Source organism: Eptatretus burgeri, chromosome 16 (assembly GCF_056783735.1).
Source record: "Eptatretus burgeri isolate ZD-2024b chromosome 16, Ebu_testis_v1, whole genome shotgun sequence".
In the NCBI taxonomy this organism is placed as follows: Eukaryota; Metazoa; Chordata; class Myxini; order Myxiniformes; family Myxinidae; genus Eptatretus; species Eptatretus burgeri.
The window spans coordinates 27907246-27978120 of NC_140976.1; the positions used below are offsets into that span (position 1 = coordinate 27907246).

The following is a 70875-nucleotide window of genomic DNA, read 5'->3' on the forward strand; positions in this document are numbered from 1 at the left end:
TGAGAATTTATTACTCCTTGGGTGTCATTTCCTTGATCTCTGTTTATGCTCTGAATGGGGCGAGTGATCTCACTGTGAAGGAGGCATTCTGTGTGAGTCGATGCGTCCTTGGTGGTTGTTGATACAAACCGAGATGGTTTCATGCTACACCAATGGCCAAAAGACCCGAAGTTAGCCAGAAATTGGACGAGGTTTGTCCGACATATCTGAGTGTGGATTGTTCATACAAAATGTTCGCTTTTGTGCTCAGAACATTTTACAGAGCTTTAAAAAAATATATCTATACAACCATCTACCATCTGTTTACGTTGAAGAGAATGTATCATCTACTCCTCCGAGAGGATTTGACCGAGAAAGCTAACACTTTCAGGGTCCCCCACCCTCAGCACTACTCCCCCCTTCACAATCCACCATCACCCCAGAATACCGACCACCATCCCCCCTCCACCATCCCCTCACAATACCCCCACAACCCCCCTCACAATACCACAACAATCCTCCATGAACCATCACCCTCACAATATCCAACACCACCACCATACCCCCGCTCTCCCCCAGCATCACTTCCCCCTCCACTAGGGCAGGACATGGACACGGCATTGACACATGGCATCCGAGGAAAGTATGAAACAGGACAATCCTGTAACATACAAGACACCTTGGTCAGCCTGCGATGGTGAGACAAAGAATTCGTCATCCATTTTGTCTGCGGTTTCCAAACGTGCCTGGGCGGTGTTGGCTGTCGGGCGATGACGGGTATTTCTGCTCAAGTCATTCAACTGATTTATCAATTGACACAAAATCCTTTCCTTGTGAACCATCATATGAACAGAAAAACAAAACCTACCAATCTGTAGTGAACATGCTACCAGGGTTTTCATCTTCACTAACACTTCTGCCATCTTCCTCTGAATCAGTCGCACAAGACTCGATGATACAGCTCCATAATTCACCCGAAAGCGTTTTCGTCACTAATTACCCGACGTTTGACTCTGTCAATAGGAGGGGTTTTCAAATTGTTTTCTCCTCCTCATCCTCCTCACATTTACGTCATTGCTATGATTGGTCGTCAGACCCTCCACGAGATCAATAACCAATCACAGCTCGAGCGCTTCAGCGCTCCTGTCAATCATAGTGTTAGGCCACGCCCAGGCCACTGGTCAGTCCGTCTTCACCGTTTAAACAGTCACGCACAAAGGACATGTCTTCGTTAAGATATTTGTGTTTCTGTCATCTTTAACTGCAACGTCACCTTACATTGTGTGGTCAAGCTGACAGGAATTTGTAGCTACATTTATTTTATCGAAAAAATTGACGTCATGACACACAAGGGGTGGGGGTCGTGCATAGTTGCCATCTTGTTGTGTTTGGTAATCGGCTATGTAAGTATTATCAACATCATATAGTAATCGACTTTTATTTGACACCCGATCATTCGTGGTATTCATTTTTCTTATTTTTTTAAATATTGTCTGGTAATCGGCTGCCTAAGGATCAGCATCATTTGGTAATCAGCTTTCATTCAACGTTGGGGTCATTCATGGTCTTCAGCTTGTTTTTGTCTCCAACTGTTTCTTCAAAATCCCATTAATCTGTTTCAACATACAGTACTGAGAACATCCAGTTTCGAATGATGGTGGAATCAGTGTCAGAATCTGAACTCAAAATATACTGTTCTCTTTGAAAAGCCACTATTTGGATCAAGGTGAGTTCACAGTGTGACATCACTGGCGAAATCGAAAATCGACTCTCAGGCTTTTTTTCGACACTTTGCGATTGGCAAAAAAATTCAATTTTTCCCCTTCAAATTGGACTGCGATTAATGATTTTAAATGGTTTTCAGAAAGAAAAAAATTGCGTTTGGGTTCCTCTTTGAAAGTAAATAATGATGGATGTTTTCTTTCTCAATGCCATGAGATTCCTGCAAGTCCTCGAACAAAGACCTTTATAATGACGTGTTTTATGATCCTTGTTTGAGCCGTTTAAGAGAAAATAGTCGGAAATATAGCAAGGACCCACGTAACCTTTGCTGTAAAAGCCTTGCGAGAGAGAATGTCAAAGTTATTTGGGTGATGTGCAGACAACAGACCGCTGCCTTGATCGCTGAGGTCTATCTTCACAGGTTCCGTTATGCCGGTTGACTCCCAAATTGTTTCAACTGTCACTTTGGTCATTTTATATTGAAGGGAAAACTTATCGGGAGGGCATGGCAATTGTGAATATAACCACTCCAAAGATGTATTTGGCTTTGCATCGCGCTAAGCACCAACATTGTGGCCGTATGATATTTCAGGTTGAAATTGTGAGTGGAGTCAGACGGACTGTCCAACCGATGGGTGGAGTCATGCGAACACATCCAATGGGTGGAACGGAATGTTACACAAGTCAGACTAGTGGGGCAACTTAGCTAAATATAGCATAACAATTGTGCATTTTGTGAGGAAAGCACCAAATTTGGCACACTCGTAGCCTAACATATTATGAACAGATTTGGATATTGGGCCATCTCAAATTCAGCCACTGATGGCGGTGGCAGCCATTTTCCACTGCCATCAAAAATTTTGAGATGGCCCAATATCCAAATCTGTTCATAATATGTTAGGCTACTAGTGTACCAAATTTGGTGCTTTCCTCATAAAATGCACAATTGTTATGCTAAGTTGCCCCACTAGACGGATGGATGGACGGACGGACAGACAAATAAACCAAAGTCACCCGCAGGGTGACCCGTATCTTGCCAAAAGGTGACCACGTGTGACTTCTTTAAGGTCACACTGAGGTGAACAGAGCTGCTATCCACCAGGAGCGACTCCTTGAGGAATATCTGCCTACGAGAGATTCCGATGAGAATCGTTCTACAGAGGAAACATGAAAAATATGCGTTTGCCTCATAACGTCACCAAATGATGTCATAATTTCTCAAGCTTGACATATCTAGAAAGCACTCATCGAGGTGTTCAATTTGAGGTACTACACGATATGGTTCCTAAAACTTGAAAATTTGACCTTGGGGTCAAATATGTTTGACCTTAGGCATTAACCATGCAGGTCAAGGCCAATCGCCACCAAAATTAATCAGCTGAGCGCCAGACCATGACCTATATTCCCATGAAGTTTGAAGACGATCCGATCAAAATTACTCAAAAAATAAGGGTTTCGTCGACTCCCCTGATTTGCGACAAAGTGACCTTGACCTTTGACCTTGACCTTCAAAATTTTATGCGCTGAAAGGGACCTCTATAGGCCTCTGATATGCGAAGTTACAAAAATTTCCAATGATAACTGTGCTCTGCAGAATTTTTTATACGTGATTACAGACAAACAAACAAACTAGCCAGAATTTTGTTCATAGAACGAAAAATCTTGCCGAACCGAAGCACGTGAAGCGCAAACTGAAACAAATAATTGTGACACATTGATCAGAGTATCGCTCGGCCTATAGAGACTTGTGGAAAGAGTCTTTTGATAATGATCTAAAGATTAATCTTAACATTGAAAACTACCAATAATATATGGATGCTAGAGAACGTTCTGTTATCGCAGGAAGCATTTTTGGTTCCTTGACAAACTACAGATCTGGAAAGCGCTCATCAAGGGCTTTCATATGAGGTATTACTCGATATCGTACCTCAGATTTGAAAAATTGACCTTGGGGTCAAAACATTTCGACCTCAGGCGCTAACCATGAAGGTCAAGGCCAATCTCCACCAAAAACTTATGAGCTGAGCGCTAAACCATATGCTACATTCCTACAATGTTTTGAGAAGATTCGATCAAAATTAGGGTTTCGTTGAACTCCATGATTTACCACAAAGTGACCTTGACCTTTGACCTTGACCTTGACCATTATGTGTGCTGAAGGGTATTCTAATAATACTATGATATGTGTAACCACAAGAGATTTCAATGAGAATTGCGCTCTACAGAGTGATTTAAAGGCGAAAAATAGGCGACGACAAACACTTTTATGAAACAAAGCGACAAACAAATAAATAAATAAACAAACAAACTAACTTACCGACCGATACAATCTTTCCGAAAATTTCGGCAAGATTAACAAACAAACAAACAAAAAAAAACATACAAGCTGACTAACATATCTTGCAAAAACTTTGTTTTGGCAAGATAACAAACAAGCGTATTATTATTATTATTATTATTATTATTATTATAGAAATTAACTTGCAATCTCAGGAATAAATAATGAGTTCCCTTGTAAGGAACCTCAATGCAGGAGGGGGCCGTTAGGCCCAACAAGCCTGCACAATGGTTGTTTGTCCTTGCTCTATGTTTTATAAATGCTGAGCATCCAAGAAAGGAAGCAACACTTACCATATTTCGTGTTTGTTCTCACTTGACTGTGGTCGGGTTTCAACCGCCGACCAACCAGACTCAAAGCAGGTGCTCTAACCATTATGCCACTAAGGCTGGTGAATTAATTTCATCATTCCTCTTTCCAGGTTTTACAGCTCGTACAGATGCTCCAGCAGGCACAGAGCTCTATATCTCCAGACTGGAAGGCAAACAGAAATTCTGAGCGGTCCAACAACTCCTTCTTGTCTCTGTTGTCCTGGGGCTGGGTGGGCCCGAATGGATATGCTTCTGATGGGGATGACTTTGAAGCAAAGGATTCCAGGAAACTGGGTGAACACTTGCAAAAGTCGATAAACTACTTTTCTCAAATGTATAAGGTAAGAAAATGCTGTTTATTTCCCCATCTGTTTAAACTTTAAACGATACACACAGTGAAGTTCCTTTTTGCCAAAAATTCCAATTCGGTAAAATAGAAAAAAAAATTGTTACTTTTTAAAAATCATGTACTTTTTATTCACTTGTACTTGGTGGAAGGAGGGTTTTTAAAAATTATCCATTGAAATAATTTGGCCTCCGAGAAACACTTGCTCCCGCCGAGAGTAATAAATACCCGCTTCTTCTGGCAGGTGTGAGCGAAGCACTTGCACTATGCCGTGTACGGAGTGCAAAATTGCAAGTAATTTCCACAACAGACTTGTAAGACACTCCCATCACCACCGGGTGATGCTGTATGGTACACATTTACTGAGAGAGTTTATGTCATCCCCCTCTCCCGAACACCTGTGACGACACACTTTTTTAATGCCTGAAACCTTCCCTGGCACACTCCAAGGTCAACCACCAAAATTCACAACTAATTCCATCCAGTGGTTTCAGAGTGCAGACAGACACACACACACCTTGGACATGGGGGATGAGAGCTTGGAGAGCGAGGAAGATGTCGTGACTGGGCTGGAGAGACTCTATCAGACGTGGAAAAGTGGATTTCCGAGAGATGCAGGCTTTGCGGGACGAAGCCCTGTGAATGGTCACGTCTCAAACGGACTGCCTCGAGACCCAGATGATTTTCATGCCGCGATGATCATTGCATCCCGAGAATGTATCTGCTGAGACGAGAAGGAGGTAGCGGCCTGATGGAGCTCAACTGAGTGCACAGTGTCAACTGTAGGATAGGCTGAGTATGCGAAGAGTTCAACAGACTACCGGACCAAATTTGTACACAAACGCGATGAAGGGACATTCTTTACTGATTGACTTGCAAAGATATGGGCTAAGTGGGAGACCCACTCATTGGTTCGAAGTTATGAGAGTCTGAGGGTGGAGTTGGTTGTTGTCTGTCAGTGAGGAGCAAATATAAACTGATATATCACAACTTCCGCCATTTGTTAAGCGTGAGTCAGCTGGTGAATTTAATATGAAGCCGTGCGTCAGTTGGATTCCGACTGAAGTTGCCAGCAGAGAGAGGTGTGAGCTGAGCGATAATTGGTCACATTTGCAGATGATTATGCTGCAGCATTTGTGACTGCATGAGTGTGATAAACCATCGCAAGTTCAAGCGGGGCCATATCCGGAGTCAACACCGTGAGCAGTGCCTGTGTGATCTTCATTTGTCCACATTACAGCACTGTGCATTCTTCAATTCAAGAGCAGGCATTGACAGCACGTTGAGCCCACTCTTCCATCTCATTACTGATCCACACCCTTTGATGGGTGATGGGATGTTGTCTTGTTCTCACAAGTGACTGATAAACTGCCATAATTGCTGTGCCAGACATTTGCCGAATGAATAGACGTTTCGCATTTTCCAGTCTTCATCGAGTCTCAATTGTTGTCCCATTGGCATCGGCCCAGTGTCATTACAGCTCGTGACACCACCTTCGTTTCAAGCCACAGTTTCATTCTTATCTTCCCATTCTGTGCCTTTCTATAGAATGTGTAATTGCAAACCGAGAGCACATGTGTTCCCAGGAAGGACCCTTGTGAGCCTACCTCCGCACACTAAGTATTGTACATGGGTAAAGACAATTAGGCCTTGGTTTGCATCGTGTCATCGCTGCCAAATTATGTTTTTGATCTGGGATTTTAATTGGAAGACATTGTGGTTAATCACTCGTTGTGTGGCAATCTAATATCCATGATTCCGTTTGTCCTCCTACTTAGCTTTATTCATGAGCCATTTGATTGACCATGTCATCGCAGGCAGCCCCACATTGCGACTTCTGTTACCACAGGTGAAAATGGTGTTGGTCATCTGTTTGGATTTCCTTCTGCTTGTCTGGCTGATTATACATCAGAGTTTGACCATTATATGAATCCTGTCATTTTGTACTCGAGGCATCCGTGTGAGATGCGAAGTGAAGAAAACGCAATGCAGCAAAGAAAATAAATTGCAGGAGGGAAGGTGAAATGTGGACGAATGTTGCCACAGTAATTTTGTGGAATGGTATGAGCAGATTCAATGGGTCAGGGTGGAACCAAGGTCCATATCAAGTGGAAATCTACAGCTGCAAAAGGTCAACTTGCATTAAATAACTTTGAAATGCAACTTTGCTCTCCAGGGTTAAATTTACTTTTGAGTTGCCACATTACAGCACTGTTCAATGGTGGTGCCAGATTTATTTTCCTAACAAGCAACCACAGATTCCAATATTTATCCTCTTGACATCCTTCTGGGAATTTTATTTAGATTTGCACTTTGAACTACAGTATATGATGCCTTGCTCATGCAAAAGCAATTTAACTTTTTTTTCAGATCAACGCGGCTCTGGTGGTTCCACGTGTGGTGAATTTTGGTTCTGGCTCGACAAACAACGAACCGGACTGCTTTCCCAGTGAACATGGGGCAATGCTCACACCCCTCGGCCGATACCAAGTAAGAGATTAGGTTATGTGGGTGAAAATTGTTAAACTCGGTCAGTATGATGATGCTACTGCAGTTTCTTTCTGATGCTCCTACAGACAGTTTTGCATCACTGTACCTCTGAAGGTAGAGTTCAGACAGTTGTCCCATTTGTTTGCATCTGCTTAGGGACATAAAAGCTCTCATTATGCCTTTTGAGAAGAGCCAGACATTGGGTTTTGGTATCTTGCTCAACTTGCCATTCCTGTCTTGCACCAGGATGACAATGGCAAACCACCCAGAATATTGCTTTCACAGTATCTACCTTCCTATCATAGATCAGATTAGATCGGAATGATTTCAATAAAAAAAATGTTATCATGAAAATCATGCAAGTTCTGTATTTGCAACTGCAGTTGATGAATGGCTTGCGGCGTTTCAACATCAAATATAAGGGAGATCTCGACCTCCAGCCCATCAGGAGTTTTGAAAATGCAACGCTGGTACGGGCTCTCCATCGCTTCTCTTCCACCATCAACTCCAGGGTGAGTGCAACCTGTCTTTGAGCACCCAACCATGGTATTCATTCAACCAATCTGATGCAGGAAGCATTTGTGAAACTCAGAAGGGTGTCAAGACTCAAAAACAGCTTGGTAGTCCGATCGACCGAAATATGCTTGGTTCATCTCCACTCGAGGAATGATTCGATTATTTATTGTTAAACAAATTGCTTCCTTTTTTACCGTTGAGTTTTAATACATTAGTTGATGTGGATTTTGATAGTTTGAGTTCCAAGTTTTGTTAATGGAACGAACCCCATCAGGTGTTGATCAATTTTTCTGATGTGCCCATGAGCCTCCCTTATCATTATTATTATTATGAGAAGACTAGCTCCCTATAGGAGCAGATAGGGGAAAGGTGGTGAAGGGTTATGTTATCTTTGATTAATAACAGCGGAGTACCCGTCCAATGGGCAATCTTGTTCCAAGCACACATTTTCTTCTGACACATCCCTTTATTTCGGCAGTGTATAGGCAACATACCGCTGTCCTGACTGCTCACAAAATATAAAATAACCTGGGTTCTGTACATGAAGCAGACGCATGTGGACTGCTTTTGTGCAGATATAATAGTGTTTATTATATAGCTCGGAGAATTCCAACTGTGCCCCCCCTCACCCCCAACACCCCAATGACAAGGTGGGCGAAAATATTTTTCCAATGAAACTTCAGGAAAAACACCTTCAGGGTGTCCTGAGTAATCCCTGAAAGTTTCAGCTTCTTTGGTCAAATCCTCTTGAAGTAGTAGATGAAAAATTGGGGCAATAACCCTGGGCACTCACCTGGTAGCGGCTGCATAAGATAACCAGGGAACCACTGCGAGGTGTGGATAACCCACAAAATATGTAATGGAGAAGAAAGTAAATCCCTTTTTTTGTGGGGGGGGGGGGATGCCTGATTAAAAAAATATACATTTAAACTTGGTGAACAAACTTTGGTACATCACAGGTGATGAAGGTTGTGGTCAAGTTTCATCGAAATTGTGTGTGGCGTGTCCGAGGAGAGAGCAAACACCTATTTTGGGAGATCAAAACCCTCCCGCAGACCCCTTCAATGAGTGCAGATTTTGATGGTCGATAAACTTTAGTATATCACGAGTGATGAAGGTTGTGGTCAAGTTTCATCAAAATCATGTTTGTAGTTTCAGAGAAGAGCAAATGCCCATTTTAGGTGAGTCAAATCCTTGATTATTTGTGTCCAACGAGCGGTTGCTGAGAGAGACTCAAATGAGATTTGTGATCTGCATCGTCCATGTGTATCAGCTGCGGCTGTATGGACATGTGGCTCGTTTTCCTGACTCTGATCCAGCTCACTGGATTCTCTCAGCGAGGGAGCCTCGTGAGTGGAGGAGGTCAAGGGGCTGACCACGTGCCTCATGGTTGCAGCAGGTTGATCATCTCAAGGAGATTGGGATGGATGTGTGTGTGTGTGTGTGTGTGTGTGTGTGTGTGTGTGTGTGTGTGTGTGTGTGTGTGTGTGTGTGTGTGTGTGTGTGTGTGTGTGTGTGTGTGTGTGTGTGTGTGTGTGTGTGTGTGTGTGAATCCTTTTTGATTTCTCAGCAATTCCACACCCCCTTGACCAATGTCCCAAATTCTGCATACGTGTCAGGGGTACTCAGCATCAGGTCATGGCCAGAAAAAGCCCCCTCACCCCACAAGGAAATACTCCATGTATGAGTGCTGAAAATAATAGAAAAACAAGAATGACCGCACTGTGGTCACAACCTGAGACCGAATCCGGAAATGGGCCGATTGGGAAACTCACATTCAAAGCACTCAAGGATGAACAGCGTGATTTGGGAACACATTTTAATATTAAAATATTAACTCGACACCTCTCATCTATGCCGGCTTCTGCCACGGTTATATTCCAACGAGCTGAGTTATCACACGTTCACAGATTGTTTAAACCGCAACATGTGGCCATTCAAAAATTATGTAGCGCTTTATTTTTATTTTTAGGGAGGCGTGTTCCGTGCGTGCTGACGGGCTTAATTAAACCTTTAATAATTTTTATTTGACCATGATTACATTTTTTGGGGTCCCTTATCATGAGTTACACTTCAACCAAACAAAGCCAATATAAATAAATATGATGCAACAAACCCAGGCAGTGTATAATCAGCAGAGGCTGACATGACTGATGCTCACCAGAAACCAACAGTGTGGCCATATTATTTTGTCTGGGTATCGTGGTGGGTGGAGCTCTTATCGACCAATGTGGGTGGGGTCCAGCAGCTGTCCGACCAATTTGTGCACATTTTAAAAATCGACCCCCAACAACAACCACCACAACAGCAACAACCATGTGGAGCTCTTATCGACCTGTGACACAATGCAGATAAAAACGATAACATGAGACTGAGAAACTGTCCTCAAACAAGGAAATGAGGCCACTTGGCCCAACATTCACATGGTGCACTCCCGGGTTAATTTCCGCAGCGCCTTTAAACAAGATCTGTGATGGTTTACTGAAGTCTAAATAACCCGATGTTGATTGGGTGATCCAGTTTGGGGTTTTTTTTCCCCTACTTGTATTATATAATTCAGGGCTTGCAGGATGGCCTCGAGGTACGCACACACCCTTCTAAACTGTCCAGCCTGGGTTGGAATCCCACCCAAGCTATAAACTGTCATCAGGGCGATTCATCAAGGTGTCTGCCTTCCATTGGCTGGACGTTAAACCAAGCATCCCGACTGTCGACATTAGTTTGTGGACGTTAAAGATCTCACGAGGGTGTCCTTCACGAAGAGTCGGCGAGCTATCTCCGGCACCATGAACAAACGAAATTTCTGCCCTGACGTGTTGGAGTGGCAACGTATCCAGGATTGTAACCTGAGTTATAGAAACATGATCAGATCTGAATAACTGGATGGTTGTATTTTGATTTGATGATGTGTTTTAACCTCTAATGTGGACAGTCCTCATTATCTTTACTTGCATCACACTTATCCATATTCGGTATTTGAAGGTGTATTTGCCTCCGTCTTGTCTTTCAGTGCGGTGATATGATGCGCACATTATGCACGCAACCAGGTACCTTGGGTAACCTGTCACGCTTCTACTTGTGCCGCACTCCACCAGCGACCGGGGTCTCGACGCATTCTGACAGCACGCAACTTGGCCTCCAACCAGACCTCCCACATCCACGACTCTGCCTGCGTTTCCTGGCCAACTATCGCAACATTCTGCTGCTCTTACTTCTCTACCTGTTGCTTTACTTCATGTTCTCCTTTGGGCCCATCAGCTTTATGCTGCTCGTGATGGCAATGACGTTGCTGTACGGTGTGGTACAGAGCACTCTCGGGGACTCAGACCATCTGCATCAGCATTAAAATGGAAATGAACTTCTGGAGTCACATTTGTGAAGAGACCTCCTAATTGAAATTCCATTACACAAAGCAACGAGTGCATCCGGCTGTTATCACTGTTTTATAGCAAGTTTTTTTGAATAAAGTTGAACTTGGAACCAGTAATTCTTGATTATATTTGGGTGTATTTCGATCCTCATGGAGGATCTCTAAGTCTGACATTGTTCTTCATCTTCTTCTTGTGGACTTTTTTGTTTCACAGCCTACAGTTTTCATCAAAACTTCCTGAAACTTGGCATATATATATGTAAAAATACCCTGCGCAGACAGTAACCATCTCCGATTTTGAAAATTCCTCCGAGAAAAAAGTTATGACGTCAAAATATCTCCGCTAATGGAAATCACCTAAAAATTATCGCAAACAAGGCAAGCTTTTTGAATTCTGTTTGCAGGAATCAAACGGCATTGGCAGAGATGACTTACCGCACATATGATACATCACTATGACGTCATATCAATTTTTATGAAGTCATTCCTATTTTTTGACTTTTTGTTTCACAACCCAGAGTTTTCATCGGATCTTCGTGAAACTTGCCATGTACAGTGGGGAGAACAAGTATTTGATACACTGCCGATTTTGCAGGTTTTCCCACTTACAAAGCACGTAGAGGTCTGTAATTTTTATCAGAGGTACACTTCAACTGTGAAAGACGGAATCTAAAACAAAAATCCTGAAAATCACATTGTATGATTTAAAAATAATTCATTTGTATTTTATTGCATGAAATAAGTATTTGATACATCAGAAAAACAGAACTTAATATTTGGTACAGAAACCTTTGTTTGCAATTACAGAGATCAGACGTTTCCTGTAGTTCTTAACCAGGTTTGCACAGACTGCAGCAGGGATTTTGGCCCACTCCTCCATACAGATCTTCTCCAGATCCTTCAGGTTTCGGGGCTGTCGCTGGGCAACACAGACTTTCAGCTCCCTCCAAAGATTTTCTATTGGGTTCAGGTCTGGAGACTGGTGAGGCCACTCCAGGACCTTGAGATGCTTCTTACGGAGCCACTCCTTAGTTGCCCTGGCTGTGTGTTCCGGGTCGTTGTCATGCTGGAAGACCCAGCCACGCCCCATCTTCAATGCTCTTGTTGAGGGAAGGAGGTTGTTGGCCAACATCTCGTGATACATGGCCCCATCCATCCTCCCCTCAATACTGTGCAGTCGTCCTGTCCCCTTTGCAGAAAATCATCCCCAAAGAATGATGTTACCACCTCCATGCTTCACGGTTGGGATGGTGTTCTTGGGGTTGTACTCATCCTTCTTCTTCCTCCAAACACGGCGAGTGGAGTTTAAACCAAAAAGCTCTATTTTGGTCTCATCAGACCACATGACCTCCCATTCCTCCTCTGGATCATCCAGATGGTCATTGGCAAACTTGAGACGGGCCTGGACATGCGCTGGCTTGAGCAGAGGGACCTTGCGTGCGCTGCAGGATTTTAATCCATGACGGCGTAGTGTGGTACTTATGGTTTTCTTCGATACTGTGGTCCCAGCTCTCTTCAGGTCATTGACCAAGTCCTGCCGTGTAGTTCTGGGCTGATCCCTCACCTTTCTCATGATCATTGAGACTCCACGAGGTGAGATCTTGCATGGAGCCCCAGACCGAGGGAGATTGACTGTTATCTTGAACTTCTTCCATTTTCTAATAATTGTGCCAACAGTTGTTGCCTTCTCACCGAGCTGCTTGCCTATTGTCCTGTAGCCCATCCCAGCCTTGTGCAAGTCTACAATTTTGTCCCTAATGTCCTTAGACAGCTCTCTGGTCTTGCCCATTGTGGAGAGGTTGGAGTCTGATTGATTGAGTGTGGACATCTGTCTTTTATGCAGATAACAAGTTCAAACAGGTGCAGTTAATACAGGTAATGAGTGGAGAATGGGAGGGCTTCTTAAAGACAAAACTAACAGGTCTGTGAGAGCCAGAATTCTTACTGGTTGGTAGGTGATCAAATACTTATTTCATGCAATAAAATGCAAATTAATTAAATAAAAATCATACAATGTGATTTTCAGGATTTTTGTTTTAGATTCCGTCTTTCACAGTTGAAGTGTACCTATGATAAAAATTACAGACCTCTACGTGCTTTGTAAGTGGGAAAACCTGCAAAATCGGCAGTGTATCAAATACTTGTTCTCCCCACTGTACATGCAGAAAGCCCACGCGCAGGCAGTAACCATCTCCGATTTTGGAAATTCTTCCGAGAAAAAAAACTTAACGTCATAATATCGCCGCTAATGGAAATCCCCAACACCATTATCTCCGACACGAGGCAAGCTGTTTGAATTTTGTTTGCGGGAATCAAGCCGGGCATTGGCACAGATAATTTATCACAAACCTGATACATCACAATGACGTCATATTCGTTTTTTATGACGTCATCATTAAGAGGACGAGGATCTTAGCTCATTTGAGCTTGTTTTTATTTGTTTTTACAATGTCATTTCATGATGGCTTTGCTTATTTATGGTGACAATGAGAACAAAGAGCATTGTGAGTCAATTGATAGGAGAGAACAGAAGCTCCATGGCAACCGATCCACATCAGCCGATCAACTTCCCAGCCCTTCTCTCAATCAATCAATCGATGGAATGTCAAACTCGCATTCCAACGAACCCCATATCCAGTGGCATCACTCGCACGGTTGGGAATAAATCCAATAACAATCAAATATCCCTACTCGTAATCCCAGTTGATCTTAATGTTCGCTGGAAGCTCTTTGACGGCCATTTCCTCCAAACGGTTCTTGTCGCGGACGGGGATGCTGTAGAAACGTTCCACGTCCTCTCCGCGGCGCATCTCATGGAGCTGTGAGCCAGGTACGGTTCGGCCTAAATCCCTTGCGAGTCGAGTCAACACTTGGGTCCGACCAGGTTCGGACGTAATGTCCTGACACCTCCAATCCGCAGGACCCGTCTGCGTTCTGTAGGCGTCCCGCAGCACGGAGCTCAGGAGCGCCTCAAGATCGGAGGATTCTGGAGGGTTGTACGAGAGGCTGGGCGGTGAAGTCGGCGCCGGCACAACCGGAGGTCCAGGTTCAGGGAGCTGCATCGCCACCGGCTCCTTCGAAGTCTTCCCGAACGAGAACGTTTTCCAGAAACCACCAGCGCCGCTGTACGTTCGATACACGGCAAACGGCACGGCTCTGAGGAAGCCCGTACAAGGAAGCAAGCCGAATGTGAGGCCAGAGAAAGTCCGGCACATGGACGCCGCCATGTTTTTTATCGGGTCCAGGTTCTTCCTCTTCTTTTAAATATCTCAATTTAACTCCTCTTCTTCTTCTTCTTCTTCTTCTTCTTATTCTTATTCTTATTCTTATTCTTATTCTTATTCTTCTTCTTCTTCTTCTTCTTCTTCTTCTTCTTCTTCTTCTTCTTCTTCTTCTTCTTCTTCTTCTTCTTCTTCTTCTTCTTCTTCTTCTTCTTCTTCTTCTTCTTCTTCTTCTTCTTCTTCTTCTTCTTCTTCTTCTTCTTCTTCTTCTTCTTCTTCTTCTTCTTCTTCTTCTTCTTCTTCTTCTTCTTCTTCTTCTTCTTCTTCTTCTTCTTCTTCTTCTTCTTCTTCTTCTTCTTCTTCTTCTTATTCTTATTCTTATTCTTATTCTTATTCTTATTCTTCTTCTTCCTCCTCTATCGGCTTGCTCCCTTTAGGGGTCGCCACAGCGGATCAACCGTCTCCATTTCGCTCTATATCTCAATTTATCTGCAAAAAAAAATTTTTTTTCATTCTTGCTCCTCTATTTACAGCCGTGAATAATGATTCTTTACCTCAGGAATCTTCACCTTTAAACATTATTTCCAAAGCCAAACGGATATCCCCTGTCAGAGGCAGACCGTCCATCGGGTGTCCTCCACCTTCTTCACGTGAACATTTCCATGTATCGCTTACCTTTTCGTTTTGCAATGTTTCACAGTTTGTTTTCGCCACAGATCGATCATGAAATTATTTTTTCTCCTTTTGTTAATATATCGATAATATAAACCCGCCATTGAATCGGGCTCGTTTGCCGCCTTTTACACCGCCTGAAGATTCTTCAGCCTGCAATGCAATTCATGCATTTACAGTCCCCCCCCCCCCCTAAAATAAAAATTACATTAACTGTGGGTCTCTGCACATTTATTCATCCGTACGCACTCCGGCGCTGTTTGGCTGCATCATTTCTGAGAGCGCAGCTGTGCCGCTGATGCATTGCCCCTGTTACCAGCGCACTGGTCCTCATTTTGCCAACTTCAGAAATTTAACAGGCTGAGTCAATCCGTGTGGTGTTAATTTAACGCCAAGACAGGGGCTTGAACTCAAGACCTGAAGATCTATAAGTGAACCACCCAACCGTCAAACCAACACCAGGCTGTCTTGCTTGCACATGATGCTGTACGTCACATCACGTGCCATCGTGTCACCACAACACGTCACGTCTTACGTCATGTCGGGCGAATCATCAGCGCCTGACAACACGTCACATCACGTGACATCGCGTCACCACAACACGTCACATCTTACGTCATGTCGGGCAAATCGTCAGCGCCTCACATCACGTCACATCACGTGACATCACGTCACCACAACACGTCACGTCTTACGTCATGTCGGGCGAATCGTCAGCGCCTCACATCACGTCACATCACGTGACATCGCGTCACCACAACACGTCACGTCTTACGTCATGTCGGGCGAATCGTCAGCGCCTCACATCACGTCACATCACGTGACATCGCGTCACCACAACACGTCACGTCTTACGTCATGTCGGGCGAATCGTCAGCGCCTGACAACACGTCACATCACGTGACATCGCGTCACCACAACACGTCACGTATTACGTCATGTCGGGCGAATCGTCAGCGCCTGACAACACGTCACATCACGTGACATCGCGTCACCACAACACGTCACGTATTACGTCATGTCGGGTGAATCGTCAGCCCCTCACATCACGTCACATCACGTGACATCGCGTCACCACAACACGTCACGTCTTACGTCATGTCGGGCGAATCGTCAACGCCTGACAACACGTCACATCACGTGACATCGCGTCACCACAACACGTCACGTCTTACGTCATGTCGGGCGAATCGCCCTTTTCTTGCTGGTTTCGCTCTTTCTCCTTTCCCGAGCTACAAAAAGCGTTCATCATGTCCATCATTTTGATCATTTGTCAGACTCGCTCCTGTTCTTCCCCTCTATAGTAGGATCAAAATATTGTTACAGCTGTGGAAATTCGCAGAACTCCATAAAGGTTCCTTAGATCAGTTAGATCGATAAGTCTGTGTTCAGTTAGATTTCCCCACCGTTGTTTGATGGAAATTATTCGTGTTCACCGGGCTGTGACCCTTTGAGATAGTGTTTTTCTTTTTCTATCGTTATTTTGAACCAACATATCTCGCCCACCATTACAACAAACCACAACGCCAACAACACAACCACCACCAACTACGCCACAACACCAACCATGCTATGATCACCTCAACAAAACCACCACCATTTAACCAGCTTTGCCAATACGCCAGCTTGCAAACGCCAGCCTCCACAGACCACGCTACGACCCTTTCCGCGTTCAAAAGGGGTCCAAGAACGTGGGCATAAAAGAACGAGGAAAAGAAACCTCCAATGGTGCGTGTGGGTTTCTCCCGCCTTTTTTTTTTTAATCCGAGGCTGGTGTGACGAGAAGGGCAAGGCGGATCGCTCGCGATTGGTGGATGCAAGGAGTGAGGCGGTCGGAGTTGAGAAACGCCCCTTTCGAGAAACTTCTCGAAAAGACCAGAAGGAGGGTGGAGCCAAAAACAGGGAGGGGCGAATAGCGGAGCCCCGAGTTATATAAGGCCGCACGAGACGCGAGGCCTTGTCTTTCGTTTGGTGGTCGTCAAGTCTTTGGTGGTCTTTGGTGGTTTCACCGTCAGGTGGTTCATCGCTCTCCTGGCTCTTGGTCCTGTGGTTCATGCGCTCTTGGTCCTGTGGAGCGACCTGTTCGTTGGAGGCGTGGGACGGTAGAAAGTCCGGGCGACGCACTGGAGACGTGGACTGGAGGCGCAGCTCTGCCGGCTGGGTGGCACGAACCTGCGCGTCCATGCCAGGAGCGCCAGAGGGAGCTCGCCGGCCACGCGAGAGGCCCGGGATCAGGCACGGCCACGCTAGCTGCCGTGGGGACGGGGCGACGTGACTCGCCGACTACCGAGGGAGGCAGGTAACCTGCCACGGTCTCGCGGGACCCGTTCGGTCCTCCAGGTCCCGCGTTATAAAGGTCCACGAACCCTGTCTGCCACTCCCGTCTTTGGGGGTGGCCATTCCTTTGGTTTTGAGTGAATGTTGGTGGCGCCGTGTCCGACAAGTTAGAACTGAGTAAGTGACTAAGTAATAATCATATTCGGTTGTATTGCTTTTGCTTCTCGCCTGAATATTGCATAACTGCCTTGGCTGTATATATGTGTGCTTGTAATAAATGTGCTTTGTTTGAATGTATCCCGTTCGTAGCCTCCTCTTTCCCCTATTGAAAATGCCATCTTGCCTCGTGGAATAATTAGTTGGGTTTTGAAATACCCGTTAAATAGAATCGGATCTGGCGAGGTCGGCGATAATACCCGCTCGGTTATCACTGCGGAACGGAACGGACCGCTTAAGCGGTTCGTGTCCCAAGTCGACCTGCGTCGAGGTACGGTCGTCCGGTCGACTCCCCGCGCAGGTACTTAGGTATATCGAGTTCGGCGAGTGACCCTATCTTGCGCGGGTAGACAATTGGCACAGCCGTGGTGAGGTTGAAGACCCACCCATGACAGGGTTCCGGCGTTAGCTCCGGAAAGTCACGACTGAATTGTCCGTCCGGTGGGCGACGCGGTTGCTATTAGTGGAAAGCGGCCGATCGCACGCCGGCGGGCGCGAATTCGTAACAATATAAAATAAACAGCCTAATCTCAAAAAAAATGCAAGAAAACGTTTTATCATGTTTTTCTGTAGTACTTGGTCCAGAGAACAACATATCAAAAGTTGGCCGAAATCGGACCATCAGAAAGGGTCAAACTTTGACGTTAAAAAAAGATGGGTGCCACTATTAAAAAGTGCCTCATTTCTTCTCATATCCCATCATAGCTGTTTTTACACATATAAGTGTAAAAATAAATAGTTTAAAACTGTTCAAACCAGTATCTCAGTGAATTCGCCATTCTATATTGGACATTGCATACCCATGTTGACGTCATGACGTGACTTTTTATTATTTCACAATTATGTGGCAAATTGATGATGATGAAGATTTTAGATGGTATTACTGAAGGCATGTAAGTTCATTACTTCTTCCTGATCAAGCACCTATAGTTACAGTGCTGCCATCTACAAACATCTTCAGAATATTAAGACAAAGGATTCCAATCAGCTTCAGATTTTTCCAAATTTCACTTCCATCAAAATGTTGAATTATGATATAGAAAATAACAATATGTTTCGAAACTAAAGAAGATCACACAGGTAAGATTTTAAAAACTTTCAATGGCCATTTTTCCCATTAGACAGTCATTCAGTTTGACTTCAATTAACACTGGTGAGGCCATGTGCATTTCTTGTGTAGGCGTACATGGTGTAAACTATATGTAGGGCAGAGACCATTAATGAAGTACGAACTTTCGCCATATCCACCCTCCTTGTTCGAAGCGAAACATCAACTACGGAAACCAGACAAACCTGCGCTTCTCGAGGCTATACGGAAACATGCTGCGTCCATGGATGATGCTGTCCTTCAGTCTATTCCCAAGACAGATCACTACGTCTTAGATGGAGGTTCCCTTCTACATCGCTTGAAATGGACAGAAGGAAGTACCTACAGTTCAATTGCCGATGATTATGCATCTTTTACAGTGGAACTGTATGGAAAAGCCACTGTAGTATTCGATGGATATGAGGGACCAAGCACAAAGGACAACACCCACCAGCGACGGAAGACAACAACTGTGAGAAATGCTGTCAACATTACAGAGACAACTAAATTTGTGGGGAAGAAGGATGATTTCCTTTCCAATGAAAATAACAAAAAGTCACTTATTGATATGATATCAGCATGCCTGAAGCAAAAAGGCTGCCATGTTGTCCAGGCAGAGGGGGATGCAGATGTGGATCTAGTGAAAGCAGCTGTCACAATGTCCACTTTCAAATCAACTACGCTTATCGGAGAAGATACAGATCTTCAAATATTGCTTCTCTATCATGGGAAAATGGATAGTAAAGAACTTTACTTTCGGTCAGACAAAGGGAAACCGAATGTCTACAATAGAAAGGTTTTGAAGCAGTTACTCGGAGATGATGTTTGTACTGATTTGTTGTTTGCCCATGCCTTTACTGGATGTGATACTACTTCTAGAATCTTTGGGGTTGGGAAAAAAATCAGTGTTCCAAAAACTCATCAAAGGTGATTCTGTCTTGCATTCCTGTTCAAAGATTTTCTGTGCTCCAAATACGGATCAAGATGCTGTAGAAAGTGCTGACTGCAAGGTAATGGTGTCATTGTTTAATGGGAAAAGTCTTGACTTCCTTGGCTTCCTTGGTAGAAAAATGACTTCCTTGGTACCAACTACCCGGGTATTATTTCAAAGAAATCGAACACATGGTCTCCATGGCTGTTGTTTTTGTGTGTATAAGACTGCGCCTTAGTAGCCTGGTGTTGGCGCAGTGGTTAGGGCAGCGGCTTGGGATCCAAAAGGTCCTGAGTTCAAGCCCCGTTGGGCCACTGAATTAATACACCAGGGGGTTGACTCAGCCTGTCATCCTTCCGAGGTCGGCGAAGTGAGTTACAGTGTACTGGGCCGGTGTATACCCCGGGTAAAATAGGTGTACCATATCCCTGTGTTGTAAGAGGCGACCAGGGTTGCGTCAGGAAGGGCATCCGGCATAAAACATGTGCCAAATCACTATGCGGATCATACGGATGATCCGCTGTGGCGACCCCTAATGGGAGCAGCCGAAAGAAGAAGAAGAAGAAGATTGCGCCTTAGTAAAAGGTAAGGTTGTGGCATCACGATCTTGGCATCATCATTGAATTTATGATGGCATCTGGTCATCAAACAGGATGAAAACTATTTTTGTGAACATGTTTTCATAAATTTGGAAGTTACCATGAAATCACATAAAATTACATCATGACGTCATTCATGACGTCATGACACAATGAATGACGTCATGATGCGACTTTGGGACACTCCCAGCAACCTCACATGTTTTGGTACTTATAAGGTAATAAGTTTTATCGTTAATTGTCACTGTTAAAGTGGTTGAGAACTGTTTGTTTCAAAGGTATGTATAGATATTAGGTATTTTTGCTCTAATGGCGGCCATCTTTTTTGACGTCATATTTACACCCTTTCTGATGGTCCAATTTTGGCCAACTTTTGATATGTTGTTCTCTGGGCCAAACACTACTGAAAAACACCATAAAACGTTTTCTTGTAATTTTTTTTAGAGTTAGTCAGCGTATTGACCCCACTACTATTATCGGCCTACTGTGTCTGTCTCAAGCGACTGCTCGAGACGATCACCCATTTAAATGCTTTGTTTCGTGCACTCAGACGCCCGAAAGCCCCTGTCATCCAATCATCGTGCTTAGCTGTTTATAAGATAAGCTCCGGTTCAGCGGTTCTTTTCACCAAGTGTAACGTGAGTGCACTGCAATGCACCATGTTAATTGAAAACGAGAACAATTTACCGAGTTATCGCGAGATCGCAAACCTCGCGGTTTTTCCACGATTCCCAGGATGCAATGCGCTCTTTCTTTTTTTCCTGGTCGGGACGCCATCATGGGTGAGTGCTCGCTGCACGGAACGTGTTTGTTACAATCGGATTCCATCCGCCGCTATTTAGTTCGTCAGTACCTCGGCGGGAATGATGAAGGAATAGAGGTTTATCGGCTTTGTTTCAGGTTCTGTTTGGATTGTTTTTATATTTTTGATGCTTGTGTTGGATGATACGTTCTTATCCAACATGGCTGGCGGGGCCTTTCATCCTTTCCTTGTATTTCCTTCGGATGTTTTAAATGGTGTTTTCTCGTTCATGTGTCACGAAACATACAAGTTAAATAAATAAATACTGGAGTTATCGTCGAGCGTTTGGGAGGATTCGTTGGCCTCTCCCGTTGCCGGTCACGTATCCGGTCGGCCTGGCTCGCACTATGAATGATGTTAGGCCATGATGGCCGAGTCCCGGCGTAATGATGATTCTTCATACCTTTCCGACTCACCGTGTGGATTATCGTTCACCTTGGAGAACTGAACGCCGCTGAGCCGTATCATTATCCATCCACCCGAAACTATCTTATTTTTGGTGGTTGAGGGTTGTGGAAAAGATCGTACATGAACCGCATTCGGTCAAAGATCGTTTACTTGGGATTCCAAGAACATCGGTGATTGGAGACCGAACACGTGGGGCGTGCAGTTAGCTCACCCGTTGAATGGCGGACCAATCGAACTTTTCTTGCTGCCGATTAAATCTCAGCAGGCCGAGGCTGGTATATAGTACAGCAGTTATGTGAACTATTTGGTGGAATTGTGCTTTTGAGGATAGAAGCATGAAATTTGGTACACAGTTAGTAGTCGGCAGTCCAAGCCCAGGAAATGTGCCGAAAAAAAACTTTTGATCGCATTTTTTGTTCAAAGCTGGCAACCTTGCTGGAAAGTATCACTATGGTCCAGGCATTCAGAATCACCCGGTTGCCAAAATGGCATTTGACCTTGGAGGTCAAAAGTGAAAAGGTCATATATGGTCAAAAATTGTGTTTTCCCTCTTTTATGTTGTACTTTCAAATAATGTTAGGTCTGGCATGAAATATTGAGGCATTTATGAAATACAAGGGTTTTAAAATTCCATATTAATAGGTAAATGTGAAGAAATCTTTGAATAATATGGAATAGGCAAAGCCTTGTATTTCCCAGTAGAACGCCTTGGATGAACGAAGAATTCTTCTTGCATTCGCTTCTGACTTTACATGAAACTTGTTCACAACTGTATGTATACTTGCCAACTATACTGTGGTACATGTAAGCACCTCACAGCTGATGATTTTGACGCAATTTCCGGTTACTTCGGCCTGGATTCGGGATCAGCGATCAAATAATGTAAATCACGATTAAAAAATATTTTTTGATGATGCGGGAGAAATCTTTATTAAAATTAACTTTTGGAAAAAAAATAATTGAATAAATAAATAAACGATCACTTCTGGTCAAGAATAAAAGGAATTAAAAGTTCCAGAAAGAGTTTCAAAATCACTCCCGGTAATGTAAAAAACAAAATAAACACTTCCTGTCATGAAAAAAATCACTTTCGGAAGTATAAAATTAACTTTGGGAAAAAAATAATTGAATAAATAAATAAACACTTCTGGTCATGATCTCCCGGCATGCATCATTCCCCATGAAAAAAACCTGAAACCAAAAAAAATAAAAACAATGTCACCCGCAGGGTGACCCGTATCTTGCCAAAAGGTGACCACGTGTGACTTTTTAAGGTCACGCTGAGGTGAACAGAGCTGCTATCCACCAGGAGCGACTCCTTGAGGAATATCTGCCTACGAGAGATTCCGATGAGAATCGTTCTACAGAGTAACCATGAAAAATATGCGTTTGCCTCATAACGTCACCAAATGACGTCATAATGTCTCAAGCTTGACATATCTAGAAAACACTCATCGAGGTGTTCAATTTGAGGTACTACACGATATGGTTCCTAAAACTTGAAAATTTGACCTTGGGGTCAAATATGTTTGACCTCAGGCGTTAACCATGAAGGTCAAGGCCAATCGCCACCAAAAATTAATCAGCTGAGCACCAGACCATGAACTATATTCCCATGAAGTTTGAAGACTATCCAATCAAAATTACTCAAAAAATAAGGGTTTCTTCGACTCCCCTGATTTGCGACAAAGTGACCTTGACCTTTGACCTTGACCTTCAAAATTTTGTGCACTGAAAGGGACCTCTATAGGCCTCTGATATGCGAAGTTACAAAAATTTCCAATGATAACTGTGCTCTGCAGAATTTTTTATACGTGATTACAGACAAACAAACAAACAAAACAACAACAAAAAAAAAACATACAAGCTGACTAACATATCTTGCAAAAACTTCGTTTTGGCAAGATAAAAACGGAAGCAAAATGGTCATAGCCAATGACACGGATTCACAATTGCCATGGTATTGTGTTGTTTTTGTTGTTTCCTATTCTCTCATGTGCACGCGTTAAGTAATATTCACAAGATAGAAATAAAACCCAATCGTGTTTTCCAACTCACATACACAAACCATCTATCACTTCCTCCGACCTTCTCAATTACGAATCCATTTTCTTTTATCAAAACAAATAAATCATTTTAAACAGTTGTACAAAAATTGTCAAATCACTTGTCAAATCTGTCATCAGGCGAATATCATTTAAATTGCAGCTCAAACACTCTGTCTACACATGCAGCTTCACCCTCCACAATCTTTATCCCAGTCTTGGAAAAGCATCTTAAACTTCAGACTAATAAACATCCACTCTCTTAAACAACTTTTTGGTCAAAACAATAAAATATTTCCTTTTAAAATCCATAAATGAAAAATTAAATCATGAATTTACCTTGACTGAATCGATCAAAGTGTTATACTGGGTTGTTTGCCATTGCCTTCCCAGCACAAGATCAGGTAACCTCAACATTCGCAGACGAATAAAACAATATTTCAACGTCCATCCGAGGGAATCATCTATTATCTGTGAATTGCCCCACGTGCTAAACATCAAATCATTAAAATCATTCCAAATCACATTTCTACATTTAAATCACATACAGTATATCCACATTCACAATTGTTATTTCACAATTTATTCAAAATCCCGATGGTTGTAAAATAAAACTTCAACACTTTTTCCTTAAATGGACCTCACTTTAAACAGATTCAGTCGAGAGGGTGCGCCACAAACACCAAGGAACAAGGAACAGGAAGTTCTCTCCACATCCGGTGGGAAGAAAAAGGAAAAAACTCTGACAGGCAAAACCCACAGTTTGCATTACTCTGTCATGGCTTCAACACATACACTAAACAGCATTGCATCTCATAGACTCGCGTGTGATCACGTGACAAATACCAATCACATTTCTATCTCATCCTCTTGAATCTGCATATGAATCGAATTTCACAACTAAAGCAAAGGCTCGAACAAAGACTCAGTGTAACGATATGCCACCCCCCCACAGATCGAGTGGGGGGGGGGGGGTCTCACACAGTGGAGTTTGCGACCTTCGCGTGGAAATACAACGCCAAGAAAGTATAACATGCCATTTCAAACAGACCCACAGCTCAACTCAGCACGAGTTAAAATATCGTCAAAAGCCTAACAGGACACCTTTCATTGCAGTGAATATTGGACTCGCACAAGTTTCATTTTTTACTCTCAGTAACACATGCATCTCAATGCAAATCACCAACCATGCTCCCAGCTGGTTAATCGTCTCCTGCACTCAACAAAACGTTTCGTGCAAATCATTGCATTTACAAAACGGTAAAACCTCCACACAATTTAATATAACAACCTCACTGCCAACAAACTTCCAGTGAGTTCAATGAATAAAAAGTAACTCATAACTCTTACAAACAGGTAACTTATAATATTTATCTACTTTAACCCTATCTCGGCATCTCAGCAGTGTCCTCGGCCATCTCTCTCATAGCCGGTCCGTATCAATGCAAACATGTGGCATGTCGCTTCATCATCCCCATTTAATTATGCATCTGGCTCCTTAACGAGCCTCTTCTTGTCACTGACTCCTCTTCTTCTCCAGCACTTTTCTAAAACAACTACAGTACTTATCGTTTACTTTAAAATGGACTCCCTCCGCCGGATCCTCTTCTTTCTCTCAATAAAATTATCTGACAATGAACTTTTCTTTGTTCGAAATGCGTTACCTGCTGAGAGCGCTCTCCCTTACCTTCGCTCAAGCACTTGTCGTTCCTCCAGGCACTGCCTCCGGCAGATTAAGCACCTCCGGTCACGAGCACCGCACCAATGTCGGTTCGAATCCGAGTCACGGCACCAACTGACGTGAATTTTTTAAACCCACCTTATTGTGATCGTTGTCCTCCTGAAGGATTCTAACTGGCCGATTGTGGAATCCTATTTGACTTCAGACAGAGTTTAACGTTTGTCCGATTTGATTATAAAATCCTACAAAAACCCTATCGACACTGATAAAACTGATGTCCACACAAGTCCTTCCTTGTGAAACAATTTATTTTCTAATTATACACCAGACACTTCTCACCCTTGTACAATGAACTTAAGAATCCCCATTTGTTGCAATATTATTTGGTTCTATTTCATTTATTCTTACTTTAGTTAACAGTTAGACCAACCCGATTCAATTCACTTCGACATTCCATCAGAGTTTTATTCTAACTTGGTACTTGGTCAGTTCCAAGGAGTACAAGCCACTGAGAAACTATACTTCCTCACGTGCTTGCACTGAGAACAATGTGCCTTTCAAAACATTTTATACTTCCATGAGAGAGAGGAAAACAGACTGCTGTCTGTTTTTGTGCAAATGGCTGCCAGATTCGTAACAGTATAAGTCACCAACTTTAATTTCTTTGCAGGTAAGTGATGGCTGAGTGTCAATCTCCAAGACAAGATCAACTGTGTGTGTTATGCACCAAGGATATCACATATGATGCTGAATGTAATATTGTTACCCTTGGCAAGAAAGGGAGCGATGGCATCAACCGTGCAAGTGAGGAACGGGGAAGCAGTCTGCAGACCCAAGAAGGACAACGTGTACATAAGGCATGCAGAAAAAATTGGTGTAATCCACATTACATCAAAACTCACAGGCATGTAGGACAAGCTGATGCTTCTGTACCAGAATTCAAGCGACGATCACAATCAAAACCATTTGACTTCACAAAAGATTGCATCTTTTGCTGTCAGCAAGCCCATTGTGATGGTCGACGGAGGGGATATGATGTATTTCCTGTCAGGACATCAGTTTTTGAAAACACTATTAAAAGTGTTTGCAAAATACGGAATGATGTCTGGAGTGAGGAAGTGATGGGCAGGATATCCTATGCAAATGGCCTGCATGCTGAGGATGCAGTGTATCATAACCAATGCAGCATAAACTTTAGAACTGGGAGAAACATTCCAAAGAAGTTTGAACCATATGATTCACTCTCTGGTAAAAAGAAAAAAACTACAAAGAGGTTGCAAAGTTGAAGAAGACAGGTATGATGCCTTTCTACTTGTCACAAAATATCTCGAGGAAAGTGATGATGAACAAATAGCAATCATTGATCTAGTAAAGAAGATGGATGATAATTTGAAGCTGACTGGCTCAATGCAGGAGGCATATGGAGTGCAGTACATGAAACAAAAACTAAGAGACCATTTTGGTGATAAGGTTCTTTTCACAAATGATGTAGGCAAGAAAGCTATTGTTACATTTAGAACCACTGCTGCCTCCATTATGAATGACTACTACAAATCACCAAAGGGTGATAATGATGATGAAACCAGACACATCATTGAAACAGCAGCCAAACTGATGAAAAATGATATTAAGGCACTTGATCTATGTACTGAGTATCCAGTTGCTGATGATTTGACAAGAGAAAATGCAATGACATTTCTACCAGATAGCCTAGTCCAGTTTCTGCAAATCGTGGTAGCAGGAAAAAACACTGAGAAAAAAACAGGCCTCTTTGGGGCATGCTATTGTCCAAGCTGCAAGACCCAGAATGTAATTGTTCCTCTGCAATGGGGTTTAGCTACACAAAGTATACAGATGCATCACCAATTTGGCTCTAGGTTCCTTTTAGATTCCCTGCACCAGCATGGCTTCTGCAGCTCGTATAAGGAAATCCAAATGTTTGAGCGAAGTGCTTCTGTCACACAACACAATACAGCATTTGCATCTGAAGGTCAATTTGTTCAGTATGGGGCAGATAATGTAGATCTTGATATCCGAACACTTGATGGACTTGGTACATTCCATGGGATGGGGATGATTGCCACATAAACACCAGGGAAAACAATCTCTTGCATGGTCCCACGAAGAAATGTAAGTCACAATGAAATTATCATGGCAGGCCTGATAAAGATACATCAGTACAATTATCCCAAGGGCCAGGAAAAACGATGTTTCCATGAGCTTGCCTATCTTCAATCCATGAACCAGGTACCAGTTCAGAAACCTCAGATAGATATCCTATGGACACTTACACCGTTTCTGCAATGGCCATGTCCAGGCTGGTCTGGATTTATGCAGATGGTACATAAGGGAACCCATCCTGGGAAGGCAACGGTGGTATTCCTGCCTATGATTGACCTTGACCCAATGGATATGACATGCATCTACTCCACTATGCTATTTCTGGCTGAGTAAGCACAACAAAACAAAGTTACCCCTGTAATAACATTTGACCAACCACTATGGTGGAAGGGCCAAACTATCATCACCAATGAACCATGTGATAGCAGCCTAAAGTCAGTTGTGTTGAGAATAGGGGGACTACACACAGAAATGAGTTGCCTGGGATGCATAGGCCATTTCATGGAAAACTCTGGTTTGTCTGAAGCACTGGAAGTGGTATATGGTAGCTCTTTAGTGACACACATGCTCAGTGGCAAGGCACTTGCCAGAGCTCATAGAGGTCATTTTATTTCCTTGTTGATGCAGCCCTAAACATTGTCTTGCTTGCTGAAGCATTGAAGCTTCCACTGCCAAATCTACCAAGCACAGGTGCCACCAATGAAAGCTTTGAAATCCAGGATGATGACAAAGGCCAGATAGATGAAGGGCTCTTCCATGACCAGGAAGCTGATGATAGTTTTGATGATACAGAAAACAACACTTCAGACAACTTTGACAGTGATGGAGGTGTTGCAGACAACTTGCTCGTGAAAGTAAAAGAAATGTTTGAGAAGTTGCTTGTAGATCCAGATGTTGCCATAGATTATGAAACCACAACAGCAATATTGGACATCAGTGCAAAATTGGAGCAAGAGAAGCAAAGAGAAGAAATGAGATAAGCCGTACAAGCAGCTTATGGTTGCAGTACATGAAAATGATAGATATCCTAAAGCGTTTCCTTAGTACTGAGAGAACTGGCAACTGGAACCTCCACCTTGCTACTGTACAAGAGATGTTGCCATATTTTGCTGCTGCTGGACTTGAGTATAACTCAAGTAGACTTGAGACTCATGTAGACTTGAGTATAACTAAAGCACGCAGAGAAGAGGAAGAGACCCATAAACGATAGTGCAGATGCCTCTAAGAAGTTCACCCATCAGAGTTTTGGAGAGCCAAGTACTGACATTGAAACGCTTCTGTGCAAACCTGTGCTCAAATTGCAGGACGAGCGACTACTTGCCAAATGGAGTGCAGGAGACCTAATTGCACAAGGCGCCCCAGTACCATGTGCAGTGCCTGGTCTCCTTGTACAATAGAGCAGGAGAAACAAAAACATCTGAAGAGTCTAATGTGGACACACTGAACCATGGCATTGTCTTTGCTTGACTGGTAGCCTATATTTAAGATGATCAGGATGCACCCATCTTCAAACTCACAGACCTGGCAAATCTGTATAGCACCAGACTGAAACAACTTGGGACTGAAGTAATAGGGCACATTCACTCTACCAAGCTCAAAGACAGAACATTGGGTTACTTTCTGGACATGGAAGCTCACAAGCAAGGTTGAGATGTGGTCCTCATTTCCAATGAAGACATTGGATCTGCATTGAGCAAGGCATGTGAGCATGATACTGTTTGTCTCACCAGGGCTGCTAACATAGTGAGGAGAGACATGTTCAAAATGAGAAACAGTTAAGTGGTTCATTTGGAACCAATTGTCAGGAAGATCCTGTTCCAGTTTCTCTTGCCACTAGTTGCTATGGTGTTGAATGGACCAAACATCAAATCACAGTCAAGTTCATCAGCAATGCCCTCAACCAGTTCTCACCATTTCGCAGCTACTGATGCATAACAGTTTGGTAGGACATCGGAATAATAAGGCTACAAGTAAAACCAGGAACAGCCAAGAACAGGGAACACTTCTGCCTATCTACCTCGGTGTGATGGTCCACACGAAAACTCGCAAGCGTAAACTTGTGGATAATCTGTACGAGCATCTCATATGACCATCTGCTGGACATCTCAACTGAGCTAAGCAACAAGATCTGTCATCACTACAGGATGGAGAAAGCTGTCTGTCCTGAGCTGAAAGGTGGTCTCTTCACAACTGCTGCAGTTGATAACATTGACCATAACCCCAACTCTACTAGTGTGCATGACTCATTCTATGGAACTGGGATCTCCCTGTTTCAACACCCAGACAAGAACTTCAGTGGAGTTGCTTGGGCTGTTGTCATGCATGCTGATACTGCTACCAAGGGGACGACGACACGCCTGCCCAAGAACTACACTAGTATCCCTCCTGCTGCTCCTGTCAGACAAGATCCACCTGTGCCGAAGCAAGAAGGTCCAAACAAAGCAGACGGTCAGCTTGTACCACAAGCCATGCAGTAGGAATATGGGTAAGTTTTTAAAGTAATAGATTTACTACAATTAATTCCCTTCACAATTTCCAAATCGGACACAAAACAACACACACGGCAAAATGTATGTATCTTGCGCTAAGACGGTTGCCTTCAAAAGTATCAGTGAGCAGGTTTCCACGAAAATGGCCACCACTTTTGTCACAGGGCAAATCTGCGATTACCCTCGAGTCAAAAATCTTGCTTAAGGTATATTCTAACAGTGTGCCAAATTTCATGCTTCCATCATCAAAGGCACAATTTACTGTATTTACATATCTGCAGTACTAGTAATCAAGCCCGACAAAGCCTGCTCATGTGCTTCAGCAGGTAATTAGGGATCAGGGAGGGAGTGAACGGTTATTTGGAAATGTTGATTGATCTTGTGCATGTGCACGTTTATTCTGGTTCATGCCCTTTTTAACTTCATTGCTTTATCCCTCAGTAAATACGTCGGTCTGATCCCTAAACACAAGTTCAAAATTTATTTGGAATTGTTTTCAACTATTTAACAAATTCTTGTTAAAACTGCTTAAGAAACGAGTTTCTGGATTAACATAGTTATGATTGAATCTGATCTCAACCAATAGGTTGAAATCCAGGGTTCAAATCCCATACAAAGTTGCTCATTGTCTTCTCATTTCCTTGCAATTCATGTTAATGTGCTTTGTCTGCAGATTGTCTTTGGCCTGCTTGTGATAATACTGCATATGAACTCAATTGTGAACCTTGTACTGCCGTAAATTATTACCTCCACGACTGAAGGCGGTCGGAGGTTATGTCTTCACCCCTGTTTGTGAGCAAGACTGCTCACCAATTCGGACAAACTTGGTGGATGTATTGACTTGGGTGTGTGAAAGGACAAATTGATTGATTCGATGTTGGTGAAGATCCGGATACGAGAATTTCTTAAGTTTTTTTTTTTTTTTTTTTTTTTCCCCCCCCCCCCCCAATTAAAAGATCAGACCAAATACAATATAGGATTAATGGAACTCCATAACCTGTATATAAATAGGTGGATTAGGTAGGATTAAATGGCGTCTAACAGGTTGTGCTTCAGGATGGATAATTGTATAAGATAATTGTGCACCACTTGCTTAACTCCCGAGAGAATTGTAGGATTGAAACTATTCAGAAAGAATTTCCACAAACGGGAGAAGAGTTGAGGGAGAGCCTGGATTTTGGAAGTGTAACCACAAGGTGGATAATTAATTAAAAGAATGTGCCTCCTATTGTTTCTGAGAAGGGGCTGAGAGGGGAAAGGGAGCAAAGCTGAAGTGGAGGCAGAAAAACAGGTCGTTGACTTATCCATGGTGTGGGTTCACCAGACTTGTCCTTTGGCTTCATTACAGTAGATTGCAATAATGTTGAGTTTTAAATTCCACAAAATTCAGGCAAGATGGATGATGCTGCAGTGCCAGCCCATAGGGGAGAGCTGTACTGTTTTGAGCTGTGGATAAAGTATTCCAAGAGATAGACTGCTTTAATCAGAATTTTGGGTAAGGATGGTTTGACAGGCCTACTTTTTGTAAAAAAGGGTGCTGAATCCAAAAAAGCAGTCTTATTGACCCTACTCAAGATAAAATGACCATTTTAACCCTTTTTTGCCCATATATAACCATATTCGGTCAAATTATTTTGGGTAGGTGGGTTTAATCAGAATTTTGGGTAAGAATGATTTGACAAGCTTATTTTAGGTAAAAGAGTGTGCCGATTCCAAAAAAAGCAGTCTTGTTGACCTCGCTCAAGACACAATGACCATTTTAACCCTTTCCGGTCAAATTATGATGATATTTGGTCAATTTCTATTGGTCCGCGTTTGGATGTTCTGAGGGTGTGCACATCGTTTGAATTGTATCACATAATATTAGGTTCTGTTCATGATAATCATGACATATAAATATATAATGACAAGTAACCAATTGGCCAATCGCTTTGTTCAGTTTTTGGCCACCAGTGGTCAAAAGTTTGAAATTCCATGTTGGGGCATATCGCATGTTTGCAGTCTTTTCGAGCAGTGTGCAAAATCAACAATGATGTTAAGACTAATTGTTTTAATCTGTGTTTTAATTTTCTGTTTGCAGGTGGCAGCACCTCCTTGAGTGGCTCAGATGATATAACATGTGCTTTAGGCCTACATCTTACTGTGCAGCTGACAAGACAGTTCATGTTTATGGGACATGCTCCGTGAGGAACTACCCAGGAAGTTAATCCTCATCATGGCTGATGGTGGAGAGGTGCCGTTGCAGTGTGTGCTGCATGTGGGTGATACAGAGCATGATGGTGATGCAGTGACTCCTTTTACTAAACAGACATGGGAAACAGCAGGCGACATCGCTCAATCCAGAATTCAATATCAGAAGAGATCAAAGTACCTCGTTATATGTGAATCCATTAACTTTGAAGCTGAACCACTGCCTCATTATGGTTTTCATAGTGACTGTTACAGCAAATTCACGGCTTATCAGACACAGTCAAAAGAAAAGAAAATATTTTCTGATGAACTTTTTACTGTTGAAAAACGCTCTATGATGGAACAGCCCCCAGTGGCAACTACCTCAACTACTGGTGTGCTGAATTAAAAATTGTATTTCCTGCAATGGTCTGGACCGTAAGCATTTCCCCAGTGGTTTTGAAACACTATCTCCATGTGAAACTATACAAGCACAGGACAGTATTTTAAATGCTGCAAGGCAACTGAACGACAAAGATTTCCTTCGTGAATATGAGCACATTGACTTCATAGCCAAGTAAGTCAATTACCACAATACATGCAGAGCAAGGTATATTGCTAAAGGTACCAAGGTTCAAATAAAATAAAAAGGTTCAACGTACGCACAGAGACGAGAATCTGCTTTCTTAAGAATAATTTCATATACAGACTCCGAAATATTTCTGAAAGAAATTTCAAAGAAATTGGTTGATGTCAATCAAACCTACATTGAATTTCTCAAAGAAGAGGAGGGGAGGGAAGACCCTACCTCTGGACCTCTGAACCAAATTTTGTCCAAAATCAAAGCACATTATGGCAGCAAGCTTCAGGTTGATCAAGAAAGTAAAAAACAAGGGACCTATCTCTATCACAAAGGATGCTATGGACAATGAAATAAAGAATGTGGCTTTGTTCCTGAGGGGGAAGATCCAGAATCTCCGAGAGAATAAACTCCCAAATCCAATCACAATAGAAGCAATCCATGATGGTCAGTGTACAAATATACCTACTGAAATATCAGTTCTATAGGATTCTGTACACCGGCTCAAAAGATGACGCCAGTGAGAGAGTGGAGCGGTATATTGAATCATCAGCTGAGGATGATATCTACAAAACTACTAATGGAACAGTGAAGCCATCGAAACACATGCTGCTGGGCATGGGTTTGAAGAGTATTACTGGCTCCAGGAAGGTTCAGGAAATTATTAATCACTTCGGCCATTGTATAGGATATCATACTGCAGAAGAATATGAGACCCAAATTCCCACTGACATTGAGAAGAACCGAGTTCTTCCTGATGGCCTACAAGCAAGCAAAGGACTAAGCACAAACACAGCTTCGGACAACTATGATGAATCAATGTATCATGACACACAGGGCATCTGTGTCCAATATGAAGTTACAATTATATCAACAGCAACAATGAAAACATCTTCTACAAGCTCGGAATCAATCACAGTAGCAAGCTCATCAACTACAGAGAATACACTTCCTATTCCTATGAACAAACGAAGCAAGAGAAGTCTTGAAATATTAAATCCAGAACTCGAACCAGTGAGAAAGAAAATTAAGATATCAAATTTTTCCTTTGATATACAAACAATGGACAAGCCTGTAAACTACAAGGCTTGTGTTGCTAGAGATGTTGCATGGACGATATCTTGCAAAACAAACACACAAACACCAATGTGGTCTGGCTGGAACGCCACAGTAACCAAAGATGATTTACCGGCTCAGAAGATAGGCTATTTGGCAAACATCGGAGCACCTCCTACACGGCTTGATGTAGTTAATGAAACGATGAAATGAAACGTTACCCTGGCTGAAGAGTGTGAGGAAGATTGCATTGCGACGATCTATGACTTGGCTATAGCCAAGCCAGCTTCCCAGTTGCAGGACACTGTGCGACCAAAGTATGACAATGTCTTTGTTTGTTTTGGTGCCTTCCATATTATGTTCCGCTATCTGTCAGCACTGGGGTATCTGGTAGATGGGTCAGGTGCAGCCCATATTTTAATGGAAAGTGTTGCCCTCACCAAGGGTTCCCTCAATGCCTTTCTGTCAGGAAAACACTATAATCAGGCCAGAAAAATGCATGTGTTCCTCGCAACTGCTATGCGGAGCAAGCATATAGATTTGTTCTTGCAACTGAAAGAGACAAATGAGAGCTATGGACGTTTGGTTGAAGCCCTGAAGGCTGTTCAAGCATCACCATCCCCTGAACGGATGAAAGATTTGGAGGAGGCAGGTGGATACAAGGCATTCATGATGATTTATGAAAGTTTCTGTGATGATACTAGAGCTGGAAAACATGGTGTTAATGCAAAGTTCTGGAGAAACTACATTGACATGGTTGACATCTACATGCTGTTCAGTGGAGCTGTGCGAACAAATGATGTGAATCTTTTCATCTTCTTACTTGGGAAAATGATAGACATTTACTTTGCTGCAAATCGTCGCAATTATGCACGTTACATGTGCTTATACTATCTCAGACTGTTGAAAGATATGTGTGTTCACTCTATGGTCAGGGAGCATTATCATCCGTGAATGACGCCAGGTTGAAAATCTTCCTACAAAAATACAAACTGACAGATCCAGACAGTCCATTGGAGAAAATAAAGGGACTTGATGCAGGCATGCTCCCACCCTGCAAAAATGTTCTGATACAAAAATTGGCACGGTGCAATTTCGTGGCATACCTCTGGAAGCACGCACATCTAAGAGATCCACGAGAGAACATTCAACCCACAGATCCTGGTTTACCGGCAGTCAGATGCCAACTATTCTTTCTAAAACCATGGAACCAGAAGATGTCACAGATGGAGATGAGGATGATGATGATGATGATGATGATGACGATGATTGTATTATTGATGATGATTCAGAGGATGAAGAAGACAGTGATGATGATGATAATGGAAATGACTAATTGAATGTGGTAAATGGAAAACCTGCAAATATCAATATTTGAAATATTGATATTTCCCAGAACAATATTCAACACTGGGGCCTATTCATATTTGGCCAAAAACTGGACAAAAATAGTTATTTTGTCTTGCATCGGGTCAATAAGACTGCTTTTTTGGTAATCAGCACCCTCTTTTACCTAAAATAGGCTTGTCAAATCATCTTTACCTAAAGTTCTGATTAAACCCACTATTTGACGGAATGAGGGAATATTTGGCCAAAAAGGGTTAATATTGTCATTTTGTCTTGATTGAGGTCAATAAGACGGTTTTATTTGGAATCAGCACCCTTTTTACATAAAGTAGGCTTGTCAAATCAGCCTTACCTAAAATTCTGATTAAACCCACCTACCCAACGTAATTTGACCAAATATGGTCATATTTGGTCAAAAAGGGGTTAAAATGTTCATTTTGTCTTGAGTTGGGTCAATAAGACTGCTTTTTTTGGGATTCAGCACCCTTTTTTACATGGAGTAGGCCTATCAAACCGTCCTTACCCAAAATTCTGATTAAAGCCATCTATCTCCGAGGGTAAAGGCTTTGTAAGGTGTGAGTCGTTATGATTCATCAGGGAATGACGCAGGGTGCCTCGTCTCCAGCTGGCTTTGGAGGTCAGCTTTTTTCAGCTGAGAACAGGTTGTGGTTTATGGTCAAGCCATGAGGTTCAAGAGATTTGACCTCTTCCAGTGGCAAACCATGGAAATAGTTTATTATAATATTCTTTTTTTTAAAAGTCAAAATGTCATAAAAAAAGGATTATAACTGATGTAATGGCAGAAGTTTAATGTAAAACCAGTCGTTTTTTTGTTGTTAACTGAAGGGTAAATTTGCACGATGTTTATTCCCAGGTATCTCACGTGCCAATTGGCACAAGAGAAGAAAGCCTTATCGAAAGAAGCGCAAATACGAGTTGGGTCGTCCACCAGCAAACACCAAGGCAAGGTCTTGCGATCCTGTTTTTTGTGTGGAGGGTGTCATTTCTGTGTGGGGACTGCTGTCCTGGCACTCGTTCCCTGTATCTTTTTGGGATGAACTGCAAGTTTGCCTGGCGGAATGATGAAGCTTGTTTGATGCAGAGCTTGGTAGAGAGGCATTTTGTCTCTACCTGGTAGTGTTGCTTATGTCATAGTTACTCTGACCGTGGCTGTTCAAAACTGGTTGTGATCTGCACTTAGATTTTCTTTGCATAGCTTTATGAGGGTCTAATTTTTTTTCACCCCATCCTTCTGATTATCTTTTGCTTCCAGAGCTTTGTTCCAAGAGAATCTGTATAATACAAGTACGTGGGGGAACAAGAAGTTCTAAGCTTTGTGCCCTGACACTGGGATCTCTTGGGGCTCTGAAGGTGAGTTTGAATTGTCAATCCATTGTATTTGAGAGAGGGAGCCATATTGTTACGTTAAAATTTTAAATGTTTAGGTGGGTGGGAGTGGTTCATCCTCTATCCACTGTTTTCATCGTTGAAAGTCTGCGAATGATGCCAATGATGAGTATCTCAACCAGTTCTGCTACTGACTGCTGCTGCTGATACTTTTAATTCTGAGGCACTGGGGTTGGATGTTGTGATTGTTCATGCAGTAAACCCTTCAATATCGCAGGGGTTACGTTCTGGAAAATGCCACGATATTCACAACCACGATAGTTCAAACAAATTTTGGATGGTAATAAGGGGGTTAGGTTCCTGGGCTTCGAGAAAATAGAGAGGAAGGTGGGTGGCAGCCAAAATAAACTTATTATGCGGAACCGGGTTTTGGGATCTACGACGAGGGGGGAGTGCCTCGGTTCCTCACAGGCTACCGGACCTGAGGCGACTGAGCACGGAGAATTCCGTGCTCCAGCGGGTTGTCAATCAACTGTGAATGCCAATTAGTTGACCACCTGGCCCAGGGTCGTCCGTCCATTTTCCGTTCACATGGGGATCACGTGGTTTTCTTGCCAGGGGAACGCACCCTTGATGATGCACTTGTCTTCATTTCTTAATGCGACGCAGCCGAGCGAAACTGCCAGTGCACACCGGGCATAGACGATAGCCAATTAGTTGGGGAATTAAAATCTCCAAGGTGCTGACAGTGCTAGACCAACGAGGGAAAAAACATAGCTTGCCTTCTCTTCGTGCAAACGTCACGGGATTGGGGGGGCGGGGGGGGGGGGGTTGGCTTTATCGTCATCCAACTTATGCCGGCAGATGGGATGCTCTATTTAATGTCAATCCGAGGGATGGCACACATATTGATGAATCGTCTCGTCTGTGAAACATCGACGGGCAGTTTATAGCTTGGTCAGATTCAAACCCAGTTAGGATGGCCGAGAGATACGCACACACACCTCTCAGCCATCTAGTAAGCCCCAAATTCCTGACCATTCTTCACTTATTACCGTAATCTCTTAAATTGTTTCCCTTCGTCATCTGGCAATGTTTCTTTTATAAATGGTTCTGCAGGTCCTAAACAAGTGAATCTTCTTACTATAATTCGCCGTCTGTCTGTTTCAAGGTTCCACAAAAACGGCTGAACCGATCACAACCATTTTTTTGGTGTGTAATCCTGGGACCCCTTGGAGTAAAATAGGCATAAATATAATAACATGACCCCCTTGACGGCTCCCGTAGGGAGCGGGTGCTTCTACTAATATAAAATAAATGCACTCACCTCAACCAAGGTTATCCAAAACTTGCACTTTCTGAGTCAGATATCACTTTCCTCGACTTGTTTGCACTTGGTTCACCATGAGCAACAGTTTTCCTCTTGGGAGCCATGCTGAAAAATCATTAAGGGCAATAATAACCAAAAAAGGAATTCATTATGATTACACCGAACGCAGTTTTTATGCAGAGATAGGTACAGTACTGTATGCACTGCGTGTCTCAATGCACAGCACAGCAGGGTTGCTGATTTATAATTACATGTATAAAGTCAAAAGTGTTAAAAATAATCATTTCTCATCGTTTTACTCTTCAGCATTATTATTATTAACGGTGTACGATAAACACAAAAAGGCTCGTGGGAGATGACCTTAACAACTCGGCTCAAAAACCGCGATTGGTCGAAATGAAACCCCACAATAACTGAATCTGTGCATATGAGGTTGCCCGCGATTGGTCAAAACCTGCGATATTAAGTGTTTACTGAACATCATTGATGCCTAATGGAGGAAGCTAGAGAATGGGAAACTAGCATTGAGTATGGAATGTTCTGTTTTGAAACTTACTGGGTGTTCTGGTGCTTTATGTGAACGTTTTGACTCCAGAGAGGAGGTGCTGAACGGAATGCGATCAAAGAAAACCATGAGGAATGATGAGGAGGAACACCACAAGGCCTCATTTTGCTGAACCTGCAGTACATGGTTTACAGTGATGCATGGCTCAAACCGACAACGATCCAGACCAAATTGGCCATGCGGCATTGTGATCATGTCCTTAGTTTAAGTTGTGCTCCCCAAGGGCCGTATGTCCCCTTGGCCCCTTCCCCAATCCCTCATATTTACTAAAACGTTTTCCTCATAAATGACACGACTGATATGGACCAAATTTGGTACGATGCATTAGAATAGTAACATCTCATGGGGTTGTGCTCCTCATCCAGATCTGCTCCTACAAGAGGATGAAAAGGAGTGTTTAGCCTCAAATTCAGGTAATTTATTGAAAAATCTTCTCAGAAACCAACGACTTGATGAAGACCAAGTTCTTCATGAAACCTAAAGACCATGCCGTCAACATGAGTTGTGTTCCCGATGACCGTACCACTTCAGGAAAGGGGGGGGGCATGGCCCCTTCCCCTAATCCCTTATTTGCACCCTGCCTTTTGGGGAAATAACCGGCAGTACCACAGGGCTATTTTTGGTGGTCTTTGGTTATCTTTCAAATTAAAGGGTCAATGAATCACTTTTTTTGAGCAAATACTCCCCCATTACTCAACTTTGTACATAAAAGAATTTAAAAAAAAACTTTTTTACAAAATTTTACTGTTGGGTTTCCTGGTTTTCCCAGACCCGACACCTGGAAAGTTGTAATTTTTGACAAAGTTGGTATATTTTCTAAATAAAAGGATCATTGAATCCTTTTTTTTTTTCTTAGCAAATACTCAACTTTGTTGAGCGAAAAAAAATTATTTGCCTTTAATACAATAAAGGGTATTGATTCCATGGCTCTATCATTTCAATGCTCTGTACCACCCTCATCAGTTTCCAGTGAGAGGGTGTTCAGCACAGTTGGAAACATTTACAATGATAAAAGGAGCTCCCTCAGTCCTGAAAATGCAGAGAAGCTGGATTTTCTTCATGATGGTCTGTCACTGCTTGTGTGGCAGTTAGAGAATTGAGCACTGCTGGACTCTGCTAAAATCGGTTAAGTTCAATTTGCAACTATTTTTTATTTTATTTTTTACTATTTTTAAAATTTATATATGTTGAATCCTTTAAAATTTCTTGTGTGTGTTTTTATTTATTTGTTTGCTCATTCAGAGTACATTTTCAGTTGAATGTTGAAAATTCAATAAAATAGAGGTTTTGAAAATGGATTTGAAAACTTGGAATTTTTTTTTTGACAAAATATCGGCAATCGGTGGATTTTGACTTCAAACTTGGTGTCGGCATTTGACCCAAAAATGTGGCATCAGTCGGGCTCTAATTTTTTCACATAGTTCATAAAGTTTGAGTTCTTCAGTACACCTCAACATGTGTACCTTTAGTGGCACTTAGCACATCCAAGTGATAATTCATGTGTTGGCCATCCGATCGCATCACTCTGCTGATGGATTGGTTATCCTTGCACGAAGTGTTTCAATGGCATCACAATGGGAGACTGGAGGCCAGGGGACTGTCCCACCACGTCTAATCCATCAACCAGAGTTCTTGGTTCTAAAGGTTGCACTTTCTGCACATTATATGTGTGAAGATGCAATATTTTGTGAACAACCTTGTTTGTTTTTTTATATTATAATATCCCATAGGTTTGGATTAATTTGAAACAATTTATTTTTTTCCCTCTGAGGAACGTTTCAATATTTCATAGTGGGATAGACAGCAGCTGTGTGTGTGTGTGTATATCACCATATAAACCACACCTGGTGTTGACTTAATGGTTATGGTGGTGGGTTTGGGATCCCGGGGTCCTGAGTTCAAATCTCGCTTAGCTGTTGAATTAATACCAGGTGGGGTTGACTCTGCCTGCCATCCTTCCGAGGTCGGCAAAATGAGTGCCGGCATGCTGGTATGCTGTGTCGGAGTGGCGACCCGTCCAGGATTGTGCCCAATTGCCAAGGAGACTGCAATTGTGTCCAATTGCCAAGCAGCACCAACGCTCTGCACAGAGTGTGGTCCCGATGGATGGATAAAACAATGTGTGTTTGTGTGATGTCTGTTCCCCTTCAAAAAGAGGATCTTGAGGAAAATGCCAGGGGCATAGAAAAGGCCCATTTATATGGTATGTGCCATGTGGCAAAGAAAAGAAAAGAAAGGACATTCCATGGCTTGTGGAAAATGCTAGCCAATAGAAAATAAGGCACATTCAAAAATTCTCATGTGCATGCTATGCTTACTTCCCTTGTGGTCTGAGGGGGAATCAGGTAATGCTCTAGAAAAGTTTATATAAAGATGTACTGCTCATCTATGACTCCTACTTGTGATCAGTTTTTTGCTACTTGTGATGATAAGGTTTTTCAGTTATGTACTTGGATATGTTGTTGCACCGGCCAGTTCTTTCGAACAAGCACGCAGCACGGAGACGGCCAATCGATCTCCCAGGAGCATCTCAGAGATCCCTACATCCAGGATGGTGTCCTCCTGCCTTCACAAAGTCAGGGCCATGACAGGATAATAGAGAGAGAAGAGGGAAAGGGCCGGTCCATGAAGACTGACCGTGACCACACTGTCTTGACGAATTCGGGGAGCAAGGAAGAATGGGGAAGATTTGGCCCCCCCCATTTGCGTTGGGGGATTCAACCACCACAATGAGGCGTCCCCAATATTTGCCTTGGATATGTTCTATAGGTTGGTATGTGTAATAGGAGCTGTCAAGCGCAGCCCCTGGGCAGTGGGCATGGTATGTGAGAGTGAAGAAGAGGCCAGATATGTGGCTGTGTATGATGCTGATTGACTACATTCTATGGTGATCAATGAAGCCTCCATCAACTAAACTGTGACTCAGTCGTATTAGTGCAGTGTATAAGACAGTTTCAATCGTGTTATACTTCTGGATTATTTTTTTTAAAACTATCTTTAAAATCATTATTTTATTATAATTGAAGTATATGCACTTGAACATTGCATGGGGTATTGTCTTTTGGGAACTCAAGTTAATTCATAACTGTTTTCACATGTTGGTGATATATTTATCTTGCTTATGGGATCATTGTATTCACGTTATTGTTCACATTTTTTTGTGATAATAGGTATATGAAAAAAAAACATGTCTCCCCTACTTTAATTCACAAGGGTGGGAATGAACATGTGCAGTTTTAATTTTCACTCACCTGTGAAATATCACAATTTTTGTATCGATCAGTCTCATCATGATTTATAAACCGCAATCAGATAAGACCAAATAAGCATCAGGAGTCACCTCAAGGCAAAAATGGAGTCACCTGGGAGGAATTTGGATAGGATGGAGCCACCTGGGAGGAATTTGGATATGATGGAGTCACCTGGGAGGAATTTGGATAGGATGGAGCCACCTGGGAGGAATTTGGATATGATGGAGTCACCTGGGAGGAATTTGGATAGGATGGAGCTACCTGGGAGGAATTTGGATAGGATGGGGTCACCTGGGAGGAATTTGGATAGGATGGAGTCACCTGGGAGGAATTTGGATAGGATGGAGTCACCTGGGAGGAATTTGGATAGGATGGAGTCACCCGGGAGGAATTTGGATAGGATGGAGTCACCTGGGAGGAACTTGGATAGGATGGAGTTATCTGGGAGGAACTTGGATAGGATGGAGTTATCTGGGAGGAATTTGGATAGGATGGAGTCACCTGGGAGGAATTTGGATATGATGGAGGAATTTGGATATGATAGTCACCTGGGAGGAATTTGGATAGGATGGAGCCACCTGGGAGGAATTTGGATAGGATGGAGCCACCTGGGAGGAATTTGGATAGGATGGAGCCACCTGGGAGGAATTTGGATAGGATGGAGCCACCTGGGAGGAATTTGGATGGGATGGAGTCACCGAGGAGGAATTTGGATAGGATTCAGGATTGTGTTCATTTCCCAAGTTTCTTGTGGAGCGCTCACCAAGTGGCTTAAGCACTTAAGCAAACACCATTCAAAACCGTTGGTAAGGAAAGTTTGGCTTGGCAAGCGCTAACTAGCTGCTTGGTAACTGAACACACCCTAGCTTTTGGGTTTCAGCTGTTCACTTATCTACGAGGATGGCCTACTTAGAGTTGTGCACACTCGCATCTAATCTGTTAAGCCTGGGTTCAAATCCCGACACAACTGTAAACTGTCATCCTGGTGTTTCACAGACAGGGTCATTCATCAATGTGTGTGCCATCCCGCGGATGGACCCCTTAAACTGGACGTTCTGTCTGCTCACAGTTCGAGGACGTTAAATATCTCATGGTGTCCTTCCTGAAGAGTGGGTGAGCTATCGCAGGCACCCTGAAAAAATTACAAATTGTTGCCCTGACTACGATTGAGAAGGCAATGGCAAACCCCCCAGGATAATTTTGCCAAGCAACTGCAGTATTGAACCTGCCTTCCGACAGAACACCAGAATCCCAATATGATACACAATAAAGAAAAGTGTAAAGTAGTCACGTTGGTGTATTTTTAGCGCGGTTTTCAAGGCACTTGTTTTTAATGGAGTAGTGTAGCTTTCTGGGGGTCAGGATGGCGGATGCTCGGCTTAACAGTCGCTCTATCACTCCGAAGAGTTTTTGATCTGTCGGTTGGAGCCTGCGTCATTGGTCTTCCATGATTCTGATTGGTCGAATCTCACACGTTTGGTTGCCATTGGTCGCTATTCCAAGTGAATGGGGTGCCTAACGTTCATTGGTCGGGTGGTCCTGAAGCCACGGGAAGCGCTCCATCCGCCATATTCCTTCTCCCACAACACACAATCCCGTTTGCGTCAATACACATACCTGTATTTCCTTCAAGGTGTATATTTCCTCAGAATATTCCACCTTCCTACTTGATTTTTCGAATTTCCCACTTGATTTTATCCCATTCCTGGGTTGAAAAAAAGCATTGTAATGTAGTCCGAGCTTTCTATAATTCCAGCAATTTCTGTGTGTCTGTCTGTCTGTTTGTGACCGGTTTCTCGACAACCACTGGTCCGATGTAATTGAAACTTGCCAGGTATATGCCTTTTCAAGGTTTGATATTAATCGGACAAGTGGTTCCCAAGTTATGGCCATTTATTTACCAAACCAATGACAGGACACCGTGCTATGGTGTCACAATTCTTCTTTTTCGTTTGATATGACGTCACAATTGGCGTCACAATTCTTCTTCGTTTGATATGATGTCACAATTGATGCTGGGGACCTGAGTATGTTCCTTTTCAAGGTTTGATATCGTTCTTCTTCGTCCGTTTCAGCTGTTTCCCAAGTTATGGCCATTTATTTACCAAACCAATGACAGGACATGGTGCTATGACATCACAATTGCCATCAAGTTTCTTTTTCGCTGCTCATAGAGAGCTCGGCGGCGTTCTTCTTCTTCTTCTTCTTCTTCTTCTTCTTCTTCTTCTTCTTCTTCTTCTTCTTCTTCTTCTTCTTCTAAAACCTTTATCTCAAGGACTCGGCTCTTGTATATACGAGATCCGGATCTCCTTAAATACTGAGCACATGTACGCATCCTCACATAGACGGTGCCTTTTGAGAGCCTCTATCATGAACTTTTAAATATATTCGGACATTTGCTTTAAAGTTTTGAAAAGTTCATGTTACTATTTAAAAATTATTCCATTTATCGTATTGTAATTTCGTAAATACACGATATATCGTAAATACGTAGACATTATGACGCGTTTCGCTATTGGCTTAATCAAGGCACGTAACGAAATATCGGAAGTTGTTGTTGTTGTTTTTTTTAAAAATTAAAGTTTTTTTTTTTTTTTAGCCGACAAAATCTTTAGGACGCTGCTCGTGGACACATTTGTCCTTGTTTTTTAACGTACGGCCACGCACTAGTATTTATGAAATGCCATCGCGTGCTGCTGACGGTTGTAAAAAACCGCCACGGTCGTGCTCAAAGGGGAAGAGGAATAACATTTCATCGGTGCGTGTCATCATTCACCTTCGTGAATGACATTCCCCCTTCATTCGTTCAAAAAAAACCTCGTGGGAGAGTAAAGATGGCGGACAAATGGCTTCAAAAAAAATAATAAAGTTTCCCTTCCTGTCCAGTTGGTGCAGAGATCAGTGTTGGTTGCGCTTTAACCGCATCATGACGGGAAAGGACTCGGTAAAATATGAACGGCTCCACAGGGAAGAGTTTGTCATTTACGGAGTGTTGTCTTCGTTTGTGAAGAATAAGTAATCTTCAACATCCTCGAGAATGTATCGAAAACGATAACAATTTAGGGAGTTATCGCGAGATCGCAAACCTCGCGGTTTTTAGATTTTCTACGTTTCCCAGGATGCAGTGCGCTCTTTCTTTTTTCCTGGTCGGGACGCCATCATGGGTGAGTGCTCGCTGCGCGGAACGTGTTTGTTTCAATCGGATTCCATCCGCCGCTATTTAGCTCCGTCAGTACCTCGGCGGGAATGATGAAGGGGTAAAGGTTTATCGGCTTTGTTTCAGGTTCTGTTTGGATTGTTTTTATATTTTTGATGCTTGTGTTGGATGATACGTTCTTATCCAACATGGCTGGCGGGGCCTTTCATCCTTTCCTTGTATTTCCTTCGGATGTTTTAAATGGTGTTTTCTCGTTCATGTGTCACGAAACATACAAGTTAAATAAATAAATACTGGAGTTATCATCGAGCGTTTGGGAGGGTTCGTTGGCCTCCCGTTGCCGGTCACGTACCCGGTCGGCCTGGCTCGCACTATGAATGATGTTAGGCCATGATGGCCGAGTCCCGGCGTAATGATGATTCTTCATACCTTTCCGACTCACCGTGTGGATTATCGTTCACCTTGGAGAACTGAACGCCGCTGAGCCGTATCATTATCCATCCACCCGAAACTATCTTATTTTTGGTGGTTGAGGGTTGTGGAAAAGATCGTACATGAACCGCATTCGGTCAAAGATCGTTTACTTGGGATTCCAAGAACATCGGTGATTGGAGACCGAACACGTGGGGCGTCACACTTGTCATGAGAAATGTAAGCACGTCGTGACTTTCCTTCCCAAGTTGGTGAAACTGTCGAAGAGTGAAGTATCCTGCAGTTGGCTTCAACAGGGAAGATTTTGATGAGAAAGTCACGTTCGCTCCGGTGTTGGACTTTCAATAGTGCAATCCTCGACCGAAACAAACGCACGCAGTCAAAGATTATATTTGATCCAAAATCTAGCTCGGCTCGTGGAAGAGCGAGGAGACTGTAAAGGGTAACGTGCTGATAGTGGGGCGTTGGGGCCACAGTCGGACAAAATGAACCAACAAAATAGGAAGGAACCCATAACCTGCATATAAATAGCTGGGTTTGGTAGGATTAATGTAGGGATGAAAACATAACCTTCCACCTTTGGTGGTGGAGGTAAATAGGTTTCGAACGAATTTGTAATGGCAGAAGTGTGGTATAAAACCTATATAAGTTTCAGACCGAAAGGAAAATCTGCACGATGTGTATTCCCAGGTATCTCCCGTGCCAATTGGCACAAGAGGAGAAAGACTGGCGGCAAAAGAAAGCCTTATCGGAAGAAGCGCAAGTATGAGTTGGGCCGTCCACCAGCAAACACCAAGGTCTGGTTTTGTGTTCCTGGTGTTCTGTTCAGGGTATCATTTCGGTGTGGGTACTGTTGTCCTGGCATCCGTTCCCTGTATCTTTTTTGGGATGAACTGCAAGTTTGCCTGGCGGAATGATGAAGCTTGTTTGCAGAGCTTGGTCGAGAGGCATTTTGTCTCGACCTGGTGGTGTTGCTTATGTCATAGTTACTCTGACCGTGGCTGTTCAAAACTGGTTGTGATCTGTATTTAGATTTTCTTTGCATAGCTTTATGAGGGTCTAATTTTTTTCACCCCACCCTTCTGATCATATTTTGTCTCCACAGCTTGGTTCCAAGAGAATCCGTATAATACGAGTACGTGGGGGGAACAAGAAGTTCCGAGCTTTGCGACTTGACACTGGGAACTTCGCTTGGGGCTCTGAAGGTGAGTTTGAATTGTCAATACATTGTATTTGAGTGAGGAATCTGTATTGTGAAGATGTTAAAATTTTAGGCAGAGTTGAATAACCTGACATGTGATTTACTCCAGAAATACGATCACACCTGAATATGTGTCAATGGCAAATCCTCCCTTCTGGATTTGGTTTGTACCAACTTCCCTGACAGTCATCTGCTCTTTCTCTAATCCAGTTGGTTCATCTGATCATGTGCTTGTGAAGGTCAACAGCTCCAGTCATTCTCGGTGCCGGCGAATCTGGCAGTCTACACCAGCAAATTGGCGGGGACTACAAGCAGCCATTGCACTCCATTGATCTCTGATATTTACCACCATGCTATTAACTCATTGTGGAAATTCTTCCTCAGAAACCTGCTCTCCCTTTTGCATGGATTCATCCCATCTTGTCTTCAGTTATCATACCCATCCTCCCGCCCATGGTACACAGAATCCTGCGGTGAGGCAGTTTTCTTGAAGCAACTTGCATTCTCCTCCTGGAAGACAAATCTGGCTGGACAATCTCGGATAATTCCGCAAAGCCCGCAACGTGTGTGTGTGTGTGTGTGTGTGTGTGTGTGTGTGTGTGTGTGTGTGTGTGTGTGTGTGTGTGTGTGTGTGTGTGTGTGTGTGTGTGTGTGTGTGTGTGTGTGTGTGTGTGTGTGTGTGTGTGTGTGTGTGTGTGTGTGTGTGTGTGTGTGTGTGTGTGTGTGTGTGTGTGTGTGTGTGTGTGTGTGTGTGTGTGTGTGTGTGTGTGTGTGTGTGTGTGTGTGTGTGTGTGTGTGTGTGTGTGTGTGTGTGTGTGTGTGTGTGTGTGTGTGTGTGTGTGTGTGTGCTCTCAGGAGAGCCAGAAAACAACATCTGTCTAATCTCAAGAATGACTTTCAAACTTGTCTTTTCAAATTTTCCATTCAGAGAAGGGGCCAAAAATGATATCTATAATGCCTTCAGAAAGTATTCACACCCCTCGACTTTTGCCGTATTTTGTTCGACTGAATTTAAAATGGATTAAATTTAAAATTTCCTTCTCACCGATCTACACAAAATACGCCATAATGACAAAGTGAAAACATGTTTTTAATTATTTTTTTGCAAATTTGCTGCAAATGAAACGCATAAATATCTAATTTACATAAGCATTCAGCCCCTTGAGTCAATACTTCGTAGAAGCACCTTTGGCAGTGATTACGGCTTTGAGTCGTCAAGGGTATGCCTATGAGCTTAGCCCATCTGGATTTGGGGTTTTTCTCCGATTCTTGCAGATTTTCTCAAGCTCTATCAAGTTGGATGGGGAGTGTCTGTAAACAGCAATCTTCAAGTCTTTCCACAGATTTTGAATGGGATTCAAGTCTGGACTTTGGCTGTGCCACTCGAGGACTTTCATGTTCTTCTTCTGAAGCCATTCCAGTGCTGTTTTGGTTGTATGCTTGGGGTCATTGTCCTGTTTGAACGTAAATCCTCGCCACAGTCAAAGTTTTTTTTTTTTGCACTCTGAAGCAGGTTCTCCTCAAGGATTTGCCTGTATTTTGCTCCGTTCATTGTTCCCTCTATCCTTGCAAGTCTACCAGTTCCTGCCTCTGAAAAGCATCCCCATAGTATGATGCTGCCACCGCCACGCTTCACGGTAGGGATGGTGTTACATGAGTGATCAGCTGTGCATGGTTTCTGCCAGACGCAGCCCTTTGCATTCAGGCCAAAGTATTCAATTTTCATCTCATCAGGCCACAGAATATTTTGCATCATGCTCTGAGTCTTTCACATGCCTTCTTGCAAACTCCAGGCATGCTGTCATGTGCCTTTTTCTCAGGCGTGGCTTCCGTCTGGCCACTCCCATAAAACCCAGACTTCTGAAGTGCTGCAGAGACTGTCCTTCTGGCAGGTTCTCCCATCTCAGCCAGGGAACTCTGTAGTTCTGTCAGACTGTTTATTGGGTTCTTGGTCACTTCCTTGACCAAGGTCTTTCTTGCCTGGTTGCTTAGTTTGGTCGGATGGCCAGCTCAAGGAAGAGTCTGGGTAGTGCCATATTCTTTCTATTTCCTAATGATAGAGCTCACTCTGCTCTTGGTGTCTTTCAACACTAGAATTTTTTTGTAACCCTTTCCCATATCATGCCTCCTCACAATTCTATCTCGGCGTTCAACGCCTATCATGCCTCCTTGGACTTCATGATAGGGTTTCTGCTCTGGCATGCACTGTCAATTGTGGGGCCTAGTTTAGAAAGGTGTGTGTCTTTCTAAATCATGTTCATTCAATCGACTTGGCCACAGGTGGCCTCCAATCAAATTGTAGAGACATCTCAAGGATGATCAAAGGAAAGTGGATACACCTCCGCTCAATTTGGAGTGTCTTAGCAAAGGGGTTGAACACTTGGCGATGCAAGACATTTCAGCTTTCCACTTTTAATTTACTTGTATAAAATAAAAAAATAAACCAATGTCACCTGCAGGGTGACCCGTATCTTGCCAAAAGGTGACCACGTGTGACTTCTTTAAGGTCACACTGAGGTGAACAGAGCTGCTATCCACCAGGAGCGACTCCTTGAGGAATATCTGCCTTCGAGAGATTCCGATGAGAATCGTTCTACAGAGTAACCATGAAAAATATGCTTTTGCCTCATAACGTCACCAAATGACGTCATAATGTCTCAAGCTTGACATATCTAGAAAGCACTCATCGAGGTGTTCAATTTGAGGTACTACACGATATGGTTCCTAGAACTTGAAAATTTGACCTTGGGGTCAAATATGTTTGACCTGAGGCACTAACCATGAAGGGCAAGGCCAATCGCCACCAAAAATTAATCAGCTGAGCGCCAGACCATGAACTATATTCCCATGAAGTTTGAAGACGATCCGATCAAAATTACTCAAAAAATAAGGGTTTCGTCGAGTCCCCTGATTTGCGCCAAAGTGACCTTGGCCTTTGACCTTGACCTTCAAAATGTTGTGCACTGAAAGGGACCTCTATAGGCCTCTGATATGCGAAGTTACAAAAATTTCCGATGATAACTGTGCTCTGCACAATTTTTTATACGTGATTAGAGACAAACAAATAACAAACAAACAAACAAAAAAAACATACAAGCTGACTAACATATCTTGCAAAAACTTCGTTTTGGCAAGATAACAAAAATAAAAACATTCCACTTTGTCATTCATTGTGGGGTATTATGTGTAGATCGGTGAAAAAAAAAATCTCATTTTGATTCATTTAAAATTCAGGCTGAAACAACAAAATGTGAGAGTCGAGGGTTGTGAATACTTTCCGAACACTCGTATGATATTCCAAAAAATTGTGGCTGAGTTATTACAAAACTTGGTGCATGAGTTGGGTAGGTGACAAGAATAAGCTGATTATCATTTGGTTCAGGTCTGGATCCAGATCCAGCGTATCGGTGCGACATAAAATGTAAACTGTTCGGCCTGGTGGAGGTATCTAATGAGTCCCGTCCTCGGTACATCCGTCTCTGGTGTATGCTACCCCTTCATCCCTTCCCTCACTTCAAACAGCGCAATTGCCAATCCACCCACGCGAAGGCCGAATGCCTCAATTCTGAGGTTTTTTTATTTTTATTTTCTTTAATTTTTTCCAAATCTTGTGTCCCCAACCCCTCGATCTCTGTACCCACCCAATCCAGCCACACCCAACTGCTCCTGGCCTCTGGCTATTGCACTTGAGAAGGTGAACAATTGTCATGCAACCCTCGATTGATTCTGTAACTGGACAGGATAGCATCAGCTCATGTGTCCTAAATATGCTGCTCTTGCACATCTTGTTTCTGCCATTTTCACCCTATCATTTCCCAGAGGTCATCTGCCATCTGTTTGGAAATCAGCCAACATCACTGCATTACATCAAAAGATGCAAAAACTGATCCCATTAACTGCAGAACTATCAGCTGACTTCTCGTCATTAGCAAGGTCATGGATTAATCATTGCAGTTTATATGAAATCCTTCCTTTTTTTTTCCAATGACACCTCAGATTACCAATTTGGATTCAGACCAGGTCACGACAACTTGGCAATGCTGCGTCTACTCAAGCAACAGTGGATGGGTCCAGGGCAGGCAACAGCCTCTTTCCTTTCTTCAGACCTTGATAGAATCAAAACTTGGAATATGTCTTTCATTGCTGGTCCTTCTCTCCCTCACTCTTGCTCTCCCTCTCTCCTGTCTTTCTCCCTCTCTTCCTCCCCCCCTCTCCCCTCCCCCTCCCCTCTCTCCTTGATCCTGATCAAGGTAGAAAAACCTGATCTCGTTATGATGAACAAAAAGTTGTTTATGTTGGACTTTTTCTTGTGAAGTCTGTTCAGACTTGATGCTGAATTTGACTTGTCTTAGCAGTCCTTTGATTGTTTTATTTCTTTCATCTGCTCATCCTGTGTAAAGCATAAACTAAATGGACCAGACTTGCTCGTTTTGTACTAATGTACGTCCAGGTTGCACCCGAAAAACGCGGCTCATTGACGTGGTCTACAACGCCAGCAACAATGAGCTGGTGCGCACAAAGACCTTGGTGAAGAATGCTGTGGTGCTTGTGGACAGCACTCCTTTTCGCCAATGGTACGAGTCGCACTACGCTCTGCCCCTCGGCCGTCGCAAGGGAGCAAAGTTTGTAAGTACATCACTGCCTCCTTTATTTATTTATTTTAACGTTTTTGGTGAAGTGTCTTCTTGTTATCCTGCCCCACCCCCCCCCCCCCCCAGAGGGAGGGAGCGGGAGATTGTAATCGGGTTTGTTTGTTTGTCTGTCTGTTAGCAACTTTATGGCAAAACGGCTTTAGCAAACACTATCAAATTTAATCCACAGGTGGGCAATGAACCTTGGACGACCCCATTAACTTTTGGGTCCAATTGGATCAAAGGTAAAGGTCACGAAAAGATCAAAATTGTTTTTCGCTCATAACTTCGTCAAAAATTATCTGATTTACTTCAAACTAAGCTTATAGTGAACCTTATTCTATTTGTCACTTATAATCCTCCCCATTCCTAAAGTGAAAAATGCATATTTGTGAAGATCGGTAGGGTCCAAAGTTTTGGGGGTCATGGTCATCGGTCAAGATTACAAATTTTCCATTATAAATCAAAAAAGGTTAGGAAAATGCGTGTTTACTATGGAAGACATTTATCAAGCCCTTTATTGGCTTTCATTTGAAACCATGACCTTTGACCTTACGTGGCCTTGAAAGGTCAAAATCATTTTACGGTCATAACTTCGTCAAAAATGGTTTACTTGACTTCCAACTAAGACTAAAATATTCCTTATTCTATTCCTTATAATCAACATTTGGGTTAAGGATGTATCAAATTTATTTCTTCTGTTTTTTTTAAACCCCATTTTCTTTTCAAGGGTCATGGAATGCATGCCACATGAATGAGGATTTGACTTGACAACCCTCATACTCCACTGTGTTACCTGGGAAAGAATACCTTTTTGCCATTTTTGGGGGTGGGGGAGGTGGTTAAACCTCTACCCACTTTTTCAGAGTAAAATTTTAGTAATCGATGCCAATGATGAGTATAGATCAGTTCTGCTACTGACAGCTGCTGCTGATACCTTTGAATTCTGAGGCACTTGGGATGGATGGTTGCAATTGTTAATACATCATTGATTGATGCTGAAAGGAGGATGGAGGAAGCTATAGAGTGGAAAATATGCTGAAGGATGCGAATGTTCTTTTGTTTAAACTAGGTTTTCTGGTGCTTTGCGTGTCCCTTTAGACCCCAGAAGAGGAGGAGGTGCTGAACAGGAAGCGATCAAAGAAGACCATGAAAAAGTACGAGGAACGACGAGCTGTTGCCAAACTCCCGCAGGCAGTCGAGGACCAGTTTCTGCAAGGCAAGCTGATGGGTAAGAGCGCCACAAAGCCTCATTTTGCTGAACCTGCAGTACATGCAATCGCCCACACCATACATTGTTTATATGCTTTTGCAATTTCTCCCCAACACCCTCCTCACTTAGCATGTATTTCATCACGGCCGGGTCAATGTGGCCGAGCGGACGGCTACATCCTGGAAGGCAAGGAGCTCGAGTTCTACCTTCGCAAAATAAAAGCCAAGAAGGGGAAGTGAGGTGGAATGGTGGTCACCTGGCTCCATGCCCTTGTTTCCAGTTCTTTTGCTTTTTGTTCATTGCAAATAAAATGATGAAAACTGGTTGTGTTACGTGGTACCGATTCGCATGTTTAATACAATTTGATTACCAGCTTTTGTCTCATCTTCTCTTTGAGCATTTTGAGGGGCCTTTTATTTTTATGCTCCATCTGACATTTTCCTGTTATTTTGAATGAAGATGCACCTGTATCAGCTGGCAACCAGAATTCACTGTTGGAATGTGGAGAAATATATCAGTCCCACTCGAAACCATTTTCTGCTTGGGTCTCCATTGCATCAAACAAGCATTTAATGTGAATTGGTCCAGGTCCATATACAATAAAATGGAACGACCCCTTATGACTCCAATTCCCTCTCCTACTGAACCTGACACTTTATTAACCCCCCCCCCTCCGTTTTACTTCATTTCATACTTGATTATCCAGAGAAAGTTCTAAGTTGGGAGGAGGACTGGGCGATTGAACGCTTATGCTGCCTTGACATTATTAGTGTCAGTCGGGGCTGTTTGTGAGACGGAGGACTATATTGCTGGAATTGAACAGTTGCCACCTCGTCTTTTTGTGACTTGAGCAAGGCAGCCTGAACTGATATCAAGCTCTCAAATTATCCTGAGGAGGGCCAGACACTGATTCAGAGCCTTGCAGTTTGTGGTGGAAAACGATTTGTTAGAAATGAAATGTAGAAAGGGATATAGAAATGGGCTCCGTCCGTCACATTTCGTTTCCGGAGCTTAACTACAAATCCCCTCAAGATATATTTACGAAATTTGGTACACATATCAAGCAAGTGGTGAACTGGTGCCTTTTGATATTTTCTAATTGATCGGTCACATGGTTTGGCAGCCATGTTGGATTCAAGGAAAATATTAAATAATGTTTTCTCTGGAATCACATAACCTAACGAAGCGAAAATTTGCAACTATCATCTTCCATCATGTCTGCATACATCGTAAAAATTATGACGTCACATGGTTTGGTGGCCATCTTAGATAGAAAAACACACCTCATCCGATTAACATGAAACTTCACACGTATTCCAATGGAGGATTGGAGGCAGAATGTAAATTTATGATGTCATAGGTCACATGGTTCCTCAGCCATCTTGGATTGAATATTAATAAATTTTAAAAATATCCAGAACGGCTGGACAGATTGAGGCAAAATTTCACATACACTTTCCCCAAGACATCCTTTCAGAAGTTTGTTAAATTCTAATTGATAGGTCACATGGTTTGGCAGCCATATTGAATTTACCCTAAAACCTTCAAACATCTTCAAAACGGCTGGTCAGATCAAGGGGAAACTTCACATACATATTGCACACGCTTAGGGAATGTGTTTGTTAATCTTCATTTACTATGGTGAGGGATATCGAAGACTTCGTCTTCAACGGATGCTAGTTTTTCTTGTTCTCCTGCCCCATTTATTAATTTTTATATTTCGGCCTGGTTTTTGCAATAACAATTGGGCTTTTGTGCTCTAAAGCATTGGTGCTTGCCCAAACAAAGAAAACGTAAATTATGGATGAAATGCAGGCGAGAGACTGACAGAGAAAGGGAGAGAGAAAAAGTAAGTGCACGATGCCCCTCAGTTTCCATAATTAACCAAACACGGTTTATTTAAAATGAACCTGAGGGTAGAGCGATTGGGATGATCGGTGTGCTTTCTGAGCAGCATTTAGTGCTTATTCCAGGTTTCCTTGTGAAAATGGTGGTGTGCTTTTTCTAAATTGTTGAAATGCTTTTGGTAATCCTTTACCCCCATGGTTATACTTTGGTGTGCAATAAGAGGAGGCAGATTTGCGTTTGAACCGTTTTGACAGGCTTTGATTCCTGATCCCACTATAAGCAGTTGGATTGGTGCTTGGTATGGAGGGTGCATGCTGCATCGCGAAGGGTGCCGTCTCTGTTCGCATTATTCGGTAGACTAAAGGTCAGGGTATATTTTGTGGTGAGTCGGTGAGATCTCTGGTGCCAAAACTAAATTGCAAATTCCTGCATTTGGGTGCTGTTTTGTAAAGATTGCTTTGGCTGCTCTGGACCTGCTCTCTTGAGTCGAGCAACAAACACTTTACTTGAGTATTGCAGCCTTTCAATGTGTTTGTGATGCAATGATGTTCAGCATCAACAGGGTATTATTTTGGAAGTGTGGCCATGGTCCTTTATCCTCCAAGTTCAGGAAAAAGGCAAGGTTTCTATGAAAGGTTAGGTTGGACAACTCTATCTCAGGAATGGTGCAACCAGTATGAGGAATGTCATTGCATTTTCTCATTGAAGGGATGGACGAGTTTCTTTATCCCTTTACATGCTGATCACAGTTCCATTTCGGGCTGCCAAGATAGCTTAAAGGTATATGCACACCTGCTTCTGATCCCTCCACCCTCGATTCCAATCTTGGTCGAGGTATGAACCGTCATCCTGGTGTTCCACAGTTAAGGTGAGATCAATGTATGCCATCCCTTGGATGGACGTTTTCGCTGGATGTACTGTCTGTCAGCATTAATTGGACGTTTAAAGACCTCAAACCTTCCTACGGAAAGAGAACTATCACTGGCACCTTAAAGCAATTACAAATTCCAACTCCAAACTGCAGGGGACACGATCACCGGCACAGCCACGCCCACTGCACATGAAGCTACCCCACAGTTTTCTCTAAAAAGAAGTTGAAATTGACAAAGGTATTTGGTCTCCACAATTCTTTATTTCACTGTTAATATTACAGAACCTTTGTTTTTGATTCAGAACTTAATATATCCTTTGAAATCAAAAAATAAACAGAAATGGCATTGACATTTCTTGCAGCCATGTCCACGGAGGTTGTCTACAGAGCCATGGTCTTTAAACTTCCTGATAACATTGTGTAGGATGGACACAGGAACATCAAGGTCTTTGGAGATGGACTTGTAACCTTGATATTGTCCATGCTTGGCTACAATCTTGTGTCTGACCTCAGACAAATCTCTGGTTTTCTTTCTTTTCTCCATGTTCATTGCAGTCTACACAGTGACACAAAACAACAGAATGATAGTGGGGTGGATATGTAACATTTTTGGTGGAGTTGTGCACTTCTGGAAAGAAGCATGAAACTTTGCCCTGGGGGTGGGGGGGGGGGGTTGGGTATGCTGATTTCAAAAATTGCGGGAACCACGATGTCACTCCAGTGATTCTCGCCAAAAATTAAGAAATTCAAAATGGCCACCGCAAAAACACATTTTTTTGCCCATAAAACGGCTCTAAGTAGCCCGATTGCCTTGATCTTGATGTCTATACCTATGTTATTAAGGTCAATGAATCCAATAAAACACATGAGAAGACTCATAACCTACATCTTCATGCTGAAAATTTTAAAATATTGCTGTTATAACACTATTTTTCATACAAACGTATCATAGTGATTTGCACCGAACCTTAATTCCTTAAATAATTGTGTTCATGCCACGAGAGCAGAGACCTGGTAAGGCTTGAATTTAGCACATTGTTGATGTTATTCATGCACTATTATCATATAAATGCATAGCAAATTGTGTAAATGTACATCTCTACACAATGATGTACATCTCTTCTCAAGGATGTATAATGTATATATCATGCCAGGCTCGAGACAGTGATATGGATGCTTTCTTCAGGCATGAAAATCATGCCTGGCCTCCATCATTGGCAGCAATCTGTTCCAAAAGTGGATGTAAAAATTGTTCATGGCGCTGCCCTTGTGCACATACTCGATCTGAAGAAGTCAAAGGCTTCTGTCAAAACTTTCAAGGACTACTCACAACTGGTGTTCCTGCCATATTTGGAACACATGCTCCAGTATGTTCGTTTGGATGTAGTCTGGGATGTATACAACGAGGACAGCCTCAAAGCACAGACACGACAGAACCGTGGATCTGGAAACAATCTCAGAGTTGCCAACAACACAAACATGTCTATCAAGTGGAAAAAATTTCCTGTGTTGCGATTCGAACAAAGAGAGTCTGTTCAAACTCCGAGCCAGTGCAATACAGGAGTTTCAACCCCCTGAACGGAAGCTAATCATCTCTACACATGGCGAGAAAGTTGTTTCATCACCCATATCCAATCTCTCGGACTTGTCCTGCACTCATGAGGAAGCGGACACACGGCTCCTGTTTCATGCTTTCAATTCATTCAATCATGGATTCACTAAGCTGATGATACATGTTACGGATACCGATGTGGTGGTTATTGCAATTGCTGTGGCAAGTGTCTTAAAGGAGTGTGAAATATGGGTGGCATTTGGTCATGGGTCTAAAGTACGGTATATCCCGTCACCTGATTTCAGCTGAATTAGGTGATGATGCATCTTGGGGTCTTCTGTTTATGCATGCAATATCAGGATCTGATACTGTTTCTGCCTTCTTTGGAATTGGAAAGAAAACAGCTTGGGCAGTATGGCAAAGTATGCCTCAGCTTACACCTATGTTTGTTAGTTTATATCGTACTCCAGCTCAGATATCCCAAGACGATATGGACCAAATAGAAAGATATGTTGTTCTCTTGTATCAGTGAACATCTGCACTTTGCCATGTGAATGAAGCCAGGAAGCAGTTGTTCACTAACAACCGTAAGATGGAAAACATTCCTCCAACATTACATGCCCGAGAACAGCATGTGCAAAGGGCTGTTTATCAGGCAGGGCATATCTGGGGACAGTCACTTGTAGGAAAGCCCAATGTTCCATCACCAGATATATGGGGCTGAGAGAGAGTGAAAGATGATTCCCCATGGACTCCATGCTGGTCTACTCTGCCAGAGGCAGCCAAAGGTTGTAAAGAACTGTTGAAATGTGGATGCAAAAAGGAATGCACTAAAAGATGCACTTGTGTCAAAGCAAATCTGCCATGTACACAGTTGTGCTTCTGCTCGGGACAGTGTAACAGAGAGTAAGAAGTAAATCTTGGCCATGTTAACACAACACTACAGTGACATAGTGACTGATGTTTGAGTAATTCAACAAAATTTTCAATGAACACATATGCTGCACCCTCAGCACATGGTTTTCCTAGTTTTTTTCCATCATATAGTTCCTGCAGTATTGAGAAATACATATTCTAAAGGAACTACATGTGTTGTACCTGATCATTCCATGGCTGAATAGTACAGAGTTAAGCCTGGCTACTGGAGCAATCGTAAAACATGGTGGTAATTCTTGGAACTTGTTCATGTCATTTTGTTGTGTCGCATAGGTGTCCCTTTAACAGAACGAATGACAATTGGATCCCTTAAACTCATAAAAATTGTATTGGTGCCAAGATGGCAATCGGTGCACTCACTTTTGATGTTGACTGTTGTAGGAAATTGTGCTATGGGCGTTTAAAATTTTTTTTTTACAATAAAGATATATGTTAAGAGTCTTCACATGTGTTTTATTGGATTCCTACACCTCAAAAACATAGGTATAGACATCAAGATCAAGGCAATCGGGCTACTTCGAGCCGTTTAATGGGGAAAAATGTGTTTTGTGGCGGCCATTTTTAATTTCTTAATTTTTGGCGGGAACCGCTGGATTGACATCGTGGTTCCCGCAATTTTTGAAATCGGCACACCCAAAAACCCCCTAGGGCAAAGTTTCATGCTTCTTTCCAGAAGTGCACACTGATTTCACATATCCGCCCCACGATGACTCCTTTTCTCTATTCAAACTGGTTGAATGAGTGATTTTTTTTTATGTTGCAGGCAGCTGCAACTCACCACAGGTGAGTTCAATTCCAAAGTAAAGGAGAATCACCTTCTTGAAATCTATTTCTAACTAAAAGGTACCAATAATATTGTCCGAGCCATTTTAGGATGTCTGTGTGGAATAAGCTCAGATTTAGTAACCAAAATATTTTTAAATTTAAATTTCTGAAAGAAATGGTGCATTTATTTGAAAAAAGTGCAAGGGGCCAATAGTTTTGGCCACGATAGTGTCCTGTCACACACCATGTGGGAAGGGGTGGAACAAGGTTATCCGATTAAATATTCCCGTGGTGTACAGATGGTGAATGGTGAATGATGAATGATGCGGTAACGTATAGAATTTGTTTTTATTTGTAACACAAAACGACCCCGTGAGCGTGGTTGACAGACTTGATAAACCAACAACACAATTATTAACTCCAGCCTCAGTTAATCAGACAAATGGACCACCTTGTAGTCTCGCCCACTCGTGAGGGATGTTACCCATCCCACCGCCTTCCCCGAACATACAGGACAAGGACATGGAGACATTTTACCTTCACAACACTTACATGAACATTGAGAGGCAAGAGCCTGTGAGGAGAGGTGAAGTGGGACGATGCCGTGAGAAGAAGTGGGGTGGGCCTGCGCCGTGAGAAGAAGTGGGGTGGGCCTGCGCCGTGAGGAGAGGTGTGGTAAGGTGACGCCTTGAGGAGAGGTGAGGTGGGGCGGCACGGTGATGAGAGGTGGGGTGGGGCGGCACGGTGATGAGAGGTGGGGTGGGACGATGCCGTGAGAAGAAGTGGGGTGGGCCTGCGCCGTGAGGAGAGGTGTGGTAAGGTGACGCCTTGAGGAGAGGTGAGGTGGGGCGGCACGGTGATGAGAGGTGGGGTGGGGCGGCACGGTGATGAGAGGTGGGGTGGGGCGGCACGGTGATGAGAGGTGGGGTGGGACGATGCCTTGAGAAGAAGTGGGGTGGGCCTGCGCCGTGAGGAGAGGTGTGGTAAGGTGACGCCTTGAGGAGAGGTGGGGTGGGGCGGCACGGTGATGAGAGGTGGGGCGGCGCCGTGAGGAGAGGTGGGGTGGGGCGGCGCCGGGAGGAGAGGTGGGGTGGGGCGGCGCCGTGAGGAGAGGTGGGGTGGGCGGCGCCGTGAGGAGAGGTGACGTGGGACGACGCCGTGAGGAGAGGTGGAGTGGGGCGACGCTGTGAGGAGCGGTAGGGCGGCGCCGTCAGGAGAGGTGGGGTGGGGTGGCACCGTGAGGAGAGGTGGGGTGGGATGGTGAGGTGGGGTGGGGCGGCGCCGTGAGGATAGGTGGGGTGGGGTGGCGCCGTGAGGATAGGTGGGGTGGGGCGGCGCCGTGAGGATAGGTGGGGTGGGCGGCGCCGTGAGGAGAGGTGGGGTGGGCGGCGCCGTGAGGATAGGTGGGGTGGGCGGCGCCGTGAGGAGAGGTGGGGTGGGGCGGCGCCGTGAGGAGAGGTGGGGTGGGCGGCGCCGTGAGGAGAGGTGGGGTGGGCGGCGCCGTGAGGAGAGGTGGGGTGGGCGGCGCCGTGAGGAGAGGTGGGGTGGGCGGCGCCGTGAGGAGAGGTGGGGTGGGCGGCGCCGTGAGTAGAGGTGGGGTGGGCGGCGCCGTGAGTAGAGGTGGGTGGGCGGCGCCGTGAGGAGAGGTGGGTGGGCGGCGCCGTGAGGAGAGGTGGGGTGGGCGGCGCCGTGAGGAGAGGTGGGGTGGCGGCGCCGTGAGGAGAGGTGGGGTGGGCGGCGCCGTGAGGAGAGGTGGGGTGGGCGGCGCCGTGAGGAGAGGTGGGGTGGGCGGCGCCGTGAGGAGAGGTGGGGTGGGCGGCGCCGTGAGGAGAGGTGGGGTGGGCGGCGCCGTGAGGAGAGGTGGGGTGGGCGGCGCCGTGAGGATAGGTGGGGTGGGCAGCGCCGTGAGGAGAGGTGGGTGGGCGGCGCCGTGAGGAGAGGTGGGTGGGCGGCGCCGTGAGTGGAGGTGGGGTGGGCGGCGCCGTGAGTGGAGGTGGGGTGGGCGGCGCCGTGAGGAGAGGTGGGGTGGGCGGCGCCGTGAGGAGAGGTGGGGTGGGCGGCGCCGTGAGTAGAGGTGGGGTGGGCGGCGCCGTGAGGAGAGGTGGGGTGGCGGCGCCGTGAGTAGAGGTGGGGTGGGCGGCGCCGTGAGGAGAGGTGGGGTGGGCGGCGCCGTGAGGAGAGGTGGGGTGGGCGGCGCCGTGAGGAGAGGTGGGGTGGGACGGCGCCGTGAGGAGAGGTGGGGTGGGGCGGCACGGTGATGAGAGGTGGGCGGCGCCGTGAGGAGAGGTGGGGTGGGCGGCGCCGTGAGGAGAGGTGGGGTGGGCGGCGCCGTGAGGAGAGGTGGGGTGGGCGGCGCTGTGAGGAGAGGTGACGTGGGCCGACGCCGTGAGGAGAGGTGGGGTGGGGCGACACTGTGAGGAGCGGTGGGCGGCGCCGTCAGGAGAGGTGGGGTGGGGCGGCACGGTGAGGTGGGGTGGGGAGGGACGGTGAGGTGGGGTGGGCGGCGCCGTGAGGATAGGTGGGGTGGGGTGGCGCCGTGAGGATAGGTGGGGTGGGGCGGCGCCGTGAGGATAGGTGGGGTGGGGTGGCGCCGTGAGGATAGGTGGGGTGGGCGGCGCCGTGAGGAGAGGTGGGGTGGGCGGCGCCGTGAGGAAAGGTGAGGTGGGGTGGGCGGCGCCGTGAGGATAGGTGGGGTGGGCGGTGCCGTGAGGATAGGTGGGGTGGGCAGCGCCGTGAGGAGAGGTGGGGTGGGCGGCGCCGTGAGGAGAGGTGGGGTGGGCGGCGACATGAGGAGAGGTGGGGTGGGCGGCGCCGTGACATGAGGAGAGGTGGGGTGGGCGGCGACATGAGGAGAGGTGGGGTGGGGCGGCGCCGTGAGGAGAGGTGGGGTGGGCGGCGCCGTGAGGAGAGGTGGGTGGGACGGCGCCGTGAGGAGAGGTGGGGTGGGCGGCGCCGTGAGGGAGAGGTGGGGTGGGCGGCGCCGTGAGGAGAGGTGGGGTGGGCGGCGCCGTGAGGAGAGGTGGGGTGGGCGGCGCCGTGAGGAGAGGTGGGGTGGGCGGCGCCGTGAGGAGAGGTGGGGTGGGCGGCGCCGTGAGGAGAGGTGGGGTGGGCGGCGCCGTGAGGAGAGGTGGGGTGGGCGGCGCCGTGAGGAGAGGTGGGGTGGGCGGCGCCGTGAGGAGAGGTGGGGTGGGCGGCGCCGTGAGGAGAGGTGGGGTGGGACGGCGCCGTGAGGAGAGGTGGGGTGGGCGGCGCCGCGAGGAGAGGTGGGGTGGGCGGCGCCGTGAGGATAGGTGGGGTGGGGCGGCGCCGTGAGGATAGGTGGGGTGGGCGGCGCCGTGAGGAGAGGTGGGTGGGCGGCGCCGTGAGGAGAGGTGGGGTGGGCGGCGCCGTGAGGAGAGGTGGGGTGGGCGGCGCCGTGAGGAGAGGTGGGGTGGGCGGCGCCGTGAGGAGAGGTGGGGTGGGCGGCGCCGTGAGGAGAGGTGGGGTGGGCGGCGCCGTGAGGAGAGGTGGGGTGGGCGGCGCCGTGAGGAGAGGTGGGGTGGGCGGCGCCGTGAGGAGAGGTGGGGTGGGCGGCGCCGTGAGGAGAGGTGGGGTGGGCGGCGCCGTGAGGAGAGGTGGGGTGGGCGGCGCCGTGAGGAGAGGTGGGGTGGGCGGCGCCGTGAGGAGAGGTGGGGTGGGCGGCGCCGTGAGGAGAGGTGGGGTGGGCGGCGCCGTGAGTAGAGGTGGGGTGGGCGGCGCCGTGAGTAGAGGTGGGGTGGGCGGCGCCGTGAGGAGAGGTGGGGTGGGCGGCGCCGTGAGGAGAGGTGGGGTGGGCGGCGCCGTGAGGAGAGGTGGGGTGGGCGGCGCCGTGAGGAGAGGTGGGGTGGGCGGCGCCGTGAGTAGAGGTGGGGTGGGCGGCGCCGTGAGGAGAGGTGGGGTGGGCGGCGCCGTGAGTAGAGGTGGGGTGGGCGGCGCCGTGAGTAGAGGTGGGGTGGGCGGCGCCGTGAGTAGAGGTGGGGTGGGCGGCGCCGTGAGTAGAGGTGGGGTGGGCGGCGCCGTGAGTAGAGGTGGGGCGGGCGGCGCCGTGAGGAGAGGTGGGGTGGGGTGGGGCGGCGACATGAGGAGAGGTGGGGTGGGATGGTGCAGTGGGGGAGAAGTGCAGTGAGAGGGACCGTGAGGAGAGGTGGATTGGGATGGCGCAGGAGGGGGGGGGGAAGTGAAGTGAGAGGAACCGTGAGGAGAGGTGGAGTGGGACGACGCCATGAGGAGAGGTGGGGTGGGGTGGCACTGTGAGGAGAGGTGGGGTGGGACGACGCCGTGAGGAGAGGTGACGTGGGACGACGCCGTGAGAGGTGGGGTGGCACTGTGAGGGGAGGTGGGGTGGGACGACGCCGTGAGGAGAGGTGACGTGGGACGACGCCGTGAGGAGAGGTGACGTGGGACGACGCCGTGAGGAGAGGTGACGTGGGACGACGCCGTGAGGAAGTGAGGTGGTGAGGTGGTGACGCAGACGCCAGGGGGAGCTTCGCCATCTCGACTCTCGAGTCTTCCCGCCCACGCGTGTTGCTCTGGTGCGCTCTGCAGGGAAAGAAACAATACTGGAGATCGTTTAGTTGGCCCTGTTGCAGCGGCAGTCCTTTCATTCTCTTCAATCATTGGTGTTCCGACCCTGGTGTCGACCTCATACTCATGGGACTCTGACCAGTGGAGGAAAGCGAGAGAGAAAGGGACGCGAGGTGTTCGATCGGAGAAAAATCAAGGCGGGGATTCGGACCGGGTGACGGTTCAGAGAGGTAAGCATGACCGTCTTTAGTGTCTCCGGCTCGTTCGAGCTGCTGCACAACCATCTCTACCTCACATCTATCTTTCTCGACTCGTTCCCGTCTTTACCTTTGATTACACTCATTTGACCATTGCTCGTTAATGAAGAGTTGGTGGTGGTTAACGTGAGAGCCACAGAGGGTCTCAAGGTCACGGTATTGGCAAGATCTGTGCTCGAGTCTCGGAAACGTCCGTTTCAGGCCTTCCCGGGTATGCCCACCTTGGTCTCCCACCCCAGTAATGGTTGTTTTGTTGGATCGAGCTAATCTTGGAATGAATGGAATGTGGAATGCATTTGTTGCTCGCTCATGTTGAAACGTCTTCCCTTAAAATGTAATGTTGGTGTTGTTCATTATGTTGTTCCTGTTTCATGCGCTGATGTACAAGTTCCCTTTCATGATGCTCCATGTGTGCGCTCTTCTCCCATGTCATGAATACCCAAACCATCTTGGTGGTTCACTTAACACACCAATGTAAACGTCGGAGCATTTTGCTTGTTTATTCTGCCTTTCTCATGCTGTGTCCCTCAATGTTCTTTTCTCACCCTTCACATCAATTTGCGGACTCTGGTCAAAGTCAAGACTTCTATTAGCTGTTGCTTGTTCATCTCTGGTCCGACTTCCTTATCCATGCTCGGAATGCTAATGCCGGATCTGGACGTTGTTGGGACAGAACAGAGCTCCACGGTCTCGTCCTTGCCTTTCCCTTCTTCTTGCCCAGCCCTTACATACTTCCCACCCAAAACAAAAGATGTTGCTTTGGGTTCAATCCGATACATACCTTCCGACTGCACCCTTTTTGAGAGGGAATTGTTTACGTTCCTTTCACCAATGTTCTTTTAATGGCCGCCGTAATTCATCGCTGCACATCATATTACATTACAGTTGGGAGTAATCGAGTATCGCTGGATGGCTGTACAAGTTTGAAATGGCCTCACCCATTAAACTCCGACCTGTCTTGCCGATGATGTTTGATGATCTGTTGTTGACGATAAGTTGATGCTTGACTGGAAATCTGTCAGCCTGCTTGTGTAGCGAAACAGATAGATTACGCACATTGAATGTGAAATCTGTGCTGTTGCCTTTTAATGTTTGTTGTTTCTTTGCTTGCTTACCAAGTCAACCGTGGGCCCGCGCGGCGGCCGAGCGCACCGTGGACCCGCATGCTCATCAAGTGAACCACATGCGGACCTTGGCACTCGACATTTCATCGTTTCATTTCCTTTTTAAACACATTTTGTCCACCTATTATAAATTGTGCAGATTTTTTCCAGAAAATAATTTGCAGGATAGGCAGAGCTTCGGGCGCAATTGAGCAGTTTGTTCAAAATGAAGTGCCAGGGGCAGAAATTTATGGTTGCTCTCTTAGCTGCACATCCCCAAACAATTAATGAACGGTAGGATTGCACCACAGGGCTGAAAATGTCAGACTAAAATAAGTAATTAAAATGCCACATTGCCAACGTGAATCAGTATATATATATATTGTTGCGGATTCGCGCCCGCCGGCGTGCGATCGGCCACGTAACTCGAATCGCGGCACGTCGCCCACCGGACGGACAATCCCGTCGTGACCCTCTCGGACTAACGCCGGGAACTAGTCACGGGTGGGCCTTTCGGCCTCACCACGATCGTGCCAATCGGCCCCCCGCGTGGGATAGGGTTGCTCGCCAAATTCGACCTACCTAAGTACCCACACGGAGGGTAGACCGGGCGATCGCACCTCGCCGCAGGTCGACTTCGGACACGGGCCACTTTAAGCGACCCGTACTATCGGGATAACCGAGCGGTGTTATCGTCAACTTCGACGGTTCGATTAATTATTGGGCGTATTTAGCCCACGACCAACCCTTTACGTGAAGTAAGATGGAGATTCAATAAAAGAAAAGACGAAGCGAAACGGGAGAAACAGTTCAACATAAAGCACATTTATTCCGCGGCAAACGGAAAGCACACATATACAATTATACACCAAAAGCAAATGTAAAAGTAGAAGAAGCACAACAATTCTGCACAAAAAGCAAATGTAACAATGCAGATCTACTACCGACTACCGAGCACACGGCAACACTTATACAGTTTTACTTCACAGACGGCGCCGGCAACACATATACTCAAAGCAAAAGAAAAAGGAAGGGGCCACCCTCAACGATGAGGGGGCAGATGGGCCTGGGGCCGAGACCACGTCGAGCCTACCCGTCTGGTGATGAGCCGCAAAATGGTGGCGGCGCCCCGACTCCGCGGGCCTCGCTGGCACTGCCTGGAATGGGGTGGGGACGGGGCCCCCTTCTCACACTATCTCAGCGCGGGGGGAAACAGGAGGGGGTTGTTGATGCTCGGGGGAATGAGGATATCTCGCTGGCTTGGGTCCCGCGACGAGCGACTCCACCGCGACCTCGGTCGCGTTACCGGCCTCCCCTCTCCGCAGCTCCCCGACTCTGACACGAGCGCCCTCTTGACTGCCTTCGCTGCCGCCACAACTCTCCAACTCTCCACTCTTCTCAACTCCGTCCAACTGCGATTCAGAAACTCTTTTTCTCTGACTCCTCGACTCCCTCCAACTGCCTCGATTTGCTCCGCGCTCGGCGCTTTATAGTGCGACAGGAGAAACCATATGCAGATTTTTGGATCAGGAATCGCTCGGGGGTGGAGCCACGCTCCCCATTGGACAGAGGAAAAGTGGGCGTGAATGATTCTTGAGTCATTACGAGTGATGTACGAGTCCAGGATCGGTGCCCACAAGCGGCGCGGGAATGGCGGTGATGCGATGGTTGCGAGAGCGAGATGTGACGGCAAGGGTCGTGGCTGTTGTTGTGAAGCGGCGTTGCGGTTGGTGGTTGTTGTGTGATGGCTGTTGAGACGTGGTTGGTGGTGGTTGTGGTGGTAGTAATGGCGGCTGGTCCAAAATAAAGATAGTAAAAGAAAAACGGCTATCTAAAAGGGTCGCAGCCCGAATGAATGACATTTATTCCCTCTAAACAACGGGTTTGGGCCTAACTACACATATACTTACAGAGATATCTCACCTAAGGGACCTGAATGGTGGTTTGCGAATTTCGTCAACCACAACAATATATTGCATGCCAGTCCTCGTGGAAAGACATTGTGGTATTTGACGATGATGATGATGAGTGGAGTGGGGGGTTTGGGGGGAGGGTGTGCCAAAAATACCACAGCATTGCCATGGGGTATGTTTTTCGGGACCAGTTCAGCCTGGCAACATTTGCTTGTTTTGTTTCAAAATGTTCCAAAACTATGTAGTGCTGCTGTAGCTGATGGCAGAAGCTGAAACTGATAAGAGCCTGCTGCAATGGGAGCTGCACAAGCAGTTTTCTTTTCCTGCTTGAGACAAGCTATCCTTTGCTCATTCAAGTCAAACAACTTGGCTTAAATAAAACGCTTAAGCCCTAAAGTATAATTTCCAAACAAAATCGCCAATGTGTACAACTACTGCGACTTCAACTACTGCCTCTTTTCCTTTAGCAGCTCCAATCATTCCCACATTTTTTTGTGAGGTTGTCCTGGGAATGTCTTCGGCCTATGTCTTTTGTGACCTGACTGGTCAGGCATGACACATGACTGAAGGTGGCTTTTGGCAAGGATTTGTAATTTTTTGACGGTGCTGGCGATAATTTGCCAACTCATCCCAAAAGACACTGGAATGTTTAACGTCCACCAACGACCAGTGCTGGCAGACGGGTCCTCGTGCTCAGTGTCTTTCCGATGGATGGCGCACACATTGATGAATCGCCCTGCCTGTGACTGTAGCTGCATCAAGATTCAAACTCAGGCGAGTCAGCTCAGATGTGAATACGCATACCTCTTGACTATCATGTCAGTCCAGGTAATTGCCGATGCAAAAGAAAGTTAAACTTTGTTGATTGTGTTTGATTTGGGTTTGCAAAATGCATGAAGCTGTTATGTGTTTTTGTCAAAGTGATTGAACAACAAGTGAATTAACTTTGATGTTTTGCCGTTCGGAGAACATGGTGCATGTGAACCTGGCAGTGAACACAAAGATAACATTTCCAGCTTGTAACCTGATATTTGAAATCGAAAAAGACCAGACTTTATTCGATTCAGTAGCATTATGATTGGAGCGTGGAATTGTGGAAACATTTACCAGATTCATGGAAATGTGGTTTGAGCATCCGTTTTGAGTCTGGGCAGTCAGCGGTTTGATTCTGACCTTGACCGAGTCACACCAGTTATTAAACAATGATACGTGCTGCCCCATTGCTTCATACTCAGCATTCGAACGATAGAACATGGATAAACTCTCAGGGTTGGAATCTTATGGGAGTAGGGTGGGGGGGGTGGAATTGTCCCTCATTGTCTCCATGACTGCAGGGAGAAATTTGGCATTGCAAGATGGCATCCACCCAAAGTGCTTCAGGAAGTTTCTTCACTACCCCCCCCCCCGCCCCACCAAAGTTACTGGTTATGTTTGTCTTGAAGTTTCGATCAGTATTGTCTAATGTTTGTCTTTGTGTTTGGTGTGTGGACATGCACGTGAGTTTTTTGTTATTATTTTTAATGCCTCTTGCAATCAATAGCCTTCAGGTCTGAAAAAAAAAATGACCCTTTTATGATGTCATTGTGCACTAAAGCTATATGTACTGTTTTTACTTGTGTCCACAAATTAATTTTTCCCATGGGATTTGGATTATGAGCGGAATGTAGTGAGATGTTGACATAACTGAGTTTAGCTTTGATCGATTACTGAGGCCTCCATGACTCAAATAATTACACTGTTTCAGCAAAGCACGGCATTATTCAACCTATATGGAGTTATTGCTATGAGGTGGGGTGGGGCAACATTATGATTGTACAACTTCTGGGAGTTTGATTTATTTTTCAGTAATAACATCCAGTTTTCAAGTTATTCTGTCTTATAGCGGGTATGATGAATTATTCACCCGCTGATGATAATTTCCCACTATAATATAAATGTAATTAGAGCGAAGTCGATGGTGTGCCATTGCAAATCCACACACTTCCCACTGAAAGCAAAGTTGAAAGATGGCATAAAGTTCAACCATGATTGACCCAATATCAAATTTTGACGAAACATTTTTTTCCCATTTTGACCCTTGTGACCCCAAGTCCCCCACCCCCTGGGGAATGAACCAAATCGTTTATCCAAAAAAGTTGTTGGTCAAATCGTATTTTTCAATTGGTGGTCAAAAAATTATAACTTATTTCATGTGTCCACCAATGCTTATCACAAATACAGTTTCATTGAAAATGTGCCCATAATGCATTTTTTTTTTTGGCATTTGGTCTTGGGCTAGAGCCAAAGTGATACTACTCTTGCACATTTGTGCCTTGTGGTGATCATAACTACCAATGTTGGTGAATTTAAGCCCAACCATTTAGGAGGAGATCACGTGATTGACAGATGGACAGACGGATTGCAATATTTTTTTTCAATAAGTGTGGGGATAAAAATCTAAGCTTGCGGTAACTAAGGCCTAAGTCACATTTATTCTACGGCGAGGATACGGCGGCCGTACGCCCTCTGAATTGACAGAAACGTGCGGCGGCCGCAGAGTTTCTGCGGTGGCCTCAGGGTGGTCCTACGCCGTTTGGCTATATTTTACAGGCCGTAGGGGTCGCCGTGGAATAATAACGCGGAGTTATAACTTTTTTCATTTCTACGTTCGCTGTAGCAATTCGTCAAGCCGAAAAAAAAGCTGGTAAAATAAAAAAAAATTTACCCACTCGTTACCGTCCGTCTGGCCGCACGTTCGCCTTAGGGCCCCCTGCGGTCGCCTTGCGGGCACCTTGCATCTTCCTTGAAAATTCTATGGCCGCCGCAGGGCCCCCTTAAGGTCACCGTACGACATCAAATCAGAGACCGTATGGCAATCCCACGTTTTCGGTCTCCACAATTTCTAAATACGCCGTGCGGCTCCCCGAAAAATAAAAACATGTGACTGCTACATTGTGTGACTGTGGAAATACTGCGGCCACCGTATAATTGCTAGTGGCCGTAGATTTTGGAGACCCCACGGCCGCCGTGGCAAATGTGACTTAGGCCTAACAATGCCCATCCCAACTTAGTTGAACATGCACACCCAGAGTACAACAACTTTTCTGCTTATTTCTGCCAGTGATTTCGGAGTACATAAAATACAGAGCACGTACGCCAATTGACCAAGTAGTTTTTGATTATATGATGTTTTCAAACAGAGATACTGTTATGTTGGACTGTGGGTGGACACTGGACACATGGTCATATCTTCTCCTCGGACGGTCACCAATTTAGTGATGGATGGTCCTCGGAGGCTGGCTGCCGGGAAAGCTGATTAGATCCTTATTTAGTTTCTGGTGGACAGAAACTCCAACGAGATCTGTTGTCTACAACCGGCTCGCCCGTCAAAAGGATGGGGTCCGAGCATTAACCTTGAGAACCGCTGCATTTTAAAACCTCTTGATGAGGGCTTTTCGTGCCATTTTATAACTCCTGTGGTGTGACCCGCCTCCTTAATTGCGACTTCCAACTCGAATCGTGCACCATGTTAACACGTCTGTGGGAGAAACAGGATTTATTGGGGAATGAAGGGAGAGGGAAGAAGAAGAAGCGAAACACACCGATACCAATTTGATCTCGAATTGATTGTTTTTATTTTTCAACGACTTGTGCGAAACATCTTATGGCCCAATCATTCACACACACAAGAGACATCTTGGATAGATCACAGGACAGAAATAACTTTGTCCCCATATGATGTTTATGTGGGGTGGCGATAGCTGGTGGTGGTATTATTATAGTCTCGGCTGGAGAGAGATGTCAGGCTGGATCTCGCAGCCCCTCTATCTCGCAGCCCTCTCTCTCTCTCTCGCAGCCACCTCTCTCTCTCTCGCAGCCCCCTCTCTCTCTCTCTCTCTCTCTCTCTCTCTCTCTCTCTCTCTCTCGCAGCCCTCTCTCTCTCTCTCTCTCTCTCTCTCTCTCTCTCTCTCTCTCTCTCTCTCTCTCTCTCTCTCTCTCTCTCTCTCTCTCTCGCAGCCCTCTCTCTCTCTCTCACACCCACCTCTCTCTCTCTCGCACCCCCCTCTCTCTCTCTCTCTCTCTCGCAGCCCTCTCTCTCTCTCGCAGCCCTCTCTCTCTCTCGCAGCCCTCTCTCTCTCTCGCAGCCCTCTCTCTCTCTCGCAGCCCTCTCTCTCTCTCGCAGCCCTCTCTCTCTCTCTCGCAGCCCTCTCTCTCTCGCAGCCCTCTCTCTCTCTCTCTCTCTCTCTCTCTCTCTCTCTCTCTCTCTCGCAGCCCTCTCTCTCTCTCTCTCTCGCAGCCCTCTCTCTCTCTCTCTCTCTCTCTCTCTCTCTCTCGCAGCCCGCTCTCTCTCTCGCACCCCTCCCTCTCTCTCTCTCTCTCTCTCGCAGCCCTCTCTCTCTCTCTCTCGCAGCCCCCTCTCTCTCTCTCTCGCAGCCCCCTCTCTCTCGCAGCCCTCTCTCTCTCTCTCGCAGCCCTCTCTCTCTCTCTCTCTCTCTCTCTCTCTCTCTCTCTCTCTCTCTCTCTCCCTCTCTCTCTCTCTCTCTCTCTCTCTCTCGCAGCCCTCCCTCTCTCTCTCTCTCTCGCAGCCCTCCCTCTCTCTCTCTCTCTCTCGCAGCCCTCCCTCTCTCTCTCTCTCTCTCGCAGCCCTCCCTCTCTCTCTCTCTCTCTCTCTCTCTCTCTCTCTCTCGCAGCCCTCCCTCTCTCTCTCTCTCTCTCTCTCGCAGCCCTCCCTCTCTCTCTCTCTCTCTCTCGCAGCCCTCCCTCTCTCTCTCTCTCTCTCTCTCTCTCTCTCTCTCTCTCTCGCAGCCCTCTCTCTCTCTCTCTCGCAGCCCTCTCTCTCTCTCTCTCTCTCGCAGCCCCCTCTCTCTCGCAGCCCTCTCTCTCTCTCTCGAAGCCCTCTCTCTCTCTCTCTCTCGCAGCCCTCTCTCTCTCTCTCTCGCAGCCCTCTCTCTCTCTCTCGCATCTCTTTCTCTCTCTCTCTCTCTCGCAGCCCTCTCTCTCTCACAGCCCTCTCTCTCTCGCAGCCCTCCCTCTCTCTCTCTCTCTCTCGCAGCCCTCCCTCTCTCTCTCTCTCTCGCAGCCCTCCCTCTCTCTCTCTCTCGCAGCCCTCCCTCTCTCTCTCTCTCTCTCTCGCAGCCCTCCCTCTCTCTCTCTCTCTCTCTCTCTCTCTCTCTCTCTCTCTCTCTCTCTCTCTCTCTCTCTCTCTCTC

General features: G+C 45.2%; 5 protein-coding genes across 18 annotated transcripts in view; 4 read left to right on the forward strand and 1 right to left on the reverse strand.

The window, feature by feature from the left end:
• Positions 1 to 11189, forward strand: part of SMPD4 (sphingomyelin phosphodiesterase 4) — a 91588-nt gene extending 80399 nt beyond the window's left edge. For all 4 annotated transcript variants that reach the window (XM_085859714.1, XM_085859712.1, XM_085859711.1 and 1 more), the window contains 4 exons: positions 4461 to 4691; positions 7067 to 7186; positions 7570 to 7698; positions 10713 to 11189. In XM_085859714.1, the coding sequence (XP_085715840.1) occupies positions 4461 to 4691; positions 7067 to 7186; positions 7570 to 7698; positions 10713 to 11048 (816 nt within the window). In that variant the 3' untranslated portion in view covers positions 11049 to 11189. The remainder of the gene's footprint in view (positions 1 to 4460; positions 4692 to 7066; positions 7187 to 7569; positions 7699 to 10712) is intronic.
• Positions 11190 to 13489: 2300 nt separating this feature from the next.
• On the reverse strand, positions 13490 to 14353 carry MRPL50 (mitochondrial ribosomal protein L50). The gene has a single exon (XM_085859715.1). The coding sequence runs from the start codon at positions 14297 to 14299 to the stop codon at positions 13760 to 13762; it is 540 nt and encodes a 179-aa protein (XP_085715841.1). The 5' UTR covers positions 14300 to 14353; the 3' UTR covers positions 13490 to 13759.
• A 6365-nt stretch (positions 14354 to 20718) lies between these two features.
• On the forward strand, positions 20719 to 39313 carry LOC147010773 (uncharacterized). Of its 7 annotated transcripts, none has more exons than XR_015052510.1 (5): positions 20723 to 20857; positions 25682 to 29617; positions 35648 to 35736; positions 36047 to 36144; positions 38046 to 39313. XR_015052510.1 is itself a non-coding variant. In XM_085860288.1 (4 exons), exons 1-4 carry the CDS (start codon positions 20817 to 20819, stop codon positions 38091 to 38093), a joined length of 276 nt encoding a protein of 91 aa, XP_085716414.1. In that variant the 5' UTR covers positions 20719 to 20816; the 3' UTR covers positions 38094 to 39313. The 7 variants fall into 7 exon arrangements, 2 of the variants coding, with proteins under 2 accessions (XP_085716414.1, XP_085716415.1); XR_015052511.1 differs by lacking the exon at positions 25682 to 29617 and adding an exon at positions 31702 to 32367 and having other exon boundaries at positions 20840 to 20857; XM_085860288.1 differs by lacking the exon at positions 25682 to 29617 and having other exon boundaries at positions 20719 to 20857.
• A 5005-nt stretch (positions 39314 to 44318) lies between these two features.
• LOC147010774 (small ribosomal subunit protein eS8) lies at positions 44319 to 52223 on the forward strand. Its single transcript, XM_085860494.1, has 6 exons — positions 44319 to 44430; positions 45546 to 45652; positions 45961 to 46060; positions 50507 to 50682; positions 51789 to 51918; positions 52030 to 52223. Exons 1-6 carry the CDS (start codon positions 44427 to 44429, stop codon positions 52137 to 52139), a joined length of 627 nt encoding a protein of 208 aa, XP_085716620.1. The 5' UTR covers positions 44319 to 44426; the 3' UTR covers positions 52140 to 52223.
• A 10009-nt stretch (positions 52224 to 62232) lies between these two features.
• Positions 62233 to 70875, forward strand: part of PITPNM2 (phosphatidylinositol transfer protein membrane associated 2) — a 190780-nt gene continuing 182137 nt past the window's right edge. For 2 of the 5 annotated variants that reach the window (XM_085858886.1, XM_085858887.1), the window contains exon 1: positions 62235 to 62644. The gene's annotated coding sequence lies outside the window, so the exon portion shown is untranslated. Of the gene's footprint in view, positions 62645 to 62676; positions 62883 to 70875 lie in introns of those variants that run through there. The other 3 variants (XM_085858882.1, XM_085858885.1, XM_085858883.1) reach the window with 3 other exon arrangements.

What these genes read in the sequence shown, in the direction of transcription:
- LOC147010773 (XM_085860288.1), top strand. Translation starts at nt 20,817, where the DNA reads ATGCGCTCTTTCTTTTTTTCCTGGTCGGGACGCCATCATGG. An exon ending in TGGTCGGGACGCCATCATGG is followed by an intron (nt 20,858 to 35,647) that starts GTGAGTGCTCGC and finishes GTTTATTCCCAG; the next exon opens with GTATCTCACGTGCCAATTGG. An exon ending in GATCTCTTGGGGCTCTGAAG is followed by an intron (nt 36,145 to 38,045) that starts GTGAGTTTGAAT and finishes TTTTGACTCCAG; the next exon opens with AGAGGAGGTGCTGAACGGAA.
- LOC147010774 (XM_085860494.1), top strand. An exon ending in GTCCACCAGCAAACACCAAG is followed by an intron (nt 45,653 to 45,960) that starts GTCTGGTTTTGT and finishes TTGTCTCCACAG; the next exon opens with CTTGGTTCCAAGAGAATCCG. An exon ending in CTTCGCTTGGGGCTCTGAAG is followed by an intron (nt 46,061 to 50,506) that starts GTGAGTTTGAAT and finishes ATGTACGTCCAG; the next exon opens with GTTGCACCCGAAAAACGCGG.
- MRPL50 (XM_085859715.1), bottom strand. Translation starts at nt 14,299, where the DNA reads ATGGCGGCGTCCATGTGCCGGACTTTCTCTGGCCTCACATTCGGCTTG.